At 49.1% G+C, this 72,089-nt stretch overlaps 1 protein-coding gene, 1 long non-coding RNA gene and 2 pseudogenes across 3 annotated transcripts; 1 reads left to right on the forward strand and 3 right to left on the reverse strand.

Annotated features, from left to right (window-relative positions):
• Nucleotides 1-535: 535 nt before the first annotated feature.
• LOC124648874 lies at nucleotides 536-4,815 on the reverse strand. The gene is made up of 10 exons (XM_047188563.1): nucleotides 4,488-4,815; nucleotides 4,002-4,095; nucleotides 3,621-3,722; nucleotides 2,518-3,102; nucleotides 1,942-2,363; nucleotides 1,748-1,847; nucleotides 1,587-1,646; nucleotides 1,420-1,503; nucleotides 1,207-1,326; nucleotides 536-1,088 (listed from the first exon to the last, which is right to left on the reverse strand). The coding sequence occupies exons 1-10, from the start codon at nucleotides 4,589-4,591 to the stop codon at nucleotides 777-779; spliced, it is 1,983 nt and encodes a 660-aa protein (XP_047044519.1). The 5' UTR covers nucleotides 4,592-4,815; the 3' UTR covers nucleotides 536-776.
• A 3,893-nt stretch (nucleotides 4,816-8,708) lies between these two features.
• Nucleotides 8,709-10,017, forward strand: LOC124649459. 2 transcript variants are annotated; one of them, XR_006986647.1, is made up of 3 exons: nucleotides 8,709-9,152; nucleotides 9,362-9,459; nucleotides 9,535-10,017. It is a non-coding gene; the product is annotated as an uncharacterized LOC124649459 (long non-coding RNA). The 2 variants fall into 2 exon arrangements; XR_006986646.1 differs by having other exon boundaries at nucleotides 9,548-10,017.
• Nucleotides 10,018-13,677: 3,660 nt separating this feature from the next.
• LOC124647956 lies at nucleotides 13,678-26,102 on the reverse strand (annotated as a pseudogene).
• A 20,201-nt stretch (nucleotides 26,103-46,303) lies between these two features.
• Nucleotides 46,304-48,003, reverse strand: LOC124647957 (annotated as a pseudogene).
• Between the last annotated feature and the right edge of the window lie 24,086 nt (nucleotides 48,004-72,089).

Genomic DNA, 72,089 nt, shown 5'->3' on the forward strand with positions numbered 1-72,089 from the left:
ATTTTCTCGTAATTTTAGGATCTTATATATTTTGCACATAGAAATAAGCAACTTTGTAATATGTACGAGATAAAATGACAACATATTAGTATCATATATTTAATAATATTAAAATATACTACATCGAGATAGAATATTACAACATTTTTCATATAAAATATATCAATTTACATGTATATAAAATTATAACGGGGGTTAGCGGGGAGCGGGGATGGGGAGACCTTTTAATCCCCATCCCCATTTTAGCTTATGGGGATGAAAGTTGCCCATACCAGTCCCCTAATTGATGAATTCCCCATGGGTTTAGGGGGAACGGGGCCCCATGCTCCCTGCGTTCGGATTTTCCATGGTCCTCCATAGCCCACGGCCTCATAATATACAAACAACGAGTAAACCCAACCCGCGGCTGGATTACACACTGATTTATAATCAGTTGAGCCGGCATTAGTCAGAAGTCTTGAAAAACACATAATAGTCGGTTTCACAACTCTAACTGTGATTTGAAACGGAATTAATCCATTATTTGTGGAGAGCCTTAAAAATTAATAACCAGGTTCAAATGATCAAAACTATATTCACCTCCTCTTTTTATTGTGTATACACACCTATTCCATCGCACAATACACGGGGACAACTAGGCTAAATTTTCCAAAAGTGAAGTCTTTCACCAAAAAGAACTTATACATGAAAATACAATTTACCGTGAATATACGTGACCGTCTGACCGATATGTACTTCTGTAGTAAGCACTAAACTTAGAAATCCAGGACCTATGCTCACATGGGCAGCAGATACTGAAACTCATAGTCATACTGGATCACCTCCACGACGTCATCCACCTTGAGATGACCCTGCTGCCCTCTCAAGCAGTCCAGCATGGATTTCCTGAGCGACCAAGACGTCGGGAGCTGGTCGCAAATCCACCGGAGCAGCGACTCCATGTCCTTCGCGAAATCGTGCATGTTGGAGTGTATCAGGCTTGGTATCATCAGCCTCCTTGTCGAGGTCACCACCAAAGACGCCTGCAGGTAGTCCAACTTCGCCTTCTCCAGATCCATCATCACGCGTTCTGCCTTGTATATCCGTAGCTGCAATTGAGAGCGTCACTTCTTCAGCATATTTAGAGTTTGCTCACTATTCCTTCCGTGCATGGGTAATACACACGAGGGGTGAACAAATAGGAGTTTTTGGAGCGCATGAACTTACCGCTGGGGATGATCTGATCCCGCAACATAATGCGAACAGAATGTTAGGCTCTGAACTGTTCAATCCATACAGACTCCTTACATGTTGTTCTTCAACATCAATGTCGCATTTCCATAGTTCCTGTGTCGTGAGTTTGTTCATGAGAATAATCGTGTCGTGCGCAGATGCAGTACAAAGAAAGAATACTATGGTATGGTACCACTGTGAGCTCACCTCTTTCACGCTGGATGGCTGCCTTAAGATGAAGTTCTCTATCACTAGTGCATTGAACTTTTGCCCTGAAACGTTAATTGTTGCCTGAAAACAACACCACAGATGTTAGCTTCTTAATGTACTCCGTACTGAACATATATCTTGCAGACAATCAGTCATGGACATACCTTATTCTTCAGTGCAAGTAATTTTTCAGAGTTGGAGGGCAGACCATGCTGCAGAATTCCCTGTACTATCCAAAACGCAGATCGTTTTCTGTTAGTAAATTGTGGATACCAAAATATCCATATTCAAAGAAACGCAGAGAAGAAGATCATAATGCACATACGTGCATGATACAAGTGTTGTAAATGTTGAGCCAGAATGCGAGCTTCTGCTGATGCGTCAGAAACCTTAAATCCACCTGCTGCAAGGCCTCCAACATCTCCCTAAAACCACACAATACAACCCAAAAAATTACTACTGACAAAAGCAATAACCGATGGAAGCACTCAAAACAAACAAATGAATTTACTTGTTCACCTCAATTTGGTGAGAAGAGGGGAGCTGGAGAACCCTCTGAGGTCGAAGGCGCTGGAGGTGAACCTGACGAGGTTCTTGTAAGGGCCAATGTCTCTGACGATGGAGTCCTGGACCGCGAAGATGCCGTAGTGGTCCTGCTGCCCTCTTTCCTTCTCCTTGGCGGCGCCCGCTGCCACGTTGAGCGCGGCGTCTATCCTGAAGCTGCCCTGCGCGTTCCTGGCGAGGTTGCCGGACTTCTCCATCTCGGCCGTCCGCGACGAACGGAGCAGCCTGATGAAGATGACTGCCAGGCATTTCACGATCCTCTCCGACAGCTTGTTTGGCTGGATTTTGGTCTGCTCGTCTCTCTTTATCGCTGTTGGCATCGTCGGGGAGGGCTCTTGGATGTTTTTCGGTGGTTTTTCAGCTGCTCGATCTGACTGCTGAATCATGGAACATATATAAGATAGATCCTATATTATCACACATTATTTATTTGCATTTACAAGTGGTTCAGATATGATATGTTTGGGTCCATAGCTCAGTGGTAGAGCAATTGACTACAGATATGATATGTTTGCGTATATGGTTAATTACCTTGTCAAGGGAGGTTCTAGGCGGGAGGGCGAAGACGTTGTTGAACTTTGGGCTGACTGCGGCGGCGGCTCCTGATCCTCTGATATGGTGATCTTTGGGGCTCTTTGCCTGCTTGTCGTCGGCCGCTATATGGCGCTTGAGGTACTCGGCGTTCATGGCCTGGCTGATGAAGAACATGGACTTGATCTCCGGCGCCACCTGGTCAGCCGGCTGGCGAGTCAGCACGGATGTTGGCATCGGCGCATGCGGCGTCGTGCGGTTGCCTGTCGTATCTCCTGCCACATTGCCGTTGCTGGTGTAGACGCTTGGCGGGCATGAATAGGAGGCGGCGGTGCCCATTGCCGATGCCCGCTGGTGCTGCGCGGCGGCCAGGCCTCCCTTCATGGTGCTGATCTGGGACTCGAGCCGCGTGATCTCCTCCTCGACGAGCACGAGCTCTGCGAGCAGCTCCTTGGCCTTGGACGGGATGAAGGCCGGGATGTTGAGGACGACGGAGCGCGCCGAGGTCGAGGTCGGGTGCAGGGCGCGCTCGAGGATGTCGTGCACCGTCTGCTCGTTGCTCAGCTGCTGCTTCAGCTCCGCCACCTGCGCCACCATTCACTTAGAGATCGTTTGGCATCCATCATCTTATTTCATTTGGTAGAAATGAAATTGATGATATTATTTTATTTAGCAAATCCACAAAAATGATAGGGTAGCAAGAGTAATTAAGGTTAGCCATGGGATGAAATTCAAGAAAGTCTCAATTGAATTCCAATACTAGTTTTTTGGCAGCCAAACAAATTGATTATCGAAATCAGAAATGAATTCTTTGATTTCATCCCCAAATGATGGGAGGAAAACGACCTCTTTCATTTTTTATTTTTTTTAAAGATCCAACAAACTTGTTGGCTTTCGATTTTTCATTAGAAGGTAGAGGTAATTACATCGCGGCCGTTGGCCAAGGTATGAAGGAAAAAGAAATTTAGAGAAGATAAAACCCCTAAAAAGCTAAAAAGCTAGGGTAGAGCAAGATCTCAGGGAGGTTCCAAATTAGCTGAATATGTTCATCCAGTTGCATCGTATTGCAGTGACGGATCATTTGTACAAGAAAATATACGTACCTCGTGCTCAAGATCCATCCGTCTGTGACTCTGCACGCTGTTGCTGTTGCTGTTGCCGTTGCCGTTGCCGTTGCCGATGCCTGTTGTCGTCCTCGTCTGCAACTGAACATTGTGTTCATTCTAACATAAGAAGAAGCAGGCGGGTGGGAAAATTTTGGGCCGCATTAAAGAACCAGGCTACTATTTGTCAGCCAGTCTGGCCCATGCTAAATGAACTCTTTGCCCTCTATATGGGCCAGCTGGTCCAGCATAATTAACATACAGTACTGTGCTGAATTTATTTATATTATTCAGTTTCGAAATGAACTGAATATGCCTATCCATTTCCATCGTATTGAAGTAATACTGTAGATCATTTGTAGTACAAGAAAATATAATTACCTCGTGCTCAAGATCCATCCTTCTGTGACTCTGCACAGAAGAAGCAGGCGGGTGGGGAAAGTTGCCGATGCCTGTCGTCCTTGTCTGCAACTGAACATTTTGTTCATTCTAACATCAGAAGAAGAAGGCTGGTGGGGAACATTTGGGCCGAATTAAAGGACTTGGCTACTATCGGAAGCTAGTCTGGCCCATGCTAATGATCTCTTCGCCGTCTATGGGCCGGTATCTGGTCCAGCCAAATTAACTTACAGTACTTTGCTGAATTAAAGTAGGAACTTATTTCCTCCAACTGAATAAATGCAGTCGGTCAGAAAAAGGAAGCGAAACCACCTGAGTAGCTGACTGACATTAGCACGTACACGCGCGATCCAGTCATTGATTCGTGCATTAACTGATTAACTGATGATTCAATAGTTTTTTTTTTGTTGAGAATTCTGATGATTGAATAGAGTGATCATGGAGCACAGTAGAGTTGCAGTACTCACCGGAGGAGGAGGAGGAGGTAGAGGATCGGCCGGGAGCTGGTGAGCATGGCGAGTCCTGCGGCTCATCGGACTTGGAGCTCGCGTCGCAACCGCAACGTAATCCATCTAATTTGATCACCACACGGCGGTGTCCTGCCGCCAGCCGGTCTCTTGGACACCGGGCCAGTCGTCGCAGCAGCTAACGGCGGTGGCCGTCGACGCCGGCCGTGACGGGGATGACGAAGCAGCTGCGCAACGCAAATCACCTAGCTATAGATGAATTTCGGTACAGAACTACAGAAGCGAAGCGGATGCCGGGGAAGAAGATGAAACGAGGTAGCTAGGGATTAGAGAGAGGGAGCGAGCTCGGCAGCTATAGCTATGGGCGATCGTCGATGGAGGTTGGTTGGTGCCGGCTGCAGGGGCCACATAAGTACATATGTAACCGCACCGCGCGCGGCGGTGCCATGGTTGCTTTCAGTGATCTCTCTCTCTCTCTCTTTTGGTGAGTGAGTGAGTGACTTGGTTGGTCAGGCGATCGATGGAGATCGTCTCCAACTCTTGTCTTGCCTTGTAAACTGTCTAAAGAAGAATGGTGTCCTACATACAGCAACACCACACCGCACCACGCCATCTCTCTCTCGGTTGGACTCGGAGTAGTGCAGCTCAAGGTTTAACAAGGTTTATAGTGCATCGGTTGGTGGCCGGGTCTGTTGGACTGCGACGCCTCGCCATTTTCACGACTTATCAATTGCCCACCGACCGATGACTTACCTTTCTCGTAACAACTTAATTTGGTGATTTATCACGAACCTTCGTCCACTGTCGTGGTAATTAAGCATTTTTCTGCATTAGAAAGCATGGCGGCGCACGCAAATATAAAATTTATTTATACTTCCTCTATTCCAAAAAAAAAAAAGCTTCTCAACTTTTTCTAGATAAAGGTGTATCTATAGCTAAAACATGTCTATGTTTCTCCGTATCTAGATAAAATTAAGAAACTTTTTTCGGAACGGAAGAAGTATTATATTTGTGGATATTTAAATTATGCACTGAAAAATAACAAGATGTTATAACCACCATAAATGTTATACAAAATAAAATATCATTTGTGCCGATGACATTTTTTTGTCATGTTTTATTATTAACTCCAAAAGAAAAATATTAATGGTCATCTGCATTGGAATTTTTTGAGATTTCATCTTTAATTTCCAGGATTTTCCTCGAAACAGGGCTTCCGCCCCGATTTATAAATAAATCACAACGGGTTAAATCGGATACAACGTGGTGGGAAATCTCCATATAAGCAGGTTAAAGATAAAAGTACAACTCGGACGAACGTGAGCCACCAATTCAAAGCCAAAAAATGAAAAGGAGACGCCACACCTAGCACGAGGTGACCTAAACTATCAACATGAACGGAAACGTGCCGCCTAAGACAACCACCATGCCCCTATGCACCAACGATAACACCATACACGACCACAACAAACTATTGCCGGAAAAGGCCACATGCCCTCTCGCTCCTGGCCGTGGCGCGCCGATTCTTCCTACATATAGCATGTACCATTGAAGGTGCCACCGAGGCCACGTGTAAAACATAGGTCACCAATGATTCCACTCTATGCTGAAGAAGCTTCATGCCAGGGTAATAACTCCAACGTGTTGCAACCTAATGGAATATGAGCTCCCCGACTGTGCCCCTAAGAGGGTAACGACGCGACACACTCTTGCCTTAGAGTCTGCAATGATGGGCTAGGGTTTTCACATGGAACCCAACCACGAAAGGGATATCCACAATGATGCCCCCATAGGGTGATGATAGTCGTAGCTAGGCATAATTGTCACCGGCGCGAAAGCAAAGAGTTTCGCTTGAATCGTCACTCACCCGTTTCATTTGAGATGCCAAGGGACCAACCCAAACCACGGAAAGGGTTGCGTTTTCAACACTAGGCCTCCGGATCTTGACCACGAGTTGCTGCCGCCAAAGCCACAACAACACTACGACCATAGCAAACTATTGCCCCTATCCACTGACCAAAATGTGCCGCCTAAGAAAACCACCATGCCCCTATGCACCGACGACAACACCAATACACGACCACATCAAACCATTGTCGGAAAAGGCCACATGCCCTCTCGCTCCTGGCCGTGGAGCACCGATTCTTCCTGCATATAGCATGTACCATTGAAGGTGCCACCGAGGCCACGTGTAAAACATAGGTCACCAACGATTCCACTCTACACCGAAGAAGCTTCATGCCAGGGTGATAACTCCAACGTGTTGCAACCTAATGAATATGAGCTCCCCGATTGTGCCCCTAAGAGGGTAACGACGCGACACGCTATCGCCTCAGAGCCTGCAATGATGGGCTAGGGTTTTCACGTGGAACCCAACCACGAAAGGGTGCACACAACGATTCCCCCATAGGGTGATGATAATCATAGCTAGACATCATCGTCACCGACACCAAAGCAAAGAGTTTCGTTTGAGTCCTCACTCACCCATTTCATTTGAGATGCCAAGGGACCAACCCAACCCACAGAAGGGGTTAGGTTGTCAACACTAGGCCTCCGGATCTTGACCATGGAGTTGCCGCCGCCAAAGCCACAAACAACACCACAACCAGTCGCTGCCACTCCCCTTGCCATCCACATGGAGGGAGGGACACCACCGCCGTGATGTTGCTCTCATAGAAGCACCAATGCAGCCTCACCTTCCAGGGCAACCGACACGATGACAATGATCTCGAGCCCATGCAGCGACATACACGGCCACCACAAGACCAGAGGTTCGTACCAAAGTGGCCGACATCAGATCCAAGCCCGCCTGGCTCAGAGCCTTGTAGCATGAGAGAAGCAATGGTGCAATAGGCATGGCGGACACGACGAATCCGTATTGCCCCTCAGTCGCACCAGCAGGTGGCTTCCCGTTGTAGGCCTGTGCGACCGATGTATGGACTCCAGACGCGCAACAGAAAGGAGGAGGCTTCCAGCCACCGGCTCGGTTGGTCGCCAACCATGCGTGATTGTTGAGGGCTCACCCAGCCCAGATATCGATCAGGCGAGGTGTCCCTGTTGGAAAGATAAGCAATTTTCTGCATGGTTTAAAAATGCAAGGCATTAGATAAAACATGACTAAGAATAGAGAAAAGTAACTAGTCATGCCATCTAACAGATAGTACGGTAGCAAACATAATTAGCCTTATGTTTACAAGGGCACTGATGTGTCTTATCCCTTTCGGTTTGGTCCTGGAATAGAAGGGGAACAAAACTAGAGAAAAATGCAAATACGTTTATGTAACTTTGGGATAATTGGATAGCGTGGAGTTCGTTTTATACGCGACACACGCCATGGGTGAAGTTTTTTTTTTTGACACTACGCCATGGGTGAAGTTTAACTAGAAAATTGCAATAGGTTTCGTGCCGGCATCTTTTACAGTACCTTTTACCACTCCTGGAAAGAGGTGGGGTATGATTTAAACAATGGTCAGGATTGACCGATTTTAATTAGGCCTGGCAGCCCAGCAAGATGTTAATAATAGAAAAAAAAACTAAAACCAATTGTATTCAGCCTGGCCCAACAGTTGGATAAGTGCCGCTCGAAGGCGCCACATCCAGACCCGTGTGCTTCGAGGGCGACCGCAGCCGCCGGATCTGCTTGATCCTGCGTCGCCGGCGAGCGACGCCGACACCGTCCACATCCCGTCTTCCTGCGTCGAGCGCGACCGCCGCCGCCACCGATACCCCGTCCTCTTGCATCGAGGGCGACTGCCGCCGCCATCAACTCCCCGGCGTGCTGCATGGAGGGCGACCGCAACCGCCACCGGATCGGCTCGGTACCGACGCCGCCGCAACATCGACAGACGCCAATTCTAGGTAGCGTATTTCTCACCACCCCACCCAGCCAACGGAAAAATAGGCACAGTATTACTTGTTTGGCTTGCCACTTCGTGCATTTGGAAGGCTTGAATGCCATGGCTAGCAAAGCATCGGCGGATACGCAGCGACACTGAATACTGTATTATGGATGCAGGGCGACAGGGCTGCAACTTGTTTTGCCCATGTCTGTATCCGAGCCATGAGTGTGCTGTTCATGTGCTGTGGGTATTGGCCTAGTCCTAGGTTTGTAACTAGGCTCTTCATTACATCTTTTAGAGAGAATAGTACAGAAATGATTTGCAGAGGTATGAATCGTTAACATATTGTAACTAGTTTCTTCATTACATCTCTCCTGATGCTTGTTAACATGTTGTGATGGAGCTCTAGAATCAAAATCGACTGACTTAATAAAGCATTCCAATTGTTGATTTGCGTGCTGACAGTGAAGGTATTCTGGTCCCACTTAAGACATCATTGTCACTTATGGAGATTGGGTTCAGGTATCAGAGTGCTTGCTTCTTGTATTTTGAAAAAAAAATCTAGCTCACAGTGAATGTATCAGATTGCTTGCTTCTAGTATTTTGAAAGAAAATATCTAGCTCACAGTGCATATATTTGAACTATGAAGCTAGATGCAGATAGCTGCTGGCAATAAGTAAAATCATCTAGAGCAAGGATCGGATGTCAAAAAGGATTTGCTCTTGCTGCTGTTGATTGGGATGGTGTACTGAGCATCCTAATTTCAATAGCTTGACAAGCATTGTCAGCTTCAACTACACAGCTCTGAACCCTTATGGACTTACGAGTGAGAACTTCATCTTTGGACACTTGACATTCTTTCTGTAAATGTTTTTCGGCTGTTGACAAATCCCTGGGCTCGTGGGAAAGACATATGACCTTATAATGTTACATCACAATCCAATTATTCCTGTTAGAACACATCTTTAGTTTTACATTAGAAAATATAGCATTGGTGTAGTTCTGTTGATGAAACAGAATCCTATAATGGTACAGAGGTTGAGTCACTCTCTGGGAGATTTCCAAATGATCTGGAAAAGCGTGTAATGTTGAACAGAGATCATCATGCAATTATGCTTCAGGAGGTTGGAGGGGTAGGTTCAAATAATTTTCTCTTGGATTGGAACTTTTTTTTTATTTTTGGCGATTTATTCTTATGTCTCTAATAGAATGCCTTCACAGGTAGTGCCTTCGCGATGTGCTCCATATCATGGTGACACGGCAACGAGCTGCGGGGAGGCCGGTGGTGAGCTGCGAGCGGCCTGTGACGATCGTCTGGAGGGCAACAAGCTGCTAGGAGGCCGTTGACGAGCTGCACGGGGACGGCAACGTGCTGCGGGGAGGGCGCCGATGATCTGCTGGAGGCGGTGACGAGCTGCCGGAGGCTGGCAACGACCTGCTGGAGGCGGCCATGAGCTTCTGCTTGTAGTCAAGAGTGTGCTGGCTTCATGTCTTGCTCTGTTTTGACCCGTGAGGGCTAGCGCACCTGACGTGCAACGTATTACATTGTGGCAAAGTATCGAACGAAGCTGTTGCATGCAATCCTTTTTAGCAAACTAACAGGTTTATGTACAACAATGGCTAGTTCTGAAACTTCACCTATATGGCTGTATTAAATATGCGGATACATGAAGATAAACGCATTTTCTGACCGGCTGGGAGCTTGTATTTTTTTTTTTTTTTGAAACGAGTGGCAAAAGATTTGCCACTATTCATTAATTAAGGGGAAGAGTTTTAGACAAGACCGAAGGTTCACCAAAGAAAACAAAGAAAAAAACCCGAAGGGAAAGCTAAGGGATTACTCTCCCGTTGTTACAAAACTCAAACACTTCGCACCCGCGGCAACCCAAAGCTTTACTTCGGTTTTGATGATGTTGAGGAGGGCGGCGGTTGGTGCGGACTTATGGTTGAAGATTCTAGCATTCCGCTCCTTCCAAATGGTCCAACTAACAAGCATGATGATGGAGGACAAGGCCTTACGATTGCCCGAAGCCTCATTTAACAACTTGGACCACCATCCCTCAAGGTTGAGATCGTCCGTCCACGCATGGAGGTGGATGGAAGGAATGCCAATCCAACTTTTCACCATCCCCCAAAGGCGCTTGGAGTAGCGGCAATGGGAGAGAAGGTGAGCCGCCGTTTCTTGAGTTTGGTTGCAAAGCGGACACCGACCGCAAATTGTTCTACCCCTTCTCGCTAGGCGGTCCGCCGTCCAAAGCCTATTATGGAGAGCCAACCAAGCGAAGAACTTGATCTTTGGGGGGGCCCAAGCCTTCCAAACAAGCCGATTCATGTTGGTAGTCATGGCGCCGAAGAATTGTGCTTTGTAAGCCGCGGTCGTGGAGTACTCTCCATTCTCGGTGGTGTTCCAAGTGATTGTGTCCTCAAGAGACTCATTGAGATGAATGTCCCGGAGAAGAGTCCATAGCCGAATGTACTCATGCAAATGTTGGATGGTGAGGTTTGTCTCCATTCTTGTATTTTACATTCACTGTAATTGGGAAGAATAAAGATAAAGCTAGCAACAATATGTATTGGATGTGGCGACTTTGAATATGCAACTGAACTATTTCAAAAGTAAGATAAAGAGTATTCTGAATTAAACAAGATAACTAACTTAGCTGCAAGATTTCTCAATCAAACAGAATTGACAAAATAAACACTAGTAGTATGAAACTCGATAAAAACAGCTAGTCTGAAACATTATAAAATGAAGTAAACATTGGAGAGAAGCATAGCAAATTCCAATCATGCCTAGCCATGAAGACTAGGACATGTGCCGTAGATCTTTGCCACTCCAGGTCTTAAACTTGTGCTTGCAGCTCAGGTCTTCGTCATCGCCAGGGTAGAAATCGGTGCCCTCCATCATCAAAGGGCCACGGTCGATGACCTCCTTCATGTGCAGAAGGAGATTGTGCTCCTGCGCTGATGGATTCTCCGTCAATGACAGGATCGCAGTGTGCGCTCAGTGTGAAGAAGTCTCGTCTGCATAAAAACAGCAAGGTTAATATCACGTTTGCTTGATCAATTGTGCATGTCCTGATACTGCTAGCTTATTTGCTTGCGTACCTTATGCTTTCATGTCACTACTTGATCGTTGTATTTTTCACTTTTATGAACAAATGTGTACTTTATGATCTGTTGTATTTTATCCTTTACAAGTAGTGTACTGTAGGAATCATATAAGTTTGTACAAGGATCATATACATTAACTAGGTGGCACTAGTGAACTATAAAACATGTGGCAATCTATGTGTTGAGATTACCCCACCCAGGCTGGGTTATCAGCCTGGCTCAGGCGTCCTGTTTCTTGCGCCTGGGTGTGCGCCTGGAGCTGCCTGGCACTAATTATGGGTCTATATAACTATGCATTGCAGTATAAAACTTGTGTTCACACAAAAGACAAAGTAGCAGGTTCAGGGCATACTAGACTTGCTTTAAAATCTGTTGTCACTCAAATGAACAATATATTCTTTATAATCTGGTACCATCCAGTATACTTGTTCTGGAATCCGTTGCATGCTTGATAAAAAAAGGGCAAATGTGGAGTCATCACGTCTGGTTTATTTTAGGGCCAGCTTATGTTTTCAAAACCTGTTCAACCAATTTAGATTGTATACTCGTAGAATCACACGACAGAATTGTGATTCTGACTACCTTTGTCTATAAGTTGATAGATTGTATACTCGTAGAATCACACGACAGGTTGATAGATCATTACAAAGAGAGAAGGGGGCAAGGTGATGTACAACAGAGAATAATATTTTACTGTGAGGACCTCTCTTACAGTTTTCAGTTAAATATTCAACCACAGACTAGACATTCTACAGCTCCACAAGGAATATGAGCATTTTACTTTTGATTTATGCTGTTTTTATCTTGTATGGTCTCTAAAACACAAATCTGATCTCAGATTCTTATCTAATATGTTAAGAGAAATGAGAGGGATATGATAGTTTTATGGGAAATAAAATCCATTAGCAAATATGCAAGTGACATTCTTATGTAGCTGTCTGAAGAAATGCTGCAGATGTAGCGTATCCATTTGACTATTTTGGCCCAGAGGGATTATCAAAGATCCTACAGTTTTGGCTAATAACCAGTAGAAACATAGACTGCCAGACATGTTTTGATCGCAAAAAAAAATACATGAAGCAAGAATCAACCGCACCTGCAGCTTGCAATCAGAGGAGAATGGGACGCGACGGCGACCACCGAAACACGCGCCGGCGACGCCAACCATCGACTCCTTCCATTTAACCTCGAAGAACCAGTTTGCCGCCCTCCTACCACCGCCTAATCGACACGGGCGGCGCTCTGCGATGACATCGAGGAACCGTGTGCTGGGCTTGGCCGCCTAGGCGAGCGGCGAGGACGGCGTCGTCGATCTTCGATCCACGCGGACGAAGGCCCAAGGCCGCCGCCGCCGAGACAGCATTGGGGAAGGGAACGGCGGAGGGGGTAGGTCTACATCAAGACTTCATGCCTCCTGGATGGGTCTAGCGGCCTGTGGCGCCGGAGTTGCAGAATGGAGAGCGCGGTGGCGGCGGCGGCGGCGGAACCTCCCGCGGGAGCATGGCGAAAGAATGTGACAGGATGGGAGCTCACGCTGAGATTGCTTCGGGCTGCACCGCTGGAAAAGTATTTTGGGCTGGGCCCGTCTATTGGGCTGGACCCGTTTACGTTATTTTTTTTCCGAAGTGCCAAATTTCCCACAGGTATGTAACATACCTCCCCAGTTTTGGACTGTGGTATGAATCTATTAAGACTGGTCATAGTGGGAGTAACTTAGCTAGTAACATCACACAACCCAAGGCATTTTGGTGACATGACATGGCAATAATTGAAGAAAGAGAGTGATGTGGTAACTAGCTATGTTACCATAACATCACACACTCCAAGACAAGTTGAGTCTACACCATAGTAAATGACACAATGCATGACACCACATATTAGTTACTACCCACTATGGAGGTAGTAACTTAGACTATTAACATATGTCATGTTACTAGTCTAAGTTACTCCCCACTATGACTAGCCTAAGACCATTGGATGAAGTAAAATTGATGGCTGTAATTCATCTAGGGGTACCATAAAAGAACCCAAAATTAATCTACATTTCATGTACTCGTATGTTCACTTTTAGCATACGGATATATAAATTAATGGTGCATAGTAATGTTTACTTCTACTACTATGTCGTCAAAGAGCATTGTCATGTTTATATGTCAAAAGAAAAAAATCAAAGCGTAGAGCAAATGTACAGGGCTTGGCACGAAGGGTTCTTTTAATGTAGATTAATTTTACAGGCGTCACATCAAGAGGCTCTCGTCTCCCACTTGCTTGATCAGACCTTGTCTCTGTCGTCTCGGAACCGCAGTCCAAATAACTTTCACTTCCACAAGGGCGGAGCCTATTTTACGATGGATCACCCTGTCGAATTGTCCTATAGGGACGATGAGGTTTCTAGCAAATGCATCACCAACACCACGACCAGTAAGATGGACCACCAATTTTCGACCAAAAGGGACAGCTACAACACGACGACTCAAGGGAACAAAACCACCGTCGACAATTGCTCCTCCTGACTCAACATCGGCTGCTCTTGAAGTAGTTTCATTGTTGTAAACACTGGTAGAAAAACAGGCTTCCGTCCAGCACCATAAGTCGCGAAGGTAAAGGAACCGCGACTAATGGGACCTTTAGTCGCGGTTCGGGTGGCGAACCGCGACCAAAGGCCTGGGCCCGTGGCGCACGGTGGCCAGCTGGTGCACGTGGGGGCTTTAGTCGCGGTTGGCCAGGCCAACCGCGACTAGAGTGTCCGAAGGCCTTTAGTCGCGGTTGGCCAGGCCAACCGGGACTAAAGCCCCTCCCCTATATATACCCATCCAGCAGCCAACACTTAGCCATTTGGAGCCATTCTCTTCACAAACTTCACAAGTGAGTGTTAGGTTTGCTTTTGGTTCCTCTTATGCACATAAGGTGTTTGATGAAATGCCCCAAGAGCATGAAACAAACATGATATGAAGTGTTGGAGCCACACTTGAGCTTTCTCATTTATTTTTTCCTCCTCGATCGCGGTTAGCAACTTGAACCTTTGATGTGTCATTGATAAAATATGCATGTGTGTGTAGTTCATTGTTTAATTTATATTGTTTGTAGCTAGTTAGTTTAACAAATGCATGATGGTTAATTATATATTTTATATTATAATAATGCAGATGAATCGGCAATGGATGTACGGTAACCGACTCTCCGGCGAGTTCAAGTACGGGTTTGAAAGATTTCCTCGTAGTGGCTAATGCGAACAAGCGTGGGGGTTTTGTTATCTCGTCCATGTGTTAACCGTAAGAATCGGAAGGGTTACTCTTCCTCAAGAGATGTTCACATGCACCTGCTTCGGCACGGTTTCATGCCAAGCTATAATTGTTGGACCAAGCATGGAGAAAGAGGGGTTATAATGGAAGAAGATGAAGAAGGGGATGATTTCATCGATGAAAGCTATCTTGCTCATTTCGGTGATACTTTCATGGAGGATGCCGAAGGTGAAGGGGAAGGTGAAGGGGAAGGTGAAGAAGAGGCACGTGATGATCCCGTTGATGATCTTGTCGGACCATTGCCGATGCACGGAGACGCCGCGAAACCGAAAAGGAGAGGGAGAATTTGGATCGCATGTTAGAGGATCACAGAAGGCGCCGTACCCCGGATGCGATGATGGTCCGAAAAAGCTGGGCTGCACACCGGATTTGCTGAAATAGAAGGCACAGCAGGTGTAGCCGACTCGGCATTTGAAAACTTGCTGAAAATGTTGAAGAATATGTTTCCAAAGAATAACGAGTTGCCCGCCAGTACGTACGAAGCAAAGAAGGTTGTCTCGCCCTCTAGGTTTAGAGGTTCTGAAGATACATGCATGCATCAACGATCGCATCCTCTACCGCGGTGAATACGAGAATTTGAATGAATGCCCGGTATGCACCGCATTGCGTTATAAGATCGAGGCGATAACCCCGGTGACGATGTTGAGGGCCGAAACCCGGAAGAGGGTTCCCGCGAAGGTGATGTGGTATGCTCCTATAATACCACGGTTGAAACGTCCTGTTCGAGAACAAAGAGCATGCCAAGTTGTTGCGATGGCACAAAGAGGACCGTAAGTCGGACGGGGAGTTGAGACACCCCGCAGATGGAACGCAATGGAGAAAGATCGACAGAGAGTTCAAAGATTTTGTAGCCGACGCAAGGAACATAAGATTTGGTCTAAGTACGGATGGCATGAATCCTTTTGGCGAGCGAGCTCCAGCCATAGCACCTGGCCCGTGACTCTATGCATCTACAACCTTCCTCCTTGGTTGTGCATGAAGCGGAAGTTCATTATGATGCCGTTGCTCATCCAAGGTCCGAAGCAACCCGGCAACGACATCGATGTGTACCTAAGGCCATTAGTTGATGAACTTTTACAGCTGTGGGGCAGACCTGGTGTCCGTGTGTGGGATGAGCACAAAGAAGAGGAATTTGACCTACGAGCGTTGCTTTTCGTAACCATCAACGATTGGCCTGCTCTTAGTAACCTTTCGGGACTCGTCAAATAAGGGATACAATGCATGCACGCACCGCTTACATGAGACCGAAAGTGTACATTTGCCAAATTGTAAGAAGAACGTGTACCTTGGGCATCGTCGATTTCTTCCGAAAGGTCATCCGAAGAAGAAAGAAAGGCAAGCATTACAACGGCAAGGCAGATCACCGGCCGAAGCCTCGCGGAACACACTCGGTGCTCGAGGTATTTGATATGGTCAAGGATTTGAAAGTCATATTTGGAAAGGGTCCCGGCGGACAATCAGTTCCGAAGGGAGCTGACGGGCACGCAGCCATGTGGAAGAAGAAATCTATATTCTGGGAGCTAGAATATTGGAAAGTCCTAGAAGTCCGCTCTGCAATCGACGTGATGCACGTTACGAAGAATATTTGCGTGAACCTCCTAAGCTTCTTGGGCGTGTATGGGAAGTCAAATGATACAAAGGAAGCACGGCAGGACCGAAGCAAAGTTTGAAAGACCCCGATGACCTCGCATCCGGAACGGTTTCAAGGTCGTGCCGCCTACGCTCCGACCAAAGAAGAGAAGGTCATCTTTTTGAATGCCCGAGCAAGTATGAAGGTCCCGTCTCGGATTCTCGTCCAATATAAAGGGAATAATAAACATGGCGGAGAAAAAGTTCCAAAACTCGAAGTCTCACGAGTGCCACGTGATTATGACGCAATTGCTTCCGATTGCTTTGAGGGCTCCTGCCGGAAAATGTTCGAGTAGCCATTGTGAAGCTATGTGCATTCCTCAATGCAATCTCTCGTAAGGTAATCAATCCAGAAGTTCTACCACGGTTACGTAACGATGTGATCCAATGTCTTGTCAGCTTCGAGTTGGTGTTCCCGCCATCCTTCTTCAATATTATGACGCACCTCCTGGTTCACCTAGTCGATGAGATTTCCATTCTCGGTCCCGTATTTCTACACAATATGTTCCCCTTCGAGAGGTTCATGGGAATATTAAAGAAATATGTTCGTAACCGTGCTAGGCCAGTAAGGAAGCATCGCCAAGGGCTATGGAAATGAGGAGGTAATTGAGTTTTGTGTTGACTTTGTTCCCGACCTTAAGCCGATTGGTCTTCCTCGATCGCGGCACGAGGGGAGACTAAGTGGAAAAGGCACGATCGGAAGGAAATCAACGATATGTATGGACGGCCATTCTCTCGACCGAAGCACACCACACGCTTCCGACCAATTCCAGCTTGGTGGCTCCGTACTTTGAGAAACACAAGAATATTTTACGCTCGGACAACCCCGGGAAGCCCGAATCCCGGATTAGGAAGGCCCACATGGAGACTTTCGGCAGCTTGGTTGAGAAAACATTTAATGAATGACGAACATGTTGTAGATCAGTTGTACATGTTGGCCAAGACACTATCTTCGACTATAACGACTTTCCAAGGGTACGAGATAAATGGGAATACATTTTACACGATCGCCCAAGATAAAAAGAGCACCAACCAAAACAGTGGTGTCCGCTTTGATGCAGACAACCGAGAATGGGCAAAAGGTCACATATTATGGTTACATAGAGGAGATATGGGAACTTGACTATGGACCCTCCTTTAGGGTCCCTTTGTTCCGGTGCAAATGGTTCAAGCTAACAGGAGGTGGGGTAAAGGTGGATCAGCAATACGGAATGACAATGGTGGATTTCAACAATCTTGGTTACCTTGACGAACCATTCGTCCTAGCGAAAGATGTCGCTCAGGTTTTCTATGTGAAGGACATGAGTAGCAAACCGAGGAAACGGAAAGATAAGAAAACGATCAGTACATCATGCGATGATCCAAAGCGCCACATTGTTCTTTCAGGGAAAAGAAACATCGTGGGAGTGGAGGACAAGACGGACATGTCGAAGATCATAATATGTTTGCTGAAATTCCGCCCTTCAAAGTGAACACCGACCCAAGCATTAAGTTAAATGATGAGGATGCTCCATGGATACGCACAATCGTAAGCAAGCAGGGACACAAGGAAAGAAATGATGTGTAATAATTTATTGTACCAAACTTTGTTAAATGGATCATGTGAATTATATTACCCGTGATGTGTTTGGTGTCCATTTTCGAATGATTCAATTGACTCGAGATAGCACTCGATGATACATGAAATTTGGAGTGACTAAGTCATACTCCTGCATACATGAAATTTGGAGTGATTTAGTCATACTCCTGCCTAGGCGTGTAATATGCATACTCGTAGTCTTCATAGCCGCCGTCGTTGTACCTGGTAGTCGTCGCCTTCTAAGTTGCCGCCGTCGTCGTCGCCGCCGTCGCCGCTCGTCGCCGGGCGGCGCTCGTGGCTCGAACCGAGGGTAGCGCAGGCGGGGGATATCGCCGGCCGTGATGTAGTCCATGACGCTCCGCGAGTCCGGCCGTACCACCATAGCCGACGGCCGGCCTCGTGGAAGTTTCCAGGAGGCGGACCGTCCTCCTCATACTCGGCGAGCGCCCTCTCACGCCGATTGATGAAGAAGGCGTCCCAAGTATGCTGGTTATCGGGATGCCAGCGGGGATTCATCCGCTGCTCCGGCGTGAGGTCGAGGTAGTAGTGGTTTGTGATGGCCGCCCGGCGCGCAATACCCTGAGGGACGGGAGGGACCGGCACGCCGCCGGCGCTTAGGCTCCAGCCGGCGGGGACGCGGTAGCCCGGTGGGCAAGGGTAGTTCGAGGCGCAAAGCTTCTCCACCTGCTGGTAGGTTAGAGTGGGTGCGGTGGAAGCCATGAGAGAGTGATGAGAGATTGTAGAGATGTGATAATGTCGGCTAAGCCGGGCTACATATATGTAGTGACAAATGGCGGAAAAAATGGGAGCGGGAAGACAGGAGGCGGGAAGAAAGAGGCGGGAAGAAAGAGGCGGGAAGAAAGTGGCGGGAAGAAATTGGCGGGAAGAAAGTGGCGGGAAGAAGAAGGCGGGAAGAGGGGGTCGGCGGAGACAGAGGCGGGAAGACAAGAAAGAAATGGCGGGAAGAGGGGGTCGGCGGAAAGACAGAGGCGGGAAGAGGGGGCCAAGGAGAAGACAGAGGCGGCCGGGAAGAAATTTTGAATTGAATTAGTTTTATTTTTATGAATTTTTTGATAATTTGTATTTTTAAAATTTAGACATGAATTTGTTTTATTTTTCTGAATTTTTTGATATATTATTTGTATTTTTAAGATTTTGAATTGAATTAGTTTTATTTTTATGAATTTTTTGATATATTATTTGTATTTTAAACATTTTGAAATGAATTAGTTTTATTTTTCTTAATTTTTTGATATATTATTTGTATTTTTAACATATTGAAATGAATTAGTTTTATTTTTCTGATTTTTTTGATATATAATTTGAATTTTTAATATTTTGAATTGAATTAGTTTTATTTTTCTGAATTTTTTGATATATTATTTGTATTTTTTACATTTAGACATGAATTAGTTTTATTTTTCACATTTAGAAAATGAAATAATTTTGAAAAAGGCCTTTAGTCGCGGTTGGCCAGGCCAACCGCGACTAAAGCCTTTTTCCGCGGGAACCGCAAATGTGGGGCGAAAATAGGCTTTAGTCGCGGTTGGGGTCACCAACCGCGACTAAAGGCTACTTCTTAGTCGCGGTTGGTGACCCCAACCGCGACTAAAGCCCTCTGGCTATAAATATCGCGCGGAACGGCCGCGCCCGCGCCGCTTCTTCCTCCGCGCGCCTCGCCTCTCTCGCGCGCGACGCCGTCGGCTGCACGTCGCCGCCCTCGCTCGCCGCCGACCGTCGCCGCCCTCGCCCGCCAACGCCCGCCGCCGCCCGCCGCCAACGTCGTCCTCCGCGCCCGCCGTCGCCCGCCGTAAGTCCATCGACGCGCCGCCGCCGCGCCCTTATACTGTCGCGCGCGCCGGCCGGTTATGTCGCGCGCGCCGCCGCCTCCCTCGCCGACCGACGCCCGCCGCCACCCGCCGTCGCCCCGGCCCCTGGCAGAGAGAGAGAGATCGATCGAGGGAGAGGAGAGAAAGTGCCGGGGGCACCGGCCCCTGGCCGGTTTTTCTTTTTTTTAAAAAAAAAATCGTTTAATTTGTAACTTAATTTAAATTGTAACGTACGTACGTGTATATGTGAAGAAACTAAACAAACTTAATTAGTTACAAATTCAAAAAACAAAACTAAAAACTTAATTAAATTGTTTTTAAAGAAGTTAAAAAAATTGACTTAAAAATTTAACTAATTAAAGTGTAAATTTAATTAACTCGCCGTTGCCGCACGTACTCAACCTCGCCATCAGCGCCTTCTCTCCATCGTCGCCGCCCTCTCGTCGCGCCCGTCCCATACGTCGGCCCGTCGTCGCCGCCCCACCCACACCGTGTGTGTCGACGCGCCCGTACGTCCCCATCGTCATCGCCGGCGCCCGATCGCATGCAGTGAGAGAGAGGAGAGGGAGAGAGCGCAGAACTAAAATTTGACTTTACCACCGCGCGTATACGGAGGGGGCAGCGAGCCCCTCGTCGCCCCCTCCGTATACGCGCGTATATTTTTTGGATCGAGATCGAGGGGGCGGCGAGGGTTATGTGTACGTGTTGTCCTCGGCACCGCCACCGCCCTTTCGCCACCGCCACCACCCTTTCGCCACCGCCACCGCCCCCTTCTTCACTTAATTAATTTGTTTTGACTACATGTTTTCAGGACCGACATATGGCGGACGATAGAGCTGACCCGATTATGGACAACTATGATCCGGACGCCGAAGAACATATCTTCGGCATCATAAAAGGCGATGTTCTATATGTGCCGACCGGACAAGAAGAAGATGATATCTCTTCTTATCCGAACCTTGAGGGTGAAGATGAAGGGCATGGTCAGCAAGATGGTGCCGAAGAAACGTCGATAAACGACGATCTTCAATTGGAAGTAGCAACCACCTCCGGCGCCGAGGTATATATGTATACATTGAGCCTATGGTGATACAAACTAACTGATTTGAATAAATATGTGTGTACTAACGCGCGCGCCTCTCTTTCTTATTTTAGCCCTCGGCAGGATCGTCGAAACAATCGAGTACGTCGTCGTCAAAGCGTGGCGCAACCAAGACGATGAAAGCAGGAGAAACATGCACCATCGATGTTGTCGAGGAAGCAACCGGCAGGCCGCTGGAGCCCAGCAAGAACGCCACCAAGTTTATCAGCCAATGCGGAGCCGTTGTTAGAGATAACGTCTCGATCACCGTCCAGGAGTGGAATGAGCCAAAGAAGGCACATGTTGGTTTCACTTTTGTCGATAAGAGAACAAAAAAAGATTGCTTCAAAAAGCTTATGGAACATTTCGTTCTACCTCCGGAATACCGCAAATACGATGAGGAGGGTAACAAGATTGCGGAAAACAAGGAGAGGTGCAAGCTAGTCAAACAGTTCGCTCTTTCTAAGATGTCCAACGCATTCCGGAAATACAAGCAAAATCTAGCCCATGACTTTGTCAAGCAGGGCAAGACTCCGGATTTCAAAGGACAATATGAGAAACTGCAACATGATTGGCCAGAATTTGTGAAGCAAAAGAAATCGGAGCAGCTTCCTTGAAATATCGAAAAAAATAAGGATAATGCGGCCAAGAAGGAGTACAATCATAAAATGGGGCCAGGAGGGTATCGCTTTTGGCAGCCTAGGTGGGAGAAGATGGAGAACGAGCCGAGGGCGCGAGGAATCCGTCCAGTGCACGGAGGGATGGGACCCAAGGGCCAAAAGCTGGTGGTACGGGCATGGGGGATCGCCGAACCCGGAGACAGGGGAGTGTGTTTACCAGGGCAAAATAATTACACCCACCCAAAAGCTTATTGAGGCAATGAGGGATGCTCAAGAGGGGAGGATCAAGTTCAACAGAGAGAACGACGCCCTGACAAAAGCCCTCGGGAATCCTGAACACGGAGGACGTGTACGAGGCATGGGGCCCATTCCGTGGAAAATAGGGTTCCCCGTAACGATGACCCGTACGGTTACGTAAGCCGTAAGAGAAAGATGGATCGGGAAGCAGATGTTGTGGCGCGGTTGGCATCGGAAATGGATGTCATGAAGAAAACCGTGAGTGTACTAGTAGCCGAAAGAGATGCAGCTCGGGCGCAGCATGAAGATCATCCATTGGATCTCGGAAGCGGCCGTAAGCGGAGAAGCAGCGTGGCTTCCACGGAGGCCCCATCGGCCGGTGCACCGACGATCGAAATTACCGCACCGGAGCCTCCGGTGGTCGAAATTACTGCACCGGAGCCTCCTCGCTACCCCGTGGACGATATAAAGGAGATGAAAGCATGTCATCTGTATTATCCTATCGGGAACATGTCCATGAAGGTAGCCATCGGAAGTGCTTTACCACCTGGAGCACTCCACCACAACAACCCCATTCAAGATGGCTATGCTCGTGTCACGGTGGAGGACATAGTCCAAGGGTTTGAGGACCTCGGACATTGACATTGCTACACCCGAAGGGGCGACAAGACTTGGAGATGTCAAGCGCCGGCTCATTCTATGGCGTAAGAAGTTTATCAAGTTTCCAGTGCGAGGCGCCAACAAGTCCACCCCCCTACGGTGGTGGTGGTGGCGGCGGTGGCGGTGGTGGTGGTGGTGGTGGTGCTTCACCTACACCTCCTTCACGAGGGCCGACGCCGCCCCCCAATTCACCTCCGGCGGGTAAGCAGCCGCCGCCCCCTAGTCCGCCCCGGCGGGTGCGTACGCCGCCCCCAATCCACCTCCGGCGAAGAAGCAGAATCAGCAGTCCTGGATTATTAACCCGGACCCTTACGTACCTAAGAAAACAAAGGTACCGGAGGTATCACTGAAGCCTCTCCCCACGAGGCCTTGGGAATGTAGTGCCGAGGAAGTCGAGGCGGGCGCGGCCGCTGATTTAGAGAAATGGAAGGCGAGCTGCAAGAAGAAAAGAGAGCCCGAGCCCAAGCCAGCATTTTCTCGATGAGCAAAAGAAGTGGGCTAAGTCATTTTTGAACACACCGTCCCAAGCCGCAAAGAATCCGCTCGACGACTATGCACGTGAACTAAAGAATCGTGCACGCATATTCAAGGAGAAGAAAGAGGAGGCCGATAAAGCGGAATTACAAAGTGCACAAAGCGGGAAACGAGTTGTTGCCCAGCTCGGGGAACAAAGTAAACAATCGATTGCCCCGCTTATAGTGACAGCCGCAGGTCCGGATGCCCCCGAAATCATAGAAGCTGCGGCAGCACAGGGATTGACTGTAACGAGTGCCGCAGAACAAGCGGCCAACTTAGGTATTACTCTTCGTGAACTGCTAGGCCTTGATGAGGCGCCAATGCAGGAGGTAGTACTTACATATGTGAAGAATGGGCCTCTCGTCGAGCCTCGCGCAGGAAGAGGATCTACCTCCACAAATGAGAGGTCTCGCTGAAATGGTACAAGGGTTACATAAAAAATAAAAACGCCAAAGAATATATTTTTGCGGAAGTTGGATATGAGCATCACTTCAAACAATACTCTGTACAAATTCATCTGAGTGAATTGTTCCAGCTTTTCAATCTGCGCGAGCTCGACAAATCTATCATCAGCTTGCTACGTTCGTAAGTGATTTATTTCTACCCCATCTCGTTCATATTGCCTCGCACAATATATATGTCCTAACTATATTGTTGTGTCTCGCTATTATATATGCAGATTGAAGATTAAGGAATGCAGAGTAAGGAACATCCATGATGTTGGGTTCATTGACCCACACATCGTTAATGGATATACGTTACAAAGCATCACCCCACCGACGTGGAGGCAGACTCGTGGCAGTTTCTTACAAAGCAGCAACTCAAAAGTGATATTCTATTTCCTTACCATTTTGGGTGAGTGTTTATGTCTTGAGCACATTCTCTTTTGTTTACTCCATGCATGGTATGTGGCCGGCTAATCGATGAGTTATGCATGACGTACTGTGCATGTATTTTGTCCGCAGGTTCCACCGGATTCTGCTAGTAATTAAAATTGACAAATCAGAATGTCTCATCCACGACTCTCTGAATATGGATGCGGCGACTTGGGCCGACATGAGAAAAATGATTCAAAAGTAATTGTTTTCATTCATTTGCGCTCTATATCGATCGGCCTATTTCGTTCATTTCCTAATTAAGCTTCAAGTAATTAACTAATAACTCTCTTGTTCATTTAATTTTCTTTGCCTCGTAGGGTTTGGAGACGGTTCTCAGATACAAAGGTCGGTGAATTCAAAAAAGAGCTACATTTCATGAGGTCAAAGGCTAAGAATGGTGGCGATATTCAGCCACCGGGGACCAATCTATGTGGATACTATGTTCGTGAGATGATCCGGAGATACACCTCTCGAGCGCGTTCCGAGTGATACCAATGCTCGTAGGAATAACCTCCGGATGATGCTTAGTCCGAAGCTCGCTTCCGACCACTTCAAGAGGAACTAGCTGGATGGTTCAGGAGGGAAGTCCTCGATCCTAAAGGAGAACACCATTACGAGGACGTAGAACTATACATGCATTAAATTATGTATGGAAACTTGTTCAAACTTGTATATGGTCATCCGATGATATTGAATATATATTGTATATTCCTCTTGAATTCTTTTTGGTTCTAATTTCAAATTTGTTTGAAATTGTACATTCATATGCATGCATGTATGTAGTACCGTAGAATATGTGAAACTCCTTCAAAATTACAATAAAGCACAAAAGAAATAAAACAATACAAATTAAACGTAAAACAGGTTTAGGGGGGGGCAGGTTTAGGGGGCCTAAAACCCTAAACCTGCGGCGGCCTTTAGTCGCGGTCGCCCAGAAGAACCGCGACTAAAGGGCCTCCGCCCCGACGGTCGCCTGGCGCCCACGTGGACGGGCCTTTAGTCGCGGTTCGTAAGCAACCGCGACTAAGGGGGGGGGGGGCCTTTAGTCGCGCTACTTTGGTCGCGGTTGCGCAACCGCGACTAATGGCAGTTGCGAACCGCGACCAAAAGCCCTTTTTCCACCAGTGAAAGAATCATATTATACTCAAAATTTCCGGTAGTCCATGCTTTGACTCTCGAGATATTACACGGCCCTTTCAAGATATTGACTTGAATTGTAGCTTCAACTGGGCGTACAACATATGCACATGCTATTTCCACTCTACTGAGGTAACTCTTTAGATCTACGGCCATGGTTTGCCTGTCATGAGGAAGCCGGACCCTGTTGAAGACGATCACACCTTTGCTGAAATCTTCAATCTCACCACCGTCGTGAACTATCTTTAAATCGATCTCGAAGTAAATTCTATCCGCCGGAACAAGCCCTCGGCATGGATCCATCAAAGCTAGCATGCCATCCGTCGATGTGATGAGTTGGGGATCATCCTTTCCACGCCGAAATAGATAAACACACCTATAGTCAACCTGGTCCCTTGCAACGACGGTACCGTAGACTTTGACCGGTAGGCCAACATCCGATTCGCGTACTTTCAAGGAAACAACATTTACGCATGATTCCATGGTTGAATCCTGCATTTTCTGTGAAGGTATGGTATGAAGCGGTGGGCCACGGAAAAAATCAGACTCTTTGTCGAGGTCGAAGAAGGCGAGGTTGTATGCGTCGAATCGGGTACGTACGTGGGCCTTGACCTTAGGGTCGTATGCCGTGAACTCCTGGCATCGAACTATGTCGAGAGCGTGCAACGCCTTTTCCTCCAATTCGAGCTGATCTTGGGATTGCTTTGCTAGTGTTTGTTCGTCTGGTTCCGGAAGAGGGAAGACGCTCTTGATGTTGAAGATACCGCAGATTTCACGTGGCGATTTATCCTTTATCTTGTCGGCGATAGCGTGGCAGGCAAGGTCAACCAGCCCTCTGAGTTGAAGGTATTCTGAAGCCAGCATGAGGTCGAAGAGGGTTTCGTGGTCGAAACCAGCGACGAAACTTGCGTCCCAGCCCCTCAAGGCGTCATGGGATCCGGAGAAGGAGGTGTGCATCTTGGAGAAGTCGATGACCTTGGAGAGGGTGTCGGCTCGGACGGAGACGCGGACGAGGCGGCACTTGGTTTCGCCGCCGTCGTCGGAGGGGACGATGCGGCTATCGGAGTCGTATTTGCTCATGACGTAGACGGTCGTGCCGCAGCTGATCGCCTCCGCCTCCGACAGCAGGAACTCCACGCCGTCCTCGCTCCTCAACATCACCATCCTCTTTTCCTGAAACCCCTCCGCCGCCATGGCTCCTCTGCTCGCCCGATTCGGCAGTTGCTCTAAGCGTTAAGTTGTGGGTTATATATATAATCCAGGTACATATATATGGTGGTGATTTAGCACTCGGGTCAGGCTTTCACGTTTCTCTCGGAAGTATACGTCGGTCACTCGGTCTCCGGGGGAAATACGTTTGCCATCGGTGGAGCCCACTTCGTCCCTGGAGGCCTGGACACGGTCCTGCAAATCCACCGTATCCCCACAGCGATCGCGGAATCCAAAGGGGAATTCTTCATCCTCCCCCGACGCAGGCGCCCCCAGCTTCGCAGCAGCGCGAGGTCCTTCCGCTGACTGCTGCGCCATCGCGTGCCTGGAGGCCTGTACACGGTCCTGCAAATCCACCGCCTGCATCCGGAGCGGAATCCGGGTCTCCCTATATCCTCGCATCCCCACAGAGATCGCGGAATCCAAACGGGAGTTCTTCATCCTTCGCAGCAGCGCGAGGTCCTTCCCGCTGGTTTACTTAGGATGGCGACGTGCGAGAGCCCGCAAGTAAACACTTGCACGATGGACGCTCCTCCGGCGGCGACCGACTGGACGCTCCCGTCGGATCTCCTGCTGGAGATCGCCGCGCGTTCTGACATCTCCACCGTCGTCGCCTTCATGGCTGCCTGCAAGCTCCTACGCGGCGACATCCTCAGCCCCTCCTTCATCCGCCGCATCACCCAACGAGGAGACATCGTGCCCCCGTGCATCCTCGCCTACCTCCACACCCACGACGACATGGACGATCCGCCGGCGCCCCTCTCTTTGGTCCACCCGGCCAAGCCCGCAGCCTCGGACATTCTGAACCACCATATATCCCCTTCCGTGTCGCGCTTAGCGGATGATCTCCTCGCCGAGCACGTTCCCGTGACCTCCCGCGGTGGCCTCGTCCTCTTCCGACGCCGCCGCTTCAGCAACAAGCTCTCAAACTTGTGCCTGTACGACATATTCAACGGCCACCGCATCTTCTTCACTTACCCACCGGGCGTCATCCCGAGCAGCACATGGTTAACTAGGTACGTCTTGCTCACCGCTGAAGATGGCATCGATACCTCCTACTTGATATTCGCCCTCCATCGTGCCAACGTACCCGGCCAAAGACATAGAAGTATCATGGAAATCCACACCGCAACTCCACTAAGCAGAACCTGGGCACCTGTTATCACAAGCCACACCAATAGGGAATTCTTTACACAGCATTGGCCAGCAAGGCATGAAAAAATTGTTGTTCTCGATGGCGGTGTCATTCACTGGGTAGTGCACAAATATGGTGAGATCGCTTTCTACAATGTCTACACAAGGGAGCATGGGACGATAAAGCTCCCCGGCCCCATCATCGACTTCAATGGAAACCTCCACTTTGGGTCATACTACTCACATGATGGGAAGAAGCTACTAAGGTTGTTCACCTATATATATAACAGGTCTGAGATAGCAGTGTGGGATCAGCTCCCAAATGGGGATTGGGCGTCAGAGGCTGTTACGATTGATATAGAGGAGAAGCTACAGGTTCCCAACGGCCAGCCTTACCAGGATATGTTTTTTGAGTTCAAGTGCTCTAGCGAAAAGAACAACATTGTGTTGTTTCATACACGTACTCTGTTCATCATCCTTGATTTGGATACGAAAGTGATGTATGACGAAAAACATTACCCAACTTCCTCGTCCATGCTCATGGAGATCGATCTGTCGTCTCGGCTACGAGCCATGAAAGTCTATCATCCCTAGATAGCTACGGTATATCCGGGCTACCACTCTTACTAAGATTTACATGTTTACCACCTTATATGGAATGCAACTATGGAATTTCTCTTGGACTATGTTTCTTTATACGAGTGTATGTTTCTTGGTTTGGCACCACTTATTTTGTAGTTGTGTTGATTAAATTCATCGCATAGTTAATTAATCGGTTGCAAGTGCATATAGATTTTACTTTATAGCTGCAGAGATACATAAATAGATAGTCCATATATATGTTTTGTGTCTAAAGTGGTTGTCGCATCATGAGAGTTGTTTCTCCTTGTATCTTCTAAACCAAGAACCGGAGGGGCCTGAGGTGGATGAAAATTTAAAGAGCTATATGTGAAGTTAAGTGATGCAAAAGGCCATTAAGACGAAATATACATGGTAGTATGGATTTATCTACACATAAAATTACATCTAGATACAGCTAGATACATCAGATAATTACGTATAAATACACCCGCATCTAGATAAGGCTATGACACTTGTTTTGAGATGGAAGAAATATACATTTTATCTTCAGCCAAAGCATGTTTGCTACCAAAGCAGGTGCATTTTGCAAAGTGGCAAAAAAGAATGGGGACTATGCGTAGCAGTTGATCCTTCACGCCGTATAACACTGAAGCAACAGTACATGATTTTGCATTCAGACGCGCGTGCAGATCGGCGGCCGGATCCCCACCTCCTCGATGCTTGGCGGAGCAGACGCGCGTGGGATGGGCGACGGCGGCGGCGGCCCTCCTCCCATCGGCTGTCCCCTGGCGGACCGGTCGGCGCGGGTGGGATGGGCGGCGCTGCGGTCTCCCTCTTCTCGTCGGCTTCCCGCAGCACTCCGGCAGGGGTTGGTGGTGGGCGGCGGCCAGACCCTCGGTCCGCGCCATGCCATCCACCCCCGCCTCTCGTTGGTGCGTGGAGGCGATCTCGGGCATCTTCCGCGACACGAGGGCGCCCGGGGCAGCAGCCTTGGGTTTGACGGAGGAGGTGGCCTCTTCTTCGCCGGAGAGGGTCGGCCTGCGGTTGGTGGTGGTGGATTTTTGATCTATCATCGCTAGCCGGCGGTGAGATGGAGGTGCATGGAAGCCGGCGATGGTGTCGCCGGTGGAGGGTTGGGTTGGCCAGCCCGGGATGGTCGCCGATGTGGGGGTCCGGCCTGAATAAAGGCGGCGGTCCTAGGGCCTCTCTTGCGTGAAGAGGAGGACCTACCGGAGGCCTGGACTCGTGATCTAGCTGGAGGGTTGAGTTCCGGAAGGCTCCGCCGGCGAATGTAACAGTGCTTTGCCTAGAGTTTGCTGGATCAGAGGTATTCGGTCGTGCGCACCCATGCGTTTATTCCGACCGTTTGGTTCTGGAGGGAGCGGCGCGAAGCTCTTTTTCTGTGTTGACATCAAGTGACTATGGATCCTTGATGAAAGTCGAAGAAGAGAATTTCATGAAGGCCGGAGGGGAGGACTAGCTAAGGGAGGTTCAAGTCTCCGCGCTGTTGAGGGGCTTGCTTGGTGTCCGGGCTTCACAGCGAGCGGTATGAAAGTGGGGGCGACAACACATGTGAAGCGCGGAGTCCTACCTTTCGGGGTGAAAATCCAAGGTCCGGCCTTAACCGGTTGTGCCTGGCAGTGACCTTGGTGGAGGCATTGTTTTGAGAGTGGGGACTATCTTCAGGGTGAAAACCTAAGATCTTTGATCGGGCGACGACGGTGTTGGAGCGCTGTTCCCTTCTTGGAGGCGTCAGTTTTTGGAGAGTCTGCAATTCAGGTGTTGTCGTTGCTTAATCGATGGTACCTCGGAGGAGGGATCCTCACGAGGGGGAGAAGAAGTAGGGGCCATAGGGCGGAGTGTACACGGGACGGTGGTACGCGAGTTACCCAGCTTCGGAACACCTGCACGATGACAGGGGCCTACTCGCTGCTTGTCCGGAATTATCCGGGCGCTTTCGCGTTGTTACAATGAGTTGTGGTCGTGCCTCTAGGGCTCCCGGGATCCGGCTTATAAAGGCGCCCGGATCTAGGGTTTACATGGAGAGTCCTAGCCGGATTACGGATAGCCTAACTACGGTACAATATCTTGCCGTGCACGTCACGGATCCGCCTTCCATATACGTCGTATCGGATCCGGGTTCCTCATGGGCCTCCATGGATCCGGGTTACTCCTAATGTCGGTACGGATCCGGCTTACCGATTCTCGGGCTGGACTTCTTCCTTCATGATCAACGAGCAATCGGGCCGCCCGATGGGCCACATGCCTCATCACCATCTCGTGGGCCACCCGGGCTTGCCGGATCTAGGCACTGTCGATGGTACACCCATGAAGTATACCCACAACAGTAGCCCCCAGAGTTCTCCGAGTTTCACCTGCAGTTTCCGCCTTGCTGGTTCATCGCGATCTCCGGCAAACGTTGGTAACGCGGAGAAACTTGAAGAGCTCCGACTTCACATTTTCTTCTTTCCCCAACTTTTAGTTGGAAAATGCTCCCATCCTGCGGGACTTCATCCATCGACATTCCAAAGAACATTTCCGGGTTACTCCCTGCTCGCGAATGAGAACTAACTTATCCTCACGCAATCACCCGGAATCTTAAGAGACTCAAACGGTTCCGCCAATTCTGGCGCCATTTTCGCGCGATCTCTGCGGTAACTTATCTCTAGCCATTTTTACTGTTAGGGTTTGGGACACGTGTCGCGCATCCAACGGTGCGACGCTTGCGTTCCGACCACAGGATGCGGAGCACGAATCTTATCCCCTCAGCCTATAAATATCCGCCGTCGAGGCCCTTACCCTCATTCACCCCCTTCTCACCTCTCTGCCGAGCGCCGCCCGTGAGCTCTTCCTCCGCCGTGCCGGGACCTGCCGGAATAGTCGCCGGAGCATCACCGGAGCGAGTCCACCACCGCAGTGTTCTTCGTGTTCTTAACTCCGGCGAGCCACCGCGCGGAAAACTCATCGCCGGCGACTCCGACCACCGCATTCGCCATTACAGTAAGTCTTCGAGCTTCATCTTCGCGCCGTAGTTGGTAGGGGTGAACTTGGGGAAGACAATGTGGGATCCGACTAAAGTAAGTTTCCGCCAAACCCTTTTTCTTCAGATGTCTTCAACGACTCCGCCTCCGACCTCGGAACCAATCATGGCGATCCCAATCTCCTCCGCCCCTCCTCCCTTCGTTCCAGTCAGGCTGGATCCTTCAAAGGATTCCGGCAAGGAGGCTGAGGGGACCTCTGTTCACCCGGAAAAAACCTCCGGGGCGGGTCAAACGGAGCACCAGGCGGAAGAGGTCACAAAGAAGTCGAAAGCTCGGAAGCGAGATTCTGAAGCTAAAGGAAAATGGTGGCCGTGTACCACCACCGAGATGGAGCTGAAGAACCTCGAGTCGGAGGGCTTTCTGCAACCCGGAAGCTGGAGGTCAGTTCCAAATGAACTTGCTCCGGCTCCGAGGGACGACGAGATGGTGCTGACGAAGGCACTGGTGGAGCGCGGATTTTCATTTCCGCCTTCGGACTTCTTCCTGGAGATTCTGAAGACGTATGGACTCCAACCCCACAACATATCTCCGAACAGCGTGCTCGCCATCAGCAACCACGTCGCCCTCTGCGAAGGCCATCTCCGGGTAACCCCTGAGATCTCTCTGTTCCAATACTTTTTCTCTGTCAAGAAGGAGAGGATCCGGCAATCCACCGAACTCGCTACATGCGGATCCATCACCTTTATGATCCGCCCGGGCCGCGTCTACCCCCCCACCGACCGCCACGAATCCGCGAGGTACTGGTCCGGGGGTTTCTTCTATCTGAAGGACGTCTCCGACCCCGCGAGTGAAAAGAAACTTCCGCCTTTTAAGAACGGCCCCGCCACCGAGCTTCCGTCATGGACGCACTGCCCCCACTTCTCCGACTCGCCTCAACTGACCCGCGCTGTCAGGCGGATCTGCAAGCTCACGGAGGAGGGGCTGACGGGAAAGGACTTAACCCTTTCCTGGTTTACTAAGCGGATCCAGCCGCTCCAGCAAAGGGACCGCCTGATGTTTGAATACACAGGGCGCGATGATCCAATGCGCGCCACCAAAGACAATCTCTCCGCCGACGCCATCGATAAGAGGATCCGGGTCCTCATCAAGATCTCACGTGATCTCCATGTTCACGTATGCAACAAAGACATCCACACGAATGGATCCGGAACCGCGGTACGTCGTCTTGACTTTGGTCTATTGTTTTTCTCCAAACTTTTTTTTCTGTGTTTAACTTTGTATTAGCTCGAGGCGCTTGAGGAAAATGAACTCGGAACTCTCCTCCGAGTCCCATCCACCGGTAACGCGGATCCGGAAGCCGCATCGGAGGCGGAAGCTCCCGAGGCTTCCCGCCCCGCTAAGAGGAAGAAGCCAGCTCCTTCCAGCCCCCATGCGAAACGCGCCCGCGAAGTGCTCAGCATCGCGGCTACCCGGAAATTGGAGGCGGAAAAGAAGCGCCTCTCGCTGATTAATACCAGCAACAAGGGGCAGCCTGCCATCCAGCATTTCTTCAAGCCTTCCGGGTAAACATCTACTTCCGAGACCCAAGTTCTGGTTTAACGCTCGCTCTTATACTTTTATGTTTTTCCTGAAGCTCCGGAAGCCAGCCCCCCAAGGCCCCAAGGGTCCTCAAGAAGAGAGCCAGGCCATCTCCGGCTTCTTTTCCTATTACTCCTGAGGTTGAAGTTCCGCCCAAGGCTTCATCCGCCACCAGGCCGGATCCAAAGGATATCATCAACGTTGACGACCTTCCTGAAGATCCTGCTCATCATGGCGATTCCGCCAAGGGGACCTCCTCACCCGTTCCTCCGCCAGATCAGCCAAGCTCCGCTTTCGCGGGGCCCACTGGAGAAGAACAGGAGCAAAAGGCTAAGCTCCTCCAAGTTACCAACGCGCCCCGAGTCAACCTCCAACCAACTCCGTCCCTCCAAAAGCTTACCCTTGCACAACGTCACGCGGAAGTTTCCGCCATGCTGAACAAGGTATGGGGAAAACCGGAGGAGGAGGTGGGTTATCTCGCCGAGCTGGAGGACAGCCTGAAGGAATTTTTCGCCAAGCACAAGGAAGTGCGGCAGGTAATACTAGCCCCCAAGCATTGGGTGATATAGTTCCGTGTAACGTGTATTATCCGATGCTTTCCCAGAATGTACTTTAGACGGAAATTTAAAATTTTTATACCTCAAAGACTGAATTCCTCGCTAGCCCCCAAGATTTTAAATATCCGGCTAACTCCCTGCTGCTTCGCAGACCACGCGGAAATTGCACGAAGATCTGCGCATTCACGTGCTATAGAAGATCACGGAGATCGAGGGGCTGCGCCAGAATGCGGAAAACAGCCAAAAGGCTATCCAGCTGCTTGAGACCCGCCTTAAAGGTACGAGATCCGGGTCTTCACTTTTTGTGCTGTCATAGTTGTTCAGGATGCATAATATGTGCAACTTTCTGCCTTCAGAAGAAACTGCCAAGCACTCCTCGTTTGATGAGCTTTCCGCCAAAGTCAAGGTGCTTGAGGCGGAGAACGAGTCCCTCAAAACCTTCATTCATGAATCCTCTAATAAGGAGACTGAGGCGAGGAAAAAGCTCTCCGAGAAGCATGCCCGCGACCTGGCGGAACTGAATGACAACCGGAGAAAAGCCAGGGCCGCGTGATTTCCATAATATCCAAGAACAGAGTTCTGGAGGAGGAGGCGGAGGCTATTGACAAACTTATCTTCCGTAAGCATTTTTCCGTATCGTTGCTCCGACCATCTTGTATGATTCCTCTCTAACGGAACTGAACCTCTTTCTTCCACAGCAAGCCTTGGCTTTGAATGGTCAAAAGAGTCAAACCTTACGAGGACGGAGGCATACGATGAAGCGCGGATATCAATTGACGCGTTATTTGAAGCCTGTCGCGGAATCGCCACGGCTCTGTCTCTGAAGAAGGCCAAAACCACAGTCATCGATACGATGACCAAACTTATGGGACTGGTGCCGGATTTCATCAAGGACTGGCAGAAGTCTTCAGCACGCGGATTCGCCTCCCTAGTCTTGGCCACCTGCAAGGCTCACTTCCCCTCGCTCAACCTGGCGGATGTTGCACGCGGAGCCCCCAAGGATTCCGACATGGGCGCCCTCCTCGCGGAAACCGAAGGCTATGAACAGCTGTTTTTCAGGCGTGTGGATCACTCGTTCTGGTATAACAAGCACCATCTGCCCGAAGGATTTTCCGATGCAGAGGAAGAAGCAGGTGAGCCGGAGTATTACGGGGAAGGATCCGGGTCAAGCGGCGAGCATTCCGGAGGGAACTCTGGTGACGACTCCGAGGCCGGATCTGGTGACAGCGACGACGGCTCCACCTACCAGCAATCTGAAGAGGAGGACTCCGAATAGAGTTCCTGTTTTAAACAATGAAACAAGTTGCATCATTTTGGCCCCAGAGTGGGTTTGTAATAAGACTTAAATTCTTAAGTAGCTAGGAACAAAACGATTATGCATGGGGCGGAAACACTTATCCTGCTATCCGTTAATGTTATGTGCATGTTTCGTTTTATGTCGGAAAGCAAGTGCTGACTTCGTTGTTTTCCGGCTTGCCCGCTTGACCTTCCGCGAGCCGGAAGACCTTAGCCGAAAACGCTCGCCAGCGGCGACGAAGCCCAATGGCAATCCGTCAATAACCGCGGAAACAAGCCCCCAAGCATAGGTGCCGGAAATCGCTACTAGGAATCCACGAGTTCGCAACAGACAGCAACTTAATCGAGAAAACTTAAGCTTACGTCCCGAAGGACGATTTTTGAAAATCACAACTTTTATACACGCCTAGGCGGAAAAAATCCAGCTCGCGGTTTTAGTCGGAAAACATACACGATCTAAAAATGAACAAGTAAAGGAGGTAAAAGACTCAAAGAGTGAACCAAAAGCTTTATTTCATTGATCATGTATAAAATTGTTACAAGGTATGCAATTCTATGCTAAGTGTGGAAAGGGCGTAGCTGTGCAATGTTCCAAGGGCGATCTGTCTCGTCGTAGATATCATCCGGATCCTCACGCTTGCGTTTCCGGCGCCAATTAGCAGGTCTGTCCCTCAGCTCTCGGAAATCAACAAGGTAGTACGATCCGTTATGAAGCACTTTGCTAACGACGAAGGGTCCTTCCCATGGAGATTGCAACTTGTGATCTTTCACTTGGCGAAGGCGGAGAACCAGGTCTCCGGCCATGAACGAGCGATTCCGGACTCGACGACTGTGATAACGTCGGAGCTTCTGCTGGTAGATGGCGGAGCGCTGGTCAGCTAAATTCCGAGCTTCTTCGATCAGGTCCACGGATAGCTGTCTGGCCTCGTCAGCTGTTTCTTCATTATAGGCGGAAACTCGCGGCGAATCGTGGATGATGTCGGAGGGAATCACGGCTTCGGATCCATATACCAGGAAGAATGGGGTAAACCCTGTTGACCTGTTAGGGGTAGTTCGTAAACTCCACAAGACAGCGTCCAACTCATCAGCCCAGGCTCCCGCTGCTCGTCGCGACGGTTCCTCGAGGCGTGGCTTGATTCCTGATAATATTAGACCGTTTGCCCTTTCAACTTGACCATTGGATTGTGGGTGAGCCACAGATGCGAGGTCCAATCGAATTCCCATTGTCTCACAATAATCCTTCAATTCTCCCTGAGCGAAGTTTGTGCCATTATCTGTGATTATGCTGTGTGGGATGCCGAATCTCATCACGAGGCTGCAGACAAATTTTAGTGCCGTAGCACCATCGGCTTTTCTCACTGGCTTAGCCTCGATCCATTTGCTGAACTTGTCAATAGCGACCAGGAGGTATTCAAAACCGCCAGGAGATGATCTTTTTAATTTACCAACCATATCGAGCCCCCAGACCGCAAACGGCCAGGTGATAGGTATGGTCTTCAGCTCTTGGGCTGGAGCGTTTGGTTGAGTAGCGTAGTACTCGACAACCTCGGCGGGTCTTGACTATCTTGTCGAGCATCTTCTTTAGCCGCAAGCCAATAAAAGCCTAGCCGAAAAGCTTTTGCAACGAGTGACCTCGGGGCGGCATGGTGCCCGCAATCCCCGCGTGGATCTCTCCGAGGATTTCAATGCCATCTTGATTGGAGACGCATTTGAGAAACACCCTGTTGCGCTTCGTTTGTAGAGCTGTCCATCAACAATTGTGTAGGATCTTGCTCGTCGATGATGCGGCGCGCGAGGACCTCGTCCTCCGGCAACTTCTGATCGATGAGGTAGTCCAGGAAAGGCTGTGTCCAAGCCGGAATGGTGGCCAACACCTCTCTGGCCGGAGACACTGCCACCTCTGGGTTTTCCGGGTTAGCGCCCTTCACCGAGGGTATCCGGAGATGCTCCAGGAAGATTCCAGGCGGAATTGGCTTTCTGCCGGATCCGAGCTTGGATAGCATATCTGCCGCTGTGTTATCGTCTCTCCTGACGTACTTGACTTCGTATCCGAGGAAGCACTTAGCGATCTCATCAACTTCGTCTATGTAAGCCGCCATGACGGAATTTCTGGCATTCCAGGTTCCGGCTACTTGCTGTGCCACCAGGTCGGAATCTCCGCAACAGATGATGTGCTTGATCCCTATTTCCTTAGCGATGCGCAGTCCGTGTAGTAGAGCCTCGTATTCCGCCATGTTGTTTGTAGCTTCGAAGTGGATCTGCGAACGTCACTGCAGTTCTTCTACGGTAGGGGACTTCAGGGTGACTCCGGCTCCTGAGCCTTGATGCTGCTTGGATCCGTCGAAGTGCATGACCCATGTTTCTGGTTCCGGCTCCAGACTTGCATCCGGAGCTTCTGTCCAATCTGCAACGAAATCTGCCAAGACTTGGGATTTTACCGCAGTCCTTGGCTTGTAAGTGATGTCGAAGGCGAATAATTCGATGCCCCATTTAGCCGTCCGTCCTGTTGCGTCGGCGTTGTTGAGAATTGTTGACAGCGGAGCCTTGCTCACAACCTATTCTGGGTGCTCTTGGAAGTAGTGTCTTAGCTTCCGGCTGCCTAGGAAAACTCCATAAGCTAGCTTCTGAAAGTGAGGGTACCTTTGCTTTGACTCCGTCAGCACCTCTCTTATGTAGTAGACAGGTCTTTGGACGTCATACTCATGACCTTCTTCCTTTCGCTCCACCACGATGACGAGGCTGATGACTTTGTTGGTAGCTGCCAGATAAAGGAGCATTGGCTCTGACTCTGCTGGGGCTGCCAAGATGGGTGGGGAGGTAAGTATTTCCTTCAACCCTCGAAGAGCTGCGTCAGCTGCGTCGTCCCAGACAAATTTGTCTGTTTTCTTCAGCAACTTGTACAGAGGTAGCGCCTTCTCGCCAAGACGGCTAACAAACCTACTGATTGCTGCGACACAACCAGTTAGCCGTTGCACATCTTTGAGACAAGTTGGCCGTTTGATACACAGGATTGCCTTGATCTTTTCCGGGTTAACCTCAATTCCTCTGTGAGAGACTATGAAGCCAAGGAGTTTTCCGGCTGGCACGCCAAAGACGCACTTCAGCGGATTCAACATCATCTTGTACCTGCGGAGGTTGTCGAAGGTTTTCGTGAGGTCGCCGATCAAGTCGGATCCTTTCCGGGTCATGACCGCGATGTCGTCGACGTAGGCGTGCACGTTCCGGCCAATTTGGTCCTTCAGGCACCGCTGCATCGTACGCTGGTAGGTGGCACCTGCGTTTTTCAAACTAAAAGGCATAGTAACATAGCAGTAAGTACCAAACGGGGTAATGAATGAAGTCGCCTTTTGGTCGGACTCCTTCATCCGGATCTGATGATACCCGGAGTACGCATCAAGAAAACACAGAAGTTCCGCCCCTGCCGTCGAATCAATGACTTGGTCAATGCGCGGCAAGGGGAACGGATCCTTCGGGCAATGCTTGTTCAAGCCGGAGTAATCGATGCACATTCTTAGTATTTCAGTGTTCTTTTTGGGTACAAGGACGGGATTCGCGACCCAATCGGTATGGATAACTTCTATTACAAAACCTGCCTCTAGTAACTTTGCTAATTCCATTCCTATGGCGCGGCGCTTCTTGTCTCCAAAGCGTCGCATAGCTTGCTTCACCGGTTTAGCCCCCGGATTTATGTTGAGGTAGTGCTCGGCGAGTTGCCATGCGAAGATATCCATGTTAGCGCGGAGGAACTCGACGAGCGCGTCTTCCTATTTGGGGTCCATGTTGGCTCCGATCGAGACTTGCTTGCTGGGGTCATCTTCCTTGAAGTTGACTTTCTTGGTCTCTATCGCGGCCCTGAAGGAGTTTTTCTGTTCGGAGATCTGCTTCTTGGTGGTTTGCATCTCAGTCGGATCCACCGCGGCTCGTAGCCTTTCGGCTCTTCTCCGGATATGACGGACTCGCGAAGGCGGCTTCGCCCAACTCGCACTCGTGAGCCTTTTTGTAGTCTCCGGTTATGGTGATCATACCATTAGGACCCGGAATCTTGAGCTTGTTGTAGATATAGCACGCTCTTGCGTGGAACTTGTGGTAGGTGGGCCTGCCGAAGATGACGTGGTAGGAGCTCTTGAAGGGCACAACTTCAAACGTGATCTTTTCTTCGCGGAAATTGTGAACATCGCCGAAGGCCACGGGAAGTGTGATGCTGCCGAGGAGTTCGCCTTCTTACCCGGAACCACGCAGGTGAAACTCAGTGTTGCTGTGTTTGAGCTGTTCCTTGGTGAGGTTCATCCGCTCCAGAGTCTCCAGGTACATGATGTTCAAGCTGGCCCCGCCATCCATGAGGCACTTGGAGAAGTCATACCCGTCTATGCGAGGACTTACAACCAAGGCGTAGTATTCTTTTGGCACAATGGCGGGATGGTCCTCCCTGTCAAATGTGCATGGAACTTCCGACCACTCGACATCCTGCGGCACAGCCGGAACTGTGGCGTTCAGGATCCGGGTAGCTGACTTTGTAGCGCGGACTGTTGGGGTTCCGAGGAAGGTGTGGTAAGCCCCCACGCTTTTTTTCTCGAAGGGGTTGGATTTACCTGCGGATCCGGCTTTGGGATCCGGCGAGTTATCATCCTCGTCCATCGCCTCGGAACTGTCCTCCTCCTTGTCCTTGTTCTTGCCCTTGCCTCCTTTGCCGCGTGGGCGGTGCTTCCGGGCTCGCTTGTATCCCTGCTTCCGGGTCGTTCTTTAGATCGTTGACCCACTTGCAGTTGCGGTTGGTGTGAGTGGACTTCCCTGTAGCCGGATCCAAGTGGGCCAGGCAGGGCATGTCTCTATACTCCTCGTAGGTTTGCGGAGCGCGGGATCCGCCAGCTGTGACTTCAGTGCCATGCTGTTGGCCCCTGTCGGCTCCGCCTCCGCGGCCGCGTCCTCTTCCGCCTCCTGAACCACCGCGTTGGAACGCCATGGCGACCATGTCGGATCCGCCGCTCTTCTGGTCATCAGGGTTTTTGCGTTTATGGCCGCTGTTGTTACCGTTATCACGGTTCTTCTTTTGTTGGTGCAAGGGGATTGCTGTAGCTGCTATATCACCGCCTGCGTCGTCATCGGCGGCAGTGTGGTCACTGGCAATGGAGATCATCTCATCCAAAGTCAGTTTATTGGCGTTAGCCATACATGTGAGCTTATGCCTCAGCAATCCTCCTCTCTGCAGTCCACCAATGAAGGCGTACATGGCAGTGGTGTGGTCGACGTTTTCGCACTCGTTCCTGCATGCCAACCATCGTGTGAGGAAGTTTCTTGAGGATTCTCCCTTCTTCTGGATACAAGCTTGTAAGTCGCTTGCCGTGGCAGGTCTTTTGTAGGTGCCCCGAAGTGTTTCTCAAAAGCGGTCTTCAGGTCGAACCAAGCAAAGATGGAGTTTTTCTCGAGGTCACCGAGCCGGATCCGGGCTGGTCCTACAAGGTACAAGCTGGAGCATGCGGAAAGCGATATTAGGGGTTCCTCCGGCAAAGGTTACTCGCATTATAGTAATCCTCAATCCAGGTATCCGGCCTTTCGGTGCCATCATAATGCTTCGAGTTTCCGGGTAGCTTGAGGGATCTCCTTGGCTTTGGTTCCTCTCGAATCATCCCGCCAAAGCACTTCGGTCCGATGTAGTCGGTTCTCGTATTCGTTGAGGCGTTCCCGCGCGTCGCGCGAACCGTGACGGGGGACTTTGAGCGAGAGCGAGATCTCCGGCCACCGCCTCCGCCTCCACCTCCGCCGCCACCGCTAGGTGGTGGCGAGGGAGACCTGCGAGGGGGCCGATCCGACCTCTTGCTTCCGCCTCCAGATTCTCCCCGGCCCTCCCGGTGCCGGCTCCGGCTCTCGTGGCTGCCTTCGCCGTGGCGCTGACCGCCCCGGTCGTTCCGGCTCCGGCGGGGCTCCGGGTCGCGTTCCTCATTCCGGCTCCTCCTAGGCTCGGGCTCACGATCGTTGTTCTGATTCCGGCGAGGTTCCGGCGTGCGCTCCCTGCTCCTATTCCTTGAGGGCAGCACGTTGTCGCGGATAACAATTCCACCATGCCCCTGAGGCCTGGTGTTTCCGGCTGGACTACGGCGGCGAGGGGGACGCGGGTAACCATTAGGCGGAGGAGAGGCGTTGCGGTACTTGTCTCGTCCAGAGTACATTGCATCCTTTCCCTTTCTCGGATCTGACGGTGGCGTCTTTGATGGTATGGGGATCGGATTTGGGTGTTCCCTGGTTTTTCTTCTTCGTTCCGAGGATCCGGTTCGCGATTCGTCATCTCGACGGCGATCGTCGCGGGCGTCCTTCTGCGCAGTGGAGACGCAGTCCTCCGGGTTAGATTCTAATTTGCGCGAAGTGTCTGCCTTGCTCTGTTGTTTAACCGCTGAAGCGACGAGCGTGCGCAAGTAGTTGATGTCAATCTCCTCGTCACTTTTCTTCAGGATCTCTGCAGCTTTCGTCATATTGTCCTTTGGGGTTGCGAACGGTTGCTGATCCGTTGGAGTTGCGAAGGTGATCCTGCGGGGAGCTATCAACTCACGCCGGACCTTTTCTACCTCCCGATCGGCTTCAACGATCTTGTCTTCCCAATGCTTTCGGAGTTCCTTGACTTTAGCCAGCTCCTTCGTCCACCTCCTCGCTCACGCTGGATGAAGTCTTCCACAAAAACTGCGGCATGCTTCCTTTCCTCCAGAGCATGGCGGCTGCGGTGTCCTTAAACTTCTTGGCTGTGGCCAGCAGCTCCACTCTTTTAGCTTCTAAAGCTTCTAGGTCTTCGGGAGTGATGGGTTTGTTAAGAATATCCGAGCGATAAGCCGCATCCATGCCTGCTTGTGCGACCATCTCTTCAGGCGACAGGAGGCTCTCCGAGGAAGAATCCCTACGGAGCCGATCCCGCGACATCGGAGATCCGTGGTGAGATGGCTGGGGGTCGGATTGGGTGCCTGCCTCTTCTGATCCGTTTTCTCCGAGCGCCGCTACAGTTGCAAGTACCTGCTTTGGTTGGGCGGAATCGACCTCGGGCTGATCACCGTACGCATATTCCCTCATCTTGCGATCGAACTCTTCAGTGTCCATGGATGGGGTGTCGCCGGAAATTGGGCTTAAGTTCCCCGAATTTACTCTTCGGCCGGAGTTCCGCTTTCTCCGACAGACCTCTTGCTGATCCGGAGCAGCGTTGTTTTCCGGGGCCTCGACCTGCTCGGGACCAGCTCCGGCTTCTTGAGGGGCGGTTCCGGCGGTATGGGCCAAGAAGTGTACGAAGTGACACCTTTTCTTCTCTAACACCTGGGAGACCGAGGCGGATCTGCATTGGTCTTCCACCGTTATTTCCTGCTCAGGGGCGGATTGGGTGGGTTTTGATTTTTTCAGATCTAAGGCGGAATCTTCGCTAGGAAGTTCCTGCGTCTCAGATCGGATTTTCGCGGCTCGCGTCCCGCTCGGCAGCGGTCGCGTCGGCGCTACTTACCGGTGGGTTTCCGTCGGAATCGACGGTTTCCCCGATGAAGATGTGTATGCCGCCAACTGGGACGATGGAGAGCTTGACGGGGTCGGTTTTAGTCGGAATCCAACACTCATCCGGAGGGACGATCGGCAGATTTCCGGCGTAAAGGACACGCCCCACAACGATGGTGTCATCGTAGTTTCCCATGGCGGAACCCTCCCGGTTCCGGCCTCCAGACGCCGCAGGCCCCACGGTGGGCGCCAACTGTCGTTGCTTAATCGACGGTACCTCGGAGGAGGGATCCTCACGAGGGGGAGAAGAAGTAGGGGCCATAGGGCGGAGTGTACACGGGACGGTGGTACGCGAGTTACCCAGCTTCGGAACACCTGCACGATGACAGGGCCTACTGCTGCTTGTCTGGAATTATCTGGGCGCTTTCGCGTTGTTACAATGAGTTGTGGTCGTGCCTCTAGGGCTCCCGGGATCCGGCTTATAAAGGCGCCCGGATCTAGGGTTTACATGGAGAGTCCTAGCCGGATTACAGATAGCCTAACTACGGTACAATATCTTGCCGTGCACGTCACGGATCCGCCTTCCATATACGTCGTACTGGATCCGGGTTCCTCATGGGCCTCCATGGATCCGGGTTACTCCTAATGTCGGTACGGATCCGGCTTACTGATCCTGGGCTGGACTTCTTCCTTCATGATCAACAGCAGACTCGGGCCGCCCGATGGGCCACATGCCTCATCACCATCTGTGGGCCACCCGGGCTTGCCGGATCTAGGCACTGTCGATGGTACACCCATGAAGTATACCCACAACAGGTGTTGTCATGGTGGTGGATGTATTGTTGTTGTTAGGTCCGTGATATTGTAGCGGGACTTTTGTTTCTTAGTTTTCTTTTCGTTTTTTTGGCTGTGTGCATCCGTAGTGCCATTAGGGTGGTGCGTTGTTGCAGAGGCTGGGTGTAATTGGTATCTCTCGATATTAATATATTCCCTTTATCGAAAAAATGATTTTGCATTCACCTTGAAACCACCTGCAGGAAGTACCGAGAGATAGTCTTCGTGGATGGTGTGTTCATTGATGCTAGCTTGATCATTTCACCTTTGAGCTCCCTAACTGCATACAACACCTGCTGGAAGTACCGAGAGATAGTTTTCATGGACCGTCTGAATGTGCTATAGATGACTCTGAACCTCTAGTTATGACCCATGACATGAAAAAAGATTGCTGGATTCAATTATTAAAGTTGCATTCAGTTTTAAGTCGACATCAAGTATTACTAGCGATATAGTGTGCACTTCGCCACGCGAGATACATGAGAAAGTATGCCGTTTGGAGTTTTCCGACGTGGAAGCAATTGCTCACACAGGTCTACCCTTATTTCACATAAAAAATATGACCGTCAATTTTGTTTGCAATTGAAGGGTACCAAGTGAGTCTTTTTTCTTTCCAAAACTGCTGATAAGATTTAGTTGATTTGCTGGTTGCTGTTATAGAAAAGTATTATGCAATTTGAATAGCTTGGTAACCTGGATGAGTTTCTGCTGCTAAATATAAGCAAACACGTGGAGATTGCTACCAAGTTCATAATATGCTGAATGAGGATATATCTCTGCCTAGCATGAAATGGAATCAAACAGAGTTAGTATCGAAGTGCCCTACTAACGATTTTTTAATATGGTTATATATGTGATTGTTTCTAATTTTCGTTGTTCCTTCGGAGGAGATAAAGGTTTTCATTTGTTTGTTCTGTATAATTCGTCATTAAGCGATTCAAACACTAGGTAGAGAGCCACGGTATGACCGAATGAAAAAGTGATCTGCCCCAACTCAATTTTCAGGTATAATTCTATTTTTTTGTTGGATGTGCGATGTGAATTTGTAGGCTGTTGGCTTTTAAAATTTCTGTGTTGTTATCAATGAAAAAAATAGCGCGCTATTTCACGCTAATAGCGGCGCTATAGCGTATTTGCGAGTTGGACGCTACGCTATGCATTCTAGGCACGCTATGACGCTACACGCGCTAAAGACGCGCTATTTCACGCTATTTGGCGCTATTCGCTATTCCGCATAGCACGCTATTTTGCAGAGTAGTTTTTTAGGAGCTCATTCCATATTTTGACCCACTTGCGTATCCTAAATTCCTAATCCATGCAACCCTAAACTAAGAAACTCAGATCGCGCAGTCCCCAACTCCTTGTCACCTGCTCTGCCCGGCAGGCGATGATGTGACGGCGCAGCTCCGCCCCCTTCTCCTCTGTCAATCGGTGGTAAGCGGCCACGCCTAGCTTCACCTTTACGCCTTCACCCCGTGCCTCCTTTCCCCTCCTTCAATCCTTCTAGTTCGGGAGAATGTGAATATGAACTATGGTTTGTGATTTTGAGACTATGTCATATCAAGTTATGGACTATGTGAACTATCTCTGGTTGATGTTTGGCTGCAAAATATCATATCCGAGATTTTATAGCTGCAGAGTGCTATATCTATTATTATATATATGCTGAAATCCTGAATTTTCATATTTTTTTGTTAAGCGCTATTTTGAAAAATAGCACGCTATTAGCACGCTATAGCGTCTATAGCGTTTTTTTGAAGCCCACGCTATTTATGTTAGCGCGCTATTTTTTTCATTGGTTGTTATGCATAATATCTTTTATGAATGTATCTTTCATTTGATATCTGATTATGTGGAGCCCCGTAACTCCCCAGCCTCCCGTAACTCCCCAGCCCTAAACGCCGCCGCCGCCGCCGCCTTTAGCGCCGCAGGGGCAAAGACCCTCGGGGCGTGGCGGCGGCGGGGGCCCTTCCTCGTCGACGCCTGGTGGCCGGTGGCCGGATCCCCTTCCTCAACGCATGGCGGGCGCGCGGATGGGTTGGGCGGCGGCGGCCTGCGCTGCGCCCCCTTCTCCCGTCGGCTCTCCCTCGGCCGGCGCGGTTGGGATGGGCGGCGGCGGCCAGCGCTGCGGCCTCCCTCCTCCCGTCGGCTCTCCGCAGCACTCCGACAGGGGCTGGTGGTGGGCGGCGACCAGGCTCATGGCCTGCGCCAATTTCCCCCCGCCTCTCGCCAATGAGTGGAGGCGATCCCGGGCTTCACCCGCGACACGAGGTCGCCCGGGGCAGCAGCCTTGGGTAAGACGGTGGAGGTGGCCCTCTTCTTCGCCGGAGAGGGTTGGCCTGCGGTTGGTGGTGGTGGATCTATCGATCTATCACCGCGTTCCGGCGGCGAGATGGAGATGCTTGGAAGCCGGCGACGGAGTCGCCGGTGGAGGGTTGCAGTGGCCAGCCCGGGATGGTCGCCGACGTGGGGGTCCGACCTGAATAAAGGCGGTGGTCCTAGGGTCTCTCTTGCGTGAAGAGGAAGACCTACCGGAGGCCTGGACTCGTAATCTAGCCGGAGTGTTGAGTTCCGGAAGGCTCCGCCGGCGAATGTAACGGTGCTTTTTGCCTAGAGTTTGCTGGAATTTCGATATATTATGCAAAATGGCGTCATCTTTCGGTAAAACGGGATTTCTGGTTGCATACGGCCTCCGATGAAAAACTTTTTTATATCAAAATCTATCTACGCGAAATTTCCTATCCGAATTCAACCCCCTCGGTCGTTTGGACAAAAAATGGATTCAGCAAAGGGAAAACAGAAACAGGACTTTTTTCAGGTTTAAGATTTGGGTGAAAAAAAAGAAAAATTATCCCCGGCGCACCACCTTAATAGGTGCGCCGACAGTAACCTATTGTATATATATACTCCACACCTTCCGGTGCTCCTCACTTTCACATTTTCCTTCTCTTTTCCACCACCTCCTCCTCCTCCTCCTCCTCCTCCTCCTCTACTACACCGAGTTGCTGCGGCGGCGAGCTACTCCGGCGACCTATACTCATACTCCTCCTGCACCGACGACCACGACATCCTCCGGCCTTCTCCACCACCTCCGGCCTCCTCCACCACCTCCGGCCTCCTCCAACACCTCCGGCCTCCTCCACCACCTCCGGCCTCCTCCAACACCTCCGGCCTCCTCCACCACCTCCGGCCTCCTCCTCCACCTCCGGCCTCCTCCATCAACTCCGACATCCTCCACCTACTCCGGGCTCCTCCACCTCCAGCCTACTCCTCCTCCTCCTCCTACACCGACGTGACGACCTCGGGAGCTTCCGCCATCCTCCTGCACCTCCTGGACCTCCTACACCGGCGCAGACACGACAACCACTGTTGACTAGCTAGATCTAGATCTAGATCTTGATTTGAATTTTTTTTTGTTTTCTTGTATAACTTACCACCGGCGAACTAGACAGGTGCGCCGGCGATAACACGACGTACCACCGGCGCACCAACTAGTGCGCCGGCAATAAGCGATTACCACCGGCCTGTTCGCACCGGCGGGCTCTAGTGCGCCGGCAATAGGCCTTTTTGGTGCGCCGGCAATAAGCATTTTCCTAGTAGTGATGGAAAGTGCCTCTATAACTATGTAGGAGCAATTTAAGTGTCTCTACGGTACACCTGGGCATTTCTTAGGCCGGGCCGGGTTCAGGCCAGGCTTGAACCTAAATTTCAAGGCCCAACCCAACCTTCGGGCTTATAAACCAGACCCGAACGGAAAGCCTGGCCCGGCCTAGTCTAAGCCTAAATCTTGTTTTCTGCAAGCCCAAGCCTGACCCGACATTTGAGCTTCAATATCAGGCCCAACATGCAAGCCCGGTCCAGCCTGAGAATTTCGGGCCGGGCTGCCCATGCCCAGCTGTACTCTATGGGACCAAAATAGTGTCTCTACATGCCAATTCTCTTGTAGTGTTAAGAGGCTCTCGTCTCCCACTTCCTTGATCAGACCTTGTCTCTGTCGTCTCGAAACCGCAGTCCAAATAACTTTCACTTCCACAAGGGCGGAGCCCATTTTACGATGGATCAACCCGTCGGATTGTCCTATAGGGAGGATGAGGTTTCTAGCAAATGCATCACCAACACCACGACCAGTAAGATGGACCACCAATTTTCGACCAAAAGGGACAGCTACAACGCGGCGACTCAAGGGAACAAATCCACCATCAACAATTGCTCCTCCTGGCTCAACCTCGGCTGCTCTTGAAGAAGTGTTTTCATCAAGGTAAAGAATCATATTGTATTCAAAATTTCCGCTAGTCCATGCCTTGAGCGTTGAGATATTACAGACCCCTTCAAGATATTGATTTCAATTGTAGCTTCAACTGGGCGTACAACATATGCACATGCCACTTCCACCCTACTCAGATAGCTCTTTAGACCCACGGCCAAGGTTTGTCTGTCATGAGGAAGCCTGACCCTATTGAAGATGATCACACCTTTGCTGAAATCTTCAATCTCACCACCATCATGAACTATCTTTAAATCGATCTCAAAATAAATTCTGTCCGCCGGAACAAGCCCTCGGCATGGATCCATCAAAGCTAACATGCCATTTGTCGATGTAATGAGTTGGGGATCATACTTTCCACGCCTAAATAGATAGACACACCTATAGTCAACCTGGTCTCTTGCAAGAACGGTACCAAAAACTCTGACGGGGAGGCCAACATCCGATTCGCGTACTTTCAAGGAAACAACATTTACGCATGATGATTCTATGGTCGAATCACGCGTTGGCAAAGGTATTGTATGAAGCGGCGGACCACGGGAAAAATCGGACTCTTTGTCAAGGTCGAAGAAGGCGAGGTTGTATGCGTCGAATCGGGTACGCACGTAGGCCTTGACCTTAGGGTCGTATCCCATGAACTCCTGGCATCGAACTATATCGAGAGCGCGCAACGCCTTTTCCTCCAATTCGAGCTGATCTTGGGATTGCTTTGCTACTGTTTGTTCGTCTGGTTCTGGAAGAGGGAAGACGCTCTTGATGTTGAAGATTCCACAGATTTCACGTGGCGATTTATCCTTTATCTTGTCGGCGATAGCCTGGCAGGCAAGGTCAATCAGTCCTCTGAGTTGAAGGTATTCGGAAGCCAAGATGAGGTCGAAGAGGGTCTGGTGGTCGAAACCAGCGACGGAACTTGCGTCCAAGTCCCTCAAGGCGTCGTGGGATCCGGAGAAGGAGGTGTGCGTCTTGGAGAAGTCGATGACCTTGGAGAGGGTGTGGCCTCGGACGGAGACGCGGACGAGGCGGCACTTGGTTTCGCCGCCGCCGTCGCCGTTTGAGGGGATGCCGTGGTTCTCGGAGCAGTACTTGAGCATGCCGTAGACGGTGCTGCCGCAGTTGATCGCCTCCGCCTCCGACAGCAGGAACTCCACGCCGTCCTCGCTCCGCAGGATCGCCATCTTCTTTTGCTGAAACCCCTCCGCCGCCATGGCTCCTCTGCTCGCCCGATTTGGCAGTTGCTCTAACTCTAAGCGTTGAGTTGTGGGTTATATATAATCCAGGCTTTGACGTTTCTCTGGGAAGTATACGTCGGTCACTCGGTCTCCGGGGGAAATACGTTTGCCATCGGTGGAGCCCACTTCGTCCCTGGAGGCCTGGACACGGTCCTGCAAATCCACCGTATCCCCACAGCGATCGCGGAATCCAAAGGGGAATTCTTCATCCTCCCCCGACGCAGGCGCCCCCAGCTTCGCAGCAGCGCGAGGTCCTTCCGCTGACTGCTGCGCCATCGCGTGCCTCTTCAACGCCTCGTGATCAGCGGCCCTTCCATCTGGTTTGCGTACAATGGCGGCGTGGGAGAGCCCGGAAGAAAACAATTGGACGGTGGAGACTCCTCCGGCGTCGACCGACTGGACGCTCGCGTCGGATCTCCTGCTGGAGATCGCCGCGCGTTCTGACATCTCCACCGTCGTCGCCTTTATGGCTGCCTGCAAGCTCCTACGCGGCGACATCCTCAGCCCCTTTTTCATCCGCCGCATCACCCAACGAGGAGGCATCGTGCCCCCGTGCATCCTCGCCTACCTCCACACCCACGACAACATGGACGATATCGATCCGCCGGCGCCCCTCTCTTTGGTCCACCCGGCCAAGCCCGCAGCCTCGGACATTCTGAACCACCATATATCCCCTTCCGTATCGCGCTTAGCGGATGATCTCCTCGCCGAGCACGTTCCCGTGACCTCCCGCCGTGGCCTCGTCCTCTTCCGCCGCCGCCGCTTTAGCAACAAGCTCTCAAACTTGTGCCTGTACGACATATTCAACGGCCACCGCATCTTCTTCACTTACCCACCGGGCGTCATCCCGAGCAGCACATGGTTAACTAGGTACGTCTTGCTCACCGCTGAAGATGGCATCGATACCTCCTGCTTGATATTCGCCCTCCATCATGGCAACGTACCCGGCCAAAGACATAGAAGTACCATGGAAATCCACACCGCAACTCCACTAAGCAGAACCTGGGCACCTGTTATCACAAGCCACACCAATAGGGAATTCTTTACACAGCATTGGCCAGCAAGGCATGAAAAAATTGTCGTTCTCGATGGCGGTGTCATTCACTGGGTAGTGCACAAATATGGTGAGATCGCTTTCTACAATGTCTACACAAGGGAGCATGGGACGATAAAGCTCCCCGGCCCCATCATCGACTTCAATGGAAACCTCCACTTTGGGTCATACTACTCACATGATGGGAAGAAGCTACTAAGGTTGTTCACCTATATATATAACAGGTCTGAGATAGCAGTGTGGGATCAGCTCCCAAATGGGGATTGGGTGTCAGAGGCTGTTACGATTGATATAGAGGAGAAGCTACAGGATCCCAACGGTCAACCTTACCAGGATATGACTTTTGAGTTCAAGTGCTCTAGCGAAAAGAACAACATTGTGTTATTTCGTACACGTACTCTGTTCATCATCCTTGATTTGGATACGAAAGTGATGTGTGAGGAAAAACATTGCCCAACTTCCTCGTCCACGCTCATGGAGATCGATCTGTCGTCTCGGCTACGAGCCATGAAAGTCTATCATCCCTAGATAGCTACAGTATATTCGGGCTACCACTCTTACTAAGATTTACATGTTTACCACCTTATATGGAATGCAACTATGGAATTTCTCTTGGACTATGTTTCTTTATACGAGTGTATGTTTCTTGGTTTGGCACCACTTATTTTGTAGTTGTGTTGATTAAATTCATCGCATAGTTAATTAATCGGTTGCAAGTGCATATAGATTTTACTTTATAGCTGCAGAGATACATAAATAGATAGTCCATATATATGTTTTGTGTCTAAAGTGGTTGTCGCATCATGAGAGTTGTTTCTCCTTGTATCTTCTAAACCAAGAACCGGAGGGGCCTGAGGTGGATGAAAATTTAAAGAGCCATATGTGAAGTTAAGTGATGCAAAAGGCCATTAAGACAAAATATACATGGTAGTATGGATTTATCTACACATAAAATTACATCTAGGTACAGCTAGATACATCAGATAATTACGTATAAATACACCCACATCTAGATAAGGCTATGACACTTATTTTGAGATGGAAGAAATATACATTTTATCTTCAGCCAAAGCATGTTTGCTACCAAAGCAGGTGCATTTTGCAAAGTGGCAAAAAAGAATGGGGACTATGCGTAGCAGTTGATCCTTCACGCCGTATAACACTGAAGCAACAGTACATGATTTTGCATTCACCTTGAAACCACCTGCAGGAAGTACCGAGAGATAGTCTCCGTGGATGGTGTGTTCATTGATGCTAGCTTGATCATTTTACCTTTGAGCTCCCCAACTGCATACAACACCTGTTGGATGTACCGAGAGATAGTTTTCATGGACCGTCTGAATGTGCTATAGATGACTCTGAACCTCTAGTTATGACTCATGACATGAAGAAACATTGCTGGATTCAATTATTAAAGTTGCATTCAGTTTTAAGTCGACATCAAGTATTACTAGCGATATATTGTGCACTTCGCCATGCGAGATACATGAGAAAGTATGCCGTTTGGAGTTTTCCGACGTGGAAGCAATTGCTCACACAGGTCTACCCTTATTTCACATAAAAAATATGACCGTCAATTTTGTTTGCAATTGAAGGGTACCAAGTGAGTCTTTTTTCTTTCCAAAACTGCTGATAAGATTTAGTTGAGTTGCTGGTTGCTGTTATAGAAAAGTATTATGCAATTTGAATAGCTTGGTAACCTGGATAAGTTTCTGCTGCTAAATATAAGCAAACACGTGGATATTGCTACCAAGTTCATAATATGCTGAATGAGGATATATCTCTGCCTAGCATGAAATGGAATCAAACAGAGTTAGTATCGAAGTGCCCTACTAATGATTTTTTAATATGGTTATATATGTGCTTGTTTCTAATTTTCGTTGTTCCTTCGGAGGAGATAAAGGTTTTCATTTGTTTGTTCTGTATAATTCGTCATTAAGCGATTCCAACACTAGGTAGAGAGCCACGGTATGACCGAATGAAAAAGTGATCTGCCCCAACTCAATTTTCAGGCATGAAAGAAATGTATAATTCTATTTTTTTTGTTGGATGTGCGATGTGAATTTGTAGGCTGTTGGCTTTTAAAATTTCTGTGTTGTTATGCATAATATCTTTTATGAATGTATCTTTCATTTGATATCTGATTATTATGTATTCTGATCTTCTTCCATAGTCCGGAACTGCAGACAAACTCTTGAGTTTTTTTTATGGTGAGGCATGTTGCATCTTCATCTATATTGGGCCATCTGACATTAATGTCTGTGTTTTTCGCTTTCTAAAGGGATTGTAAATTCTTCTACCTTTGCCACTCAACCTTTATGTGTTGGATGTTAAACGATTAATCATATTGACACCGGAATATGATCCATAATTCCGAGTTTCCATCTGATTGTAAATAATACACCTGGATATGGTCCGTGGAACCGCCAAAACTCAACAGGTTATCACGGTGTTCCCCAACGGCCCTCGGCAGCACAATAACTTTGGCGCCAAGATTCTGTTGACTGCCAAAACCCACCGGCGGGCAGCGGCCTTGTCAACACCGTAGAGCCGGGAAGAGCCTAGAGCTGTGGCTGGCTGAGACCCCTCCGAGCGACGGCCCGCAATGCTCTTCTGGTCACACGCGGCGATGCGAAGTGCAAGGGCGTGCCACCTGACCTATACCTGGCCAGGAAGGTGATGGGGATGCCTCGCTTAGTTTCCTGCAGGGCATACATGTAAACGTTAAATACGAGCCTCGATCGGCTCTCAGGTTATCCTGTGAATCGGCTCGAAGAGCCGATCCACCCATGATTCGTACGGGGCGCACGAATACTTGGTGGTCCTGCTTGATCAAGATAGAGCTAATTAGATCTACGACGATTTAGGGTTTTCACCGCATAATCGGATCATCCTACTCCAGGTTGGGCCTCGCGGCCACGCACGGTGCTCGTAAGCCGATCCTAAACAAGGCCTAAAAACCAACACGAAGTTGATCCTCGGAACATCCTGTTTAGGACTTGCGAACGCCACCCTACGTGCCACTGGATCCTCCCCCTTTGTAAGGCCTAACTATTGCAGATATTAAACTAATCCTTGTAGAACAAGGAGCAATCGTAACGGATCAGATCTACTAAATAATGATCAAGCGGGGTGCCGCCCCCACACCTGAGATAGGCGTGAGGGCGGCTAGATATGCAAGGGTCGCACTACGTAAGCATGCTTAAACGAAGAACAATGCTAACCCTAACACATCTAATGATAACTACGTTGCTCGCCATCAAAAGCGCTTCAGTACGAGCAACGCATGAACAACGTGGGGCTTGTGCTGCCTAGATCGCAAGATGCGATCTAGGCAGCATGTCGCTTACCTGATAGAAACCCTCGAGACGAAGGAGTTGGCGATGCGCCGAGATTGGTTTGTTTTGGGGTTGAACGTGAGTTGTTGTTTATTCCATAATCCCTAGATACATATTTATAGTCCAGCGGACTTTCTAATGAGGGAATATCCCATCGTGCACGATACAAACTCCAACTCTTATCTAAGATAATAAACTACTAAATAAAGATACACGGGCAATTCAGCCCAAACCCTTCGTGCCAGGCCGCTTCAGAAATCTTCCACGTGTAACCTTCCAAGCCCGGCCCACCTTTGGATTTGTCCAAAATCTGGTGATAACACATGCCCCCCTGGTTTTGGAAATAATAGTTCCAAAATCATTATGCTTTCCCTTCGAAGGGTCATGTCGTGGCAGAGCAGAGCCGTTGCAGCATCCATCATTATTACGCCCGGTCTTCTCAGCTTCTCTGCACATTCTGATAGCTTTAGCACTGACTCCTTGGAAACTGCAAGGGCATTACACCTTCACCAGATTTCTCATTATTTAACCGTGCCGACTGGTTAGCTCTCTTTATCCTCTATTCCATCCCAGCCATCGGCACCAAAAAACCCTCTCTTCCTGTAGCAATGTCTTCCTCTTCCTCTTCCTTCTCAAAACTCTTCCCCCAATCTTCGCCGAAGAAGAAGAACGAAGACAGCCTCTACCCCGCGGTGAATCCCTTCTCCTCCGACAAGGAGGAGAAAGAAGGAAAAGCAGCGAAAGCCAAGGCCTCCCCCTCCGCCAAACTCCCGCCGAAGAAGCGCTTCCGCATGTGGGCGGACAGCGAGGACGAAGATGAGGACGAAGAGGAAGAGGAGGAGGATCTCCTCCATCGGGTATCCCCCGACCAAGCGCTTCCGCTCCTGGGCGGACAGCGAGGATGATGATGATGACGAGGAGGAAGAGGCTCCGGCCAAGGGCTGGGGCAGCAGCGACGAGGAGCTCCCTGGGAGCAGCGCCGACGACGTCGACGGCGGCGATGACGAGGACAGCGACGACTAGTAGTATAGGACTAGTAGTAGCAGTGCACTAGGCACCAGATCCCTCTTTTGAGAGCCATCGGCTCTTTCTTGTAAAGCCGCTCCTTGGAATTAATGAAATTGTTCTTTCCATTCATCCTTTAATCGCTCCAATTCCATTCCTTCCGCCTGTCATGCTAAGACCGATAGCAACGCGTCGGACTTCTTTCTTTTTGAACGCCGAGGAAACCGGATTCTAAAAAACTCCTCAACTTTTAGGCTGCGATTAGATATCTGACCAAAATTCTTCGCAATCCCTTAGCCGATAACAACTCATCGGCTATTTTGAGAATCCAGTCCTTTTCCTTTCTTGCAGCAACAGCACAGTCCAAGCCCTGTACCAGACGACGGCTTTTCCTTCCCAGTTCCTCCCCGAGATGATCATGATGCAGCCGCAGCCGAGGTGACCCTAATCGGCTCTTAAAAAACAGGTCTGCTGCCCCCCGAGTCTCAGCCAAGGCACGGCAGAGACGAGGATACGCAAATTAGCCGAATGGACCTGGGCCTGATCATATCTGAAGGGGCTTCTTGTGTAGAGCCGGCTGATCTGCACATAAATCGGCTTCCGAAAGCAGAGAGCCTTCAAGGTAAGCTGCCCCCCGAGCTTCTTTAGTTCTTGCTGGCTAGATCGGCTCCTTTCCTTTGGTGAATCTAATGCAATCCATCCTTGACCTGATCCGCCCGTCCATGCTGCTCCTGATATTGTTCTTGAAGAGAGGATCTGAGCTTCCAAACTGCTCCATTGACCCTCTGATCGTAACAGTTACTCCCCTTGAGTCGATGGCCATGCATCGGCTTTCATATCCTTAAGTCGATGCCTGCTGCATCGGCTGTGTTCGAAAATTTTCGAATTTTCATATATATATTTTTTTGTTTTTACGGCCGACCCGTGCATCGGCCCCCATATTCCAATACCCATCACCAGAAGATGAGATGCTTCCGTTGCATATCCTCGTGTTTTCATATACCTGGGTGCCCCCCCGAGCCGATTCTGTCAAGAGAATTGATGGTATCGGCTCTGTCGGATAACATGTTGAACCCAGGCAGAATGGTGGGTGAGGATAATTTTGGCCGATTGCTGGAATCGGCCTCCACGTTGCTTGCTCGTTGAAGGTTTTGTAAGTTCCCTTCATAAACTTTTTGGGGCCGATCACAAGGATCAGCCTCGCCTGGTTTGCTCATTGGTTTAGTCTTGCTATTCGGTTAGGCTGGATAAAACCAACCCAACCTCTGACTTGATGCGCTTGCTGTCGTCCACCTTGAGTGCACCGTAGAGTCGTGGAGCACTAAGCTCTGTCGGCAAGACGAGTACCATGTTTGTGCCAGCCGATGTCTCATCATCGGCTTTCCTCTGTTTGGGGCGCCACTCCATTTTCCGTGGACGACCCTCTTCATCCAGGGTTCGCTGAACCTTTGCAGCCAGATCAGGTCGTGCCTTCCTTAGCGTATGCAGGTATAACCTTTCGGCTTCCTCCAGGCCGCGCAATCGCTGAACCCTGCGCTTTTGGGAACGGCTGAGTCCGTCAGGGCACCACCTTGGCCGGTGGTACCTGTCTTCTTCCACTTCTCCCTCGTCTTCGGAATCCTCAAGATCTGCCCAACGAGGTGACTCAGCGCGTTTGCTTTGTGGCGGGAGAGGCCCTAGGCGCTCGAACACAGACACGTTGGCTGCCTCCTTCTTTGTATTGTTGCATTCTGGGCAATTGCCGATTGTGGGCAATCGGCTCATTCCTGAATCCCAGCAGTGTCTGAAGAAGGGGCAGTCCCAATGTCCGGCGTTGTCATCTTTCTCCCTTGATGCTTCCGTGGCACGGCGCTCGTGCTCCTCCTCATCGCGCTCCTGCCGACGATATCTTCTGGCTTCTCTGGCCATACGCTCTCCTCTACCATCGTAATTGGGCCGTCGGCGTTGGTCATACCGACTCACATATTTGTTGAGGAGGTGATCGGAGAGGGGTCGCTGATATCTTATATTCTTCACCTCTCCCTCTGTGACATAGCGCTTGCCATCATGACGGAGCCGATCGCGTGGAGCGGCCTCCTCTGTATCCTTGCTATGAGAGCAGCTGCCCTCATCTCCATTTTTGCCAGAGTGGTTCCCAGGTCCTACCATGTTGATGCTGAACGAGGGACCTGGGTGGCAACCCTCAGGGTAGGTGGCTTCCACCATGTTAACGGCGGGGAAGGGTTGGGTGTCGACCTTCATGGCGTACTGGTTGAAAATTAGCCGCCCCTTCTCTATCGCCGCTTGGATGTGCTGACGCCACACCCGGCAGTCGTTGGTGGCATGGGAAAGCGAGTTGTGGAATTTGCGGTACGGCTTTCCGTTTAGCTCCTTCGCCGTGGGGAACTTGAGACCTTCAGGAATCGTCAACTTGTTTCTCCTGGAGCAGGAGGTCGAAGATTTGCTCAGTCTTGGTCACGTCGAAATCAAATCCCCTGGGCGGCCCTGGTGGCTTTACCCATTTGCAGGACACGGGGGTTCCTCCCCGAGTCCACTCAGCCACTGCTATTTCTTGGTCTCCCGCAGGCACTTCATTTTCCTCTGTGTCAACCATGACTACTGCACGCTTGAACTTGTCCTGATACAGGTCCGGGTGGCGCTGTTCATATGCGATAGTTTCGAACCATGTGCGCCGGCGAGGGATAATCTGCTTGGGAGGCCATGTCCTTGAGCTGTGTTGCAAGGCCGGCTACGCCAACTAGGCTGCTTCCTTTTCGGTTATACGAACCGAATAACATCGGTTCCTAAGATTCCTGAAGCGTTGGATGTACTCCGTCACCGTTTCCCCGCGCTTCGACGTAGTTGTGCTAGATCGGCAATGCCGGACTCGGAAGCTTCGAATGGTATTGCATATGGGACTCGTTCTTCCAATTGCTTCCACGACTGGATGGAGTTTGCTGGCAAAGAGGTGTACCATCCAAAAGCCGATCCCGTGAGGGACTGTGAGAAGAGCCTCACGCGTAGCTGATCCGACACCGAAGCCGGTCCTAGTTGAGCCAAATATCGGCTGACGTGCTCGATGGAGCTGGAGCCATCTGATCCACTGAATTTGGAAAAGTCAGGGAGCCGATATTTAGGTGGCAGCGGGATCATCTCGTAATCGTCGGGGTACGGCTTGGAATAGCCGACTGCCCTTCTTTTCGGCATCATGCCGAACTGGTCTCTCAGTATGGTACTGATCTGATCCGTTGTGCTGGCCGTGGGAGTTGCATTCCGAAGATTCGCCGGGGTGGCGTACTTAGCCAGCCATGTTTGCTTTTCCAGCTGCCGAGCCAACTGCAGGAGCTGGGCTCGGGAGTTTCGTCGGTGTGGCGTATCCAGTTAGCCACGTCTGCTTCTCAAGCTCTGTCGCCGACGTTCCTCCTGTCTTCGCCGGAGTCCCCGATGTCGTGGCCTGGTTTGTGAGTGCCCAGTCACCACAATCCGGCACATACGTGCACGCGTATCCTTGAGGGACCTCCTTAGGCGCCTCCATTAAGAACTGGTAGTCACTAGGGTCGCCACCAATCTTGTAGACGAGGAATGCCGGTGTAGTCGGCACTTCGGCGAGTGCTGCCAACGCATATGGCAGCGGTGGACGGGACTCGGAGTGGCAACTCTCCTTGATGCGTCCCGAGAGCTGGTCCTGACGGCGAGTGCTGGTGGCTCATGATCTCCTGGATCACGCGCAGAGCGACACGCTCCAACACGTTGACCAAGTTCTCAGAGTGGCGGTGTAGCGAGTGAGCCACCAGGTAGTTGATCTCCTGCCGCAGACCCCTGGTGCGTTCCTCCGACGGGGTAGAGAGATCTATCCCATCGAGCGCACCTTGCGGTGAGAATCCCTTCCATCCGATGCCATGGGAACGGGTTCTGCGAAAAGAGCCGATGAGGTCGGCTTCGAGGGTGGCCTTGATCTCGTTGTATTGCTTCTTGAGGTCGTCGGGCGGATCCTCGTAGGTGGCTGGCGTGCCGTCCGCCATCTCGGATGTAGATGGCGATGTGGTTGATGTAGACGATTGTCCCACCGGGCGTGCCGAGAATGTGTTGACTGCCAAAACCCACCGGCGGGCAGCGGCCTTGTCAACACCGTAGAGCCGGGAAGAGCCTAGAGCTGCGGCTGGCTGAGACCCCTCCGAGCGACGGCCCGCAATGCTCTTCTGGTCACACGCGGCGATGCGAAGTGCAAGGGCGTGCCACCTGACCTATACCTGGCCAGGAAGGTGATGGGGATGCCTCGCTTAGTTTCCTGCAGGGCATACATGTAAACGTTAAATACGAGCCTCGATCGGCTCTCAGGTTATCCCGTGAATCGGCTCGAAGAGCCGATCCACCCATGATTCGTACGGGGCGCACGAATACTTGGTGGTCCTGCTTGATCAAGATAGAGCTAATTAGATCTACGACGATTTAGGGTTTTCACCGCATAATCGGATCATCCTACTCCAGGTTGGGCCTCGCGGCCACGCACGGTGCTCGTAAGCCGATCCTAAACAAGGCCTAAAAACCAACACGAAGTTGATCCTCGGAACATCCTGTTTAGGACTTGCGAACGCCACCCTACGTGCCACTGGATCCTCCCCCCCTTTGTAAGGCCTAACTATTGCAGATATTAAACTAATCCTTGTAGAACAAGGAGCAATCGTAACGGATCAGATCTACTAAATAATGATCAAGCGGGGTGCCGCCCCCACACTGAGATAGGCGTGAGGGCGGCTAGATATGCAAGGGTTGCACTACGTAAGCATGCTTAAACGAAGAACAATGCTAACCCTAACACATCTAATGATAACTACGTTGCTCGCCATCAAAAACGCTTCAGTACGAGCAACGCATGAACAACGTGGGGCTTGTGCTGCCTAGATCGCAAGATGCAGGTTGTTGAGCTTCGTGGCGACATTCACATTGTAAACACTAGGGCTGCATAATTACTAATTGTATAGTGCATGACTTGTATCTCTTATGACAGAATAATTCTCTAGCATTTTACCCTATTGATTAATAAATAATACATTTACAACTTCTCCAAGGATTTTGTAAATTTTGGGGACAACTTATATTATCAGGTACCATGTATTGTTATACAGTCATCTAATTTGGTCATCGGATGGAACGTGCATGTGCACGTGCTCAATTACTATAGTTACAAGGGCACTGCTGTGTCTTATCCCGATCGGTTTGGTCTTGGAATAGAAGGGAAACAAAACTAGAGGAAAATACAAATACGTACGTTTATGTAACTTCGGGATAATTGGATAGCTAAACGCGGCGCACGCCATTTGGTGAAGTTTAACCAGGAAATTGTGATAGGTTTCGTGCCAAGCCCTGTACATCTGCTCTACCCTTTAATTTTTCTTTTGACAAATAAACATATGACAATGCTCTTTGACGACATAGTAGTAGAAGTAAACATTACTATGCACCATTAATTCATATATCCGTCTGCTAAAAGTGAAGATACGAGTACATGAAATGTAGACTAATTTTACCAGCGTCACATCAAGAGGCTCTCATCTCCCACTTCCTTGATCAGACCTTGTCTTTGTCGTCTCGAAACCGCAGTTCACATAACTTTCACTTCCACAAGGGCGGAGCCCATTTTACGATGGATCAACCCGTCGGATTGTCCTATAGGGAGGATGAGGTTTCTAGCAAATGCATCACCAACACCACGACCAGTAAGATGGACCACCAATTTTCGACCAAAAGGGACAGCTACAACGCGGCGACTCAAGGGAACAAATCCACCATCAACAATTGCTCCTCCTGACTCAACTTCGTCTGCTCTTGCAGAAGTAGTTTCATTGCTGTAAAGAATCATATTATACTCAAAATTTCCGGTAGTCCATGCTTTGACTCTCGAGATATTACACTGTCCCTTCAAGATATTGACTTGAATTGTAGCTTCAACCGGGCGTACAACGTATGCACATGCTATTTCCACTCTACTGAGGTAACTCTTTAGATCTACGGCCATGGTTTGTCTGTCATGAGGAAGCCGGACCCTGTTGAAGACGATCACACCTTTGCTGAAATCTTCAATCTCACCGCCATCATGAACTATCTTTAAATCGATCTCGAAATAAATTATGTCCGCCGGAACAAGCCCTCGGCATGGATCCATCAAAGCTAACATGCCAGTTGTCGATGTAATGAGTTGGGGATCATCATTTCCACCCCTAAATAGATAGACACACCTATAGTCAACCTGGTCTCTTGCAAGAACGGTACCAAAAACTCTGACCGGGAGGCCAACATCCGATTCCTGTACTTTCAAGGAAACAACATTTACGCAGGATGATTCCATGGTTGAATCACACGTTGGCAAAGGTATCGTATGAAGTGGCGGACCACGGGAGAAATCGGACTCTTTGTCAAGGTCGAAGAAGGCGAGGTTGTAAGCGTCGAATCGGGTACGTACGTGGGCCTTGACCTTAGGGTCATATCCCGTGAACTCTTGGCACCGAACTATGTCGAGAGCGCGCAACGCCTTTTCCTCCAATTCGAGCTGATCTTGCGATTGCTTTGCTAGTGTTTGTTCGTCTGGTTCTGGAAGAGGGAAGACGCTCTTGATGTTGAAGATTCTGCAGATTTCACGTGGCGATTTATCCTTTATCTTGTCGGCGATAGCCTGGCAGGCAAGGTCAATCAATCCTCTGAGTTGAAGGTATTCGGAAGCCAGGATGATGTCGAAGAGGGTCTGGTGGTCGAAACCAGCGACGAAATCTGCGTCCCAGCCCCTCAAGTCGTCATGGGATCCTTCGGAGGTGTGCGTCTTGGAGAAGTCGATGACCTTGGAGAGAGTGTGGCCTTGGACGGAGACGCGGACGAGGCGACACTTGATTTCGCCGCCACCGCCGTTTGAGGGGAGGATGACGTGGTTCTCGGAGTCGTACTTGATCATGACGTAGACGGTGCTGCCGCAGTTGATCGCCTCCGCCTCCGACAGCAGGAACTCCACGCCGTCCTCGCTCCGCAGGATCGCCATCTTCTTTTCCTGAAACCCCTCCGCCGCCATGGCTCGCCCGATTTGGCAGTTGCTCTAAGCGTTGAGTTGTGGGTTATATATAATCCAGGCTTTGACGTTTCTCTGGGAAGTATACGTCGGTCACTAGGTCTCCGGGGGAAATACGTTTGCCACCGTCCTGCAAATCCACCGCATCCCCACAGCGATCGCGGAATCCAAAGGGGAGTTCTTCATCCTCCCCCGACGCAGGCGCCCCCAGCTTCGCAGCAGCGCGAGGTCCTTCCGCTGACTGCTGCGCCATCGCGTGCCTCTTCAACGCCTCGTGTTCAGCGGCCCTTCCCTCTGGTTTGCCTACAATGGCAGCGTGGGAGAGCCCGCAAGAAAACAGTTGGACGGCGGAGACTCCTCCGGCGTCGACCGACTGGACGCTCCCGTCGGATCTCCTGCTGGAGATCGCCGCGCGTTCTGACATCTCCACCGTCGTCGCCTTTATGGCTGCCTGCAAGCTCCTGCGCGGCGACATCCTCAGCCCCTCTTTCATCCGCCGCATCACCCAACGAGGAGGCATCGTGCCCCCGTGCATCCTCGCCTACCTCCACACCCACGACGACACGGACGATCCGCCGGCGCCCCTCTCTTTGGTCCACCCGGCCAAGCCCGCAGCCTCGGACATCCTGAACCACCATATATCCCCTTCCGTATCGCGCTTAGCGGATGATCTCCTCGCCGAGCACGTTCCCGTGACCTCCCGCGGCGGCCTCGTCCTCTTCCGACGCCGCCGCTTCAGCAACAAGCTCTCAAACTTGTGCCTGTACGACATATTCAACGGCCACCGCATCTTCTTCACTTACCCACCGGGCGTCATCCCGAGCAGCACATGGTTAACTAGGTACGTCTTGCTCACCGCCGAAGATGGCATCGATACCTCCTGCTTGATATTCGCCCTCCATCGTGCCAACCTACCCGGCCAAAGACATAGAAGTACAAGTACCATGGAAATCCACACCGCAACTCCACTAAGCAGAATCTGGGCACCTGTTATCACAAGCCACACCAATAGGGAATTCTTTACACAGCATTGGCCAGCAAGGCATGAAAAAATTGTCGTCCTCGATGGCGGTGTCATTCACTGGGTAGTGCACAAATATGGTGAGGTCGCTTTCTACAATGTCTACACAAGGGAGCATGGGACGATAAAGCTCCCCGGCCCCATCATCGACTTCAATGAAAACCTCCACTTTGGGTCATACTACTCACATGATGGGAGGAAGCTACTAAGGTTGTTCACCTATAACAAGTTTGAGATATCAATGTGGGATCAACTCCCAAATGGAGATTGGGCGTCAGAGGCTGTTACGATCGATATAGAGGAGAAGCTACAGTCACTGGATTCCAACGGCCAGCCTTACCAGGATATGATTGTTGAGTTCAAGTGCTCTAGCGAAAAGAACAATATTGTGTTGTTGCATACATGTACTCTGTTCATCATCCTTGATTTGGATACGAAAGTGATGTGTGAGGAAAAACATTGCCCAACTTCCTCATCCATGCTCATGGAGATCGATCTGTCGTCTCGGCTACGAGCCATGAAAGTCTATCATCCCTAGATAGCTACGGGTATATTCAGGCTACCACTCTTACTAAGATTTACGTGTTTACCACCTTATATGGAATGCAACTATGGAATTTCTCTTGGACTATGTTTCTTTATACGAGTGTATGTTTCTTGTTTTGGCACCACTTATTTTGTAGTTGTGTTGATTAAATTCATCACATAGTTAATTCATCGGTTGCAAGTACATATAGATTTTACTTTATAGCTGCAGAAATACATAAATAGATAGTCCATATGTTTTGTGTCTAAAGTGGTTGTCGCATCATGAGAGTTTTTTCTCCTTGTATCATCTAAACCAAGAACCGGAGGGGCCTGAGGTGGATGAAAATTTAAAGAGCTATATGTGAAGTTAAGTGATGCAAAAGGCCATTAAGACAAAATATACATAGTAGTATGGATGTATATACACATAAAATTACATCTAGATACAGCTAGATACATCAGATAATTACATATAAATACACTCGCATCTAGATAAGGGCTATGACACTTATTTTGGGATGGAAGAAATATACATTTTATCTTCAGCCAAAGCATGTTTGCTACCAAAGATGGTGCATTTTGCAAAGTGGCAAAAAAGAATGGGGGCTATGCGCGGTAATGCTACACCTACGGACGAAACGGGCTACGGAATGCTACGCGCTGACGAGTCGAGCTGGCGTGGAGGCCAGCGTGGATAAGTTTCTCCGTCCCAGGCAAAAAGAAAATTCATTTGGAAAATATCCATCAATCCCAGCCGAGCTCCGCTTCTCTTCAGGTGGCGCGCGACCAAGCCCTCGTTGGCGCCGGCGCGGCGACCTCCCGCTTATCGACGGAGGCGCGGCGACACCCTCGTCGGGAGCGGCGCAGGGACCTACCCCTCGTCGGTTGCGGCGCGGTGACCTTCCCTGCTTTTCAGATGGACGGCGACTTCCAACAGAGTGGAATCTCTTGGTGGTAGGCGGCGGCGCGGAGAGCTTGTTCTCGTCGGAAGCAGCGCGTCGATTCCCCACTCACAGAAACGGATCTCATCAGGGTTTGGTGTTAAAACTATAATTTTCAGAATTTATAGTGCAAGTGTGGCAACTTGCTGAAGAATTTGTCTTCTCTCTTAATGCAACTCTCTTTCAATTTCTGTTCGTGGGTATACAACGGCCGGATGGATGATGCTAATGTGGTCTAGACTGAGATGAAGGCGATAAGATTGCTGACTGATTGCTAAAGGATTGCTACCGGGTTCTTCTCTGCAGGAGCATGCAAATTTTGTTAGTGGATTAGTCCTGGGGACGATGGATTGTTCTGCAGCGCGCCTGCAGTATATAGTTAGTGAATGTAGAAACAAGGCTGGGTTGTATGATTTCTTATCAGGGTAAAAATTGTGTGGCACAGCTTAGCTGTGCACTTGTATTGTGTTATCTTTGTACCATCCTACTCTGTAAGCTTCACGTTTATATTTACATGAATACAAATTGTTCAGATGTACTTGCAATCTGGGTTCTGTCCTTGTGCCTTGTTGTACTGCTGCTAGCTAATGGTTTGGCTTCCAATATGCTCAATTACCTGGTTCTTATTTCCGGTCCTAGGATTTACAGTGAGATGTAGTTTGGATAATTTCCAAGCTAACACAGACATTCTGAACTGTGAGTGAAAAGAAGTGCATATGCACAATGGGCATCTACTTGGAAAATTGCAATTGCATATAATTTTGTAATCAGTTCAAATACAACATGAAGAATCCAGATTCAGAAACATAAATACGTTTACTTTCTACTACCCTGTGCCTATAAGTTTTTACACTAAAATTTCCAAGTACATGATAGATTATAAGAAAGGTCTGCATCCAACATCCTTAAATTAAGTTCATGTCTAACTTCGATGCATGGTATTGTTGGACTCTCCAATTCCATCAAAGCGTAATTGTGAAGAACTGGACAGATGAGCGGAGTTTTGCTGAACTTGATACATCATGCTTGTATATTTTCCAAGAATTCGAGGCATAACAACAGACAATGAACCTCCATATGGTAATGCAGTTGCCATGGTTGGATTAATGTTGCTAACACCAAAGTCAAATGGTTCCTGCACCAAACAAGTTTAGAAGGTAAATTAGATGTCAAAGTACTTACTACATAGACAACTAAAGAGACAAAAATATATACATGAATTGGATCATATATAAATTAATTTTTAGAAACAGCAAGATGAGAAAAAATGTACCACAAATGTTCGGTAAGGTAGTGGAGTTGTCATGATTTGATTTACGTTGCCAGAACTAATGCCAAAGTCAAAAGATACCTGCTACAGATAAAGTCGTAAAAGACATGGATGATCAAGTATGTACTGAAAAATAAAGAAATGACAAACAAAGATAATTTTTGTCATCTCTGTTTGAGCTTCTTCTCGTCACACAAAACCCTTTTGCTTTAGCGTAATCTTTGTAGTACTCCCGCACATCATCCTCGGTATCAAATGTCATCCCCGATTCAGGATCTTCAACTAACACATCTGCTTGAGCTGCACCATGGTCTTCTTCAAGTTTCACGCTGATTTTCTTCTCTTGCTCGATGCCATCGCCATCGCTTGAAATAGACATGTCACTTGATTCTTGAACACAACCAACCCCATCACCCATTCCTGTGCATCATGATAATATTATAAACATATATGTATATATGAAGTTAGTATACAAAGAATATTAGTCAACCCAACTGAACACTCATGCTACTGCCGCTCGAGGTAATGTTCACTGCGACCAATATTTTCCACTAAAACAGGTATAAGTAGCTACTAAACTAAGCTACACAATAATCCATGTAGAATATTAAGATTAGTTACCCGCAAATGCAGATGGATAAGTATCAGGAAAGCCAAGTTGGGTTTGATCAATCGACTTGAACATGTTCCTCTTCCCTAGAATGATCTTCAGTAGCTTGGCGTTTTCAATCTGAACCTACGGTGTCGTCAGTTGCATAATTAGCCGAACGTCCGGCGGCCGCCGGTGGCAAACGGCAAGGTCTATCTTTGGGTTAAGGAATATGGTAAGGTACCTGTGTGCGGTTTGGCCGTTCACGATGGCTCAATGAAGAACGCTCGACGTGATCGATCTGAAATTCTTTTTTTTTTTTTTTTTTGAGAAACACAGTACAAACGCAGGCGCTCATATACACGCGCATACACTCACCCCTATGAACGCACACACGCACACCCTACCCCTATGAGCACCTCCGAAAGACCGAGCCGGCGGATTGGATCTTGAAATTGACGAAGTCACCACAGGCGCCTCGCTGTCGACGGGAACGTCGCCTCCCACTGAAAGAATATTCCGCCTTTATGAGACACACAGATGTCAAACCTGGGATTTGAACTCTGGTGGGCTGAGGGTACAACCACCCTCCTAACCACCCAACCTCAGGTTGGTTCTCATCGATCTGAAATTCTGAACAAAGGCAAAACGTACGGCTTCAGCTATTGGTTCATTGCATAATTAGCAGAATGTCCGCCGGCCACCAATGGCACGACGGCGAGGTCTGATTACTGCTTGAGGAAGATGTTGAGTACCTGCGTGCTGCCCGGTGGTTCACGACGGCGCGGTGGAGGAAGCTCGGCGTGATCGATCTGAACAAGGGCAACCGTACGGGGCAGCTTCAGGTGTTGGATGCAAAATTAGCGGGACACCCTTTTGGTTGCACAATTAGCGCGGCTGTTTTTTTTTCTCAGTCATTCAGCAGCCACGTCTGATTCCGTCCGCGTCAGCGCGTAGCTATTCCGTAAACCTCTGTAGGTGTAGCATTATCGGGCTATGCGTAGCAGTTGATCCTTTTTCAAATTTGAAAAGTCTCGCTGTATAACACTGAAGCAAAGCAGCAGTACATGATTTTGCATTCACCCTGAAATACGGGAACTACATGCTGGAAGTACCGAGAGATAGTCTTTATGGATGATCTGTTGATTGATGCTAGCTTGATCATTTCACATCTGAGCTCCTCAACTACGTACAACACCTACTGGAAGTACCGAAAGATAGTCTCCGTGGACCATCTGAATATGCTATAGGTGACTCTGAACCTCTGGTTATGATCCACGACATGAAAAAACATTACGACTTGTTCTTCGATAGAGGTGTGGATGCTATCAACCAGCAGTTCTCTCTCCCTGAACGTTTTCACAAATGCATAGAAAGGGCTCTTCTCATCTGAAGCATCTGGCTAGCCTCTACATCATTGTAGTTGTAGATGTAGTTTAGGTTGGCCATCCTCCCCTGATCTCGATGTACCATAGGACCATCCATGACATGAGGAAAAGCAGCATGTCTAACTGCTCTCTTGTGCACCATCTGAAGGAGATATGCCCTAGAGGCAATAATAAAGTGGTTATTATTTATATCTTTATGTTTATGATAAATGTTTATATATCATGCTATAATTGTATTAACCGAAACATTAGTACATGTGTGATATGTAGACAACAAAGAAGTCCCTAGTATGTCTCTTAAACTAGCTTGTTGATTAATGGATGATTAGTTTCATAATCATGAACATTGGATGTTATTGATAACAAGGTTATATCATTGTATGAATGATGTAATGGATACACCCAAAATTAAGCGTAGCATAAGATCTCGTCATTAAGTTATTTGCTATAAGCTTTCGATACATAGTTACCTAGTCCTTATGACCATGAGATCATATAAATCACTTATACCGGAAAGGTACTTTGATTACACCAAATACCACTGCGTAAATGGGTGGCTATAAAGGTGGGATTAAGTATCCGGAAAGTATGAGTTGAGGCATATGGATCAACAATGGGATTTGTCCATCCCGATGACGGATAGATATACTCTGGGCCCTCTCGGTGGAATGTCGTCTAATGTCTTGCAAGCATATGAATAAGTTCATAAGAGACCACATACCACGGTACGAGTAAAGAGTACTTGTCAGAGACGAGGTTGAACAAGGTATGGAGTGATACCGAAGATCAAACCTCGGACAAGTAAAATATCGCGTGACAAAGAGAATTGGTATTGTATGTGAATGGTTCATTCGATCACTAAAGTCATCGTTGAATATGTGGGAGTCATTATGGATCTCCAGATCCCGCTATTGGTTATTGGTCGGAGTGAGTACTCAACCATGTCCACATAGTTCACGAACCGTAGGGTGACACACTTAAAGTTGGATGTTGAAATGGTAGTACTTGAATATGGAATGGAGTTCGAATATTTGTTTGGAGTCCCGGATGAGATCCCGGCCATCACGAGGAGTTCCGGAATGGTCCGGAGAATAAGATTCATATATAGGATGTCATTTTATGTGAATTAAAATGTCGCGGAAGGTTCTATGGAAGGTTCTAGAAGGTTTTAGAAAAGTCCGGAAGAAACCACCAAGGAAGGTGGAGTCCACATGGGATTCCACCTCCATGGCCGGCCAACCCTAGTGGGGGAGGAGTCCCAAGTGGACTCCCCTTAGGGGCCGGCCACCCCCCATATGGGAGGTGGAACTCCCACCTTTGGTGGGAGTCCTAGCTTGGCTAGGTTTCCCTCCTTATGGAAGGTTTTGGTTCGGGTCTTATTCGAAGACTTGGAGACCAACTCTTGGGGATCCACCTATATAATGAGGGGCCAAGGGAGGGGGCCGGCCACCCCAAGACCACAACCTGGCCGCCCCCTTGAGTGGCCGGCCACCCCCTCCCAAACCCTAGCCGCCCCCTCTCCTCCATAGCTCCCGCGTGCTTTAGCGAAGCTCCGCCGGAGTTCTCCACCGCCACCGACACCACGCCGTCGTGATGTCGGATTCAAGAGGAGCTACTACTTCCGCTGCCCGCTGGAACGGGAGGTGGACTTCGTCTTCATCAACAACCGAACGTGTGACCGAGTACGGAGGTGCTGCCCGTTCGTGGCACCGGAACCGATCGTGATCAAGATCTTCTACGCGCTTTTGCAAGCGGCAAGTGAACGTCTACCGCAGCAACAAGAGCCTCATCTTGTAGGCTTTGGAATCTCTTCAAGGGTGAGACTCGATACCTCCTCGTTGCTACCGTCTTCTAGATTGCATCTTGGCTTGGATTGCGTGTTCGCGGTAGGAAAATTTTTGTTTTCTATGCAACGTTATCCTACAGTGGTATCAGAGCCGTGTCTATGCATAGATGGTTGCACGAGTAGAACACAATGGTTTTTTTGGCGTTGATGCTCTTGTTATCTTTAGTTGAGTACTTTGCATCTTTATGGCATAGTGGGATGAAGCGGCTCGGACTAACTTTACATGACCGCGTTCATGAGACTTGTTCCTCGTTCGACATGCAACTTGTATTGCATAAGAGGCTTTGCGGGTGTCTCGTCTCTCCTACTATAGTAAAGATTCAATTTACTCTTCTATTGACAACATTAGTATCAACGTTGTGGTTCATGTTCGTAGGTAGATTAGATCTTCTCGAAAACCCTAAACCACGTAAAATATGCAAACCAAATTAGAGACGTCTAACTTGTTTTTGCAGGGTTTGGTGATGTGATATGGCCATAATGTGATGATGAATATGTATGAGATGATCATTATTGTATTGTGGCAACCGGCAGGAGCCTTATGGTTGTCTTTAAATTTCATGTTGAGTACTATTTCAAAGTACTTGTAATAGTTGCTACATGGAGGACAATCATGGAGACGGCGCCATTGACCTTGACGCTACGCCGACGATGATGGAGATCATGCCCGAAGATGATGGAGATCATGTCCGTGCTTTGGAGATGGAGATCAAAGGCGCAAAGACAAAAGGGCCATATCATATCACATATGAACTGCATGTGATGTAAATCCTTTTATGCATCTTATTTTGCTTAGATCGCGACGGTAGCATTATAAGATGATCCCTCACTAAAATCTCAAGATAATAAAGTGTTCATCCTTAGTAGCACCGTTATCAAGTCTTGTCGTTTCGAAGCATCTCGTGATGATCGGGTGTGATAGATTCAATAAGTACATACAACGGGTGCAAGACAGTTTTGCACATGCGGATACTAAGGTGGCCTTGACGAGCCTAGCATGTACGGACATGGTCTCGGAACACATGATACCGAAAGGTAGAGCATGAATCATATGATTGATATGATGAACACTTTGAGTGTTCGCCATTGAAATCACACCTTTTCTCGTGATGATCGGGTTTAGGTGCGGTGGATTTGGTTCGTGTGATCACTAAGACAATGCGAGGGATATTGTTTTGAGTGGGAGTTCACCTAGATTTTTAATTATGTTGAATTAAAATTTGAACTCAATTTGTCATAAACTTAGTCTAAATTATTGCAAATATATGTTGTAGAGATGGTGTCCCCAATCAATTTTAACCAGCTCCTAGAGAAAGAAAAGCTTAAGAGCAACGGTAGCAACTTCACCGACTGGTTCCGTCATGTGAGGATCTTCCTCTCTGGCGGAAATCTGCAATATGTGCTTGATGCACCGCTAGGTGACCCTCCCGTAAACCGAAACCGATGAAGTAAAAGCTGTTTACGAGACTCGGAAAACTCGGTACTCTCAAGTTCGGTGTGCCATCCTGTGCGCTCGGAATCCGATCTTCAAAAACGTTTTGAGCACCACGATCCTCATGAGTTGATGAATGAGCTGAAAGCTATTTTTGAGACTCATGCGGCCGTGGAATGCTATGAAGCATCGAAACATTTCTTCAGCTGTATGATGGAAGAAGGCAGCTCCATTAGTGAGCACATGCTCGCCATGACCGGGCATGCGAAGAAACTCAGTGACTTGGGAATAGTGATTCCTAACAGACTAGGGATTAATCGTGTCCTTCAATCACTGCCACCAAGTTACAAGAACTTTGTGATGAACTATAATATGCAGAACATGAACAAGGAGTTACCTGAACTCTTTGGCATGCTAAAAGCTGCTGAGATTGAGATCAAGAAAGAGCACCAAGTGTTGATGGTCAACAAGACCACCAGCTTCAAGAAACAGGGCAAGTCTAAGGGAAAATTCAAGAAGGGTGGCAAGAAAGCTGCCACGCCTCCTATGAAACCTAAGAACGGCCCTAAGCCTCGATGCTCGAGTGCTATTATCGCAAGGAGAAGGGACACCGGAAGCGTAATTGCTCCAAGTATCCGGCTGATCCGAAGAGCGGCCTTGTCAAGAAGAAGAAAGAAGGTATATCTCGATATACATGTTATAGATGTTCATTTCACTCGGTTCTCGTTCTAGTACCTGGGTATTTGATACTGGTTCGGTTGCTCATATTTGTAACTCGAAACAGGAACTAAAGAATAAACGACAACTGCTGAAGGATGAAGTGACGATGCGCGTTGGAAACGGATCCAAGGTCAATGTGATCGCAGTCGGCACACTTCCTCTACATCTACCTTCGGGATTAGTTTTAAGCCTAAATAATTGTTATTATGTACCTGCGTTGAGCATGAACATTGTATCTGGATCTTGTTTAATGCAAGACGGTTATTCATTCAAGTCTGAGAATAATGGTTGTTCTATTTTTATGAATAATATCTTTTATGGTCGAGCACCACAAAAGAATGGCTTATTTCTGTTAGATCTCGATAGTAGTGATACGCATATACATAACATTGATGCTAAGCGAATTAAATTGAATGATAATTCTACTTATATGTGGCACTCAGTCGTCTTGGTCATATTGGAGTGAAACGCATGAAGAAACTCCATACCGATGGATTACTTGAATCACTTGACTTTGAGTCACTTGATAGATGCGAAGCATGTCTAATGGGAAAAATGACTAAGACTCCATTTTCTGGAATGATGGAGCGAGCTACTGACTTATTGGAAATCATACATACCGATGTGTGCGGACCAATGAGTGTAGCATCGCGCGGTGGTTATCGTTATGTTCTAACCTTCACATATGATCTGAGTAGATATGGGTATATCTATTTCATGAAACATAAATCCGAAACTTTCGAGAAGTTTAAGGAATTCCAAAGTGAAGTAGAAAATCAACGTAACAAGAAGATCAAATTTCTACGATCTGATCGTGGAGGTGAATATCTGAGTTATGAGTTTGGCATGCATTTAAAGAAATGCGGAATACTTTCACAATTGACACCGCCGGGAACACCACAACGAAACGGTGTATCCGAACGTCGTAATCGAACTCTCTTAGATATAGTTCGTTCTATGATGTCTCTTACTGATTTGCCTTTATCATTTTGGAGTTATGCATTAGAGACAGCCGCATTCACTTTAAATAGAGCACCATCAAAATCCGTAGAAACGACACCGTATGAATTATGGTTTAATAAAGAAACCTAAGCTGTCGTTCCTTAAAGTTTGGGGTTGCGAAGCCTATGTAAAAAAGTTACAACCGGACAAGCTAGAACCCAAAGCGGAGAAATGCGTCTTCATAGGATACCCTAAGGAAACTATAGGGTACACTTTCTATCACAGATCCGAAGGCAAAATCTTTGTAGGATACCCTAACAAAGAATAAAGAAACCTAAGCTGTCGTTCCTTAAAGTTTGGGGTTGCGAAGCCTATGTAAAAAAGTTACAACCGGACAAGCTAGAACCCAAAGCGGAGAAATGCGTCTTCATAGGATACCCTAAGGAAACTATAGGGTACACTTTCTATCACAGATCCGAAGGCAAAATCTTTGTAGGATACCCTAACAAAATCTTTGTAGGAAATGCGTCTTCATAGGATACCCTAACAAAGATTTTGCCTTCGGATCTGTGATAGAAAGTGTACCCTATAGTTTCCTTAGGGTATCCTATGAAGATGCATTTCTCCGCTTTGGGTTCTAGCTTGTCCGGTTGTAACTTTTTTACATAGGCTTCGCAACCCCAAACTTTAAGGAACGACAGCCTTAGGTTTCTTATTAAACCATAATTCATACGGTGTCGTTTCTACGGATTTTGATGGTGCTCTATTTAAAGTGAATGCGGCTGTCTCTAATGCATAACTCCAAAATGATAACGGCAAATCAAGTAAGAGACATCATAGAACGAACCATATCTAAGAGAGTTCGATTACGACGTTCGGACACACCGTTTCGTTGTGGTGTTCCCGGCGGTGTCAATTGTGAAAGTATTCCGCATTTCTTTAAATGCATGCCAAA

The sequence above is a fragment of the Lolium rigidum genome, chromosome 4 (assembly GCF_022539505.1).
Source record: "Lolium rigidum isolate FL_2022 chromosome 4, APGP_CSIRO_Lrig_0.1, whole genome shotgun sequence".
Classification (NCBI taxonomy): Eukaryota; Viridiplantae; Streptophyta; class Magnoliopsida; order Poales; family Poaceae; genus Lolium; species Lolium rigidum.

Bases quoted from the DNA above. Each gene is read 5' to 3' on its own strand.
- LOC124648874 (XM_047188563.1), bottom strand. From the start codon at position 4,591: ATGGATTACGTTGCGGTTGCGACGCGAGCTCCAAGTCCGATGAGCCGC. The intron at 3,103-3,620 runs GTACGTATATTT...ATGGTGGCGCAG, and splicing joins GGATGGATCTTGAGCACGAG to GTGGCGGAGCTGAAGCAGCA. The intron at 1,089-1,206 runs GTAAGTTCATGC...TCTCAATTGCAG, and splicing joins GGATCAGATCATCCCCAGCG to CTACGGATATACAAGGCAGA.